Source organism: Lampris incognitus, chromosome 3, assembly GCF_029633865.1.
Source record: "Lampris incognitus isolate fLamInc1 chromosome 3, fLamInc1.hap2, whole genome shotgun sequence".
Taxonomy (NCBI): domain Eukaryota; kingdom Metazoa; phylum Chordata; class Actinopteri; order Lampriformes; family Lampridae; genus Lampris; species Lampris incognitus.
The window spans coordinates 14,759,891-14,831,979 of record NC_079213.1 but is presented as its reverse complement, the minus strand read 5'-3'; the positions used below and the strand labels follow the sequence as shown (position 1 = coordinate 14,831,979).

The window sequence follows — 72,089 nt, the reverse complement described above, 5'->3', positions numbered from 1 at the left end:
CGACTACTTTATTCCCCGCCGTAACATCATACATGAGAGGGCGTGCTTCTATCAACGTAGCCAGCAGCCAGGAGAGACAGCGGAGATGTACATCCGGACATTGTATGAGCTGTCTGAACACTGTGAGTTTGGGGACAAGAGGGATGAACATATCAGAGATCGTCTGGTAGTGGGCACAAAAGACAAGGTGCTCTCCCGTCAGTTCCAGCTCACAGCGGACCTTACTCTGGTGAAAGTCATTGAACAAGTGCGCCAGGCGGAGGCAATAACAAAGCAGCTCAGCCTCCAAGCTAACCAACCAGAGGCCCAGCTGGCTAACGTCAATGTTGTCCGACGGCGGGACGGACGCCAAAACAAAAAGGGCGGACAGCGTCATGGTGGCAGCAGACCTGCAACCAACAAAGTAGATGAATGCGGGAGGTGCGGCAAGACGCAGCACACCGATGAGCGGAAGTGTCCTGCAACGAACAGTAAGTGCAACAAGTGTCATAAAAAGGGACATTGGGAGCGTGTATGTCACTCTAAAGCGGTGAGAGAAGTCACTGAAGAAGTTAAACAGCTGTACTTTCTGGGAGAAGTTGGCAAAGAGAGCAGTCAGGAAGATTGGACTGTTAGTTTAACAATAAGTGATGTACCAATAACCTTTAAAATTGACACGGGGGCTGACGCTACTGTTATCAACCAAGGGACATTTAAAAAGCTGAAGCCAAACATAAAACTGGGACCTCCTGACACATGCTTCATAAGCCCAGGTGGAAACATCAGCTGCATAGGACAGTTTCAAGCCACAACCAACTACAAGGAGAAACAATACTCCTTTCCAGTGTATGTGATCAAGGGGAGAGGCAGCTGTCTGCTGAGTCGTCCAGAGGCAGTGGAGATGGGTCTAGTGAAGCGGATGAATGAGGTCAGTGGAGTTTTCGGTTCCAGTGAACTGCTGAAAACAGACCCAGTGAAAATAGCTCTGGTGGAGGGTGCCCAGCCATACGCGGTGCATACAGCCAGACGGATACCGCTGCCACTTGTACCACTGGTTAAGAAAGAACTGCAGCGCATGGAAAATGAGGGCATTATTGAAAAAGTGACTCAGCCCACAGAATGGTGCGCCGCTATGGTGCCGGTGCTGAAACCGAACAAGAAAGAGGTTCGCTGCTGCGCTGACCTCAGGAGGCTGAATCGAGCGGTGAAACGTGAGAAATATGTGCTGCCCACTATGGAGGAAATAATGCCAAGGCTCGCAGGGTCAAAGTTCTTCACAACGTTGGATGCAGCAAGTGGGTTTTACCAGATCCCCTTGCATGAAGACAGCAGGGGGCTCACCACTTTCATCACCCCATTTGGGAGGTATGCTTTCTGCCGCCTTCCATTTGGTATAACGAGTGCTCCAGAGATTTTCCAGAGAAAGATGGCGGAAACTCTGACCGGGCTAGAGGGCACAGAGGTGTACATGGATGACATCCTTATACATGGAGAGACTGAGGAAATCCATGACCGGCGCCTAGCAGAGGCGCTGGGGGTCATTGAAACAGCAGGTCTCAAACTGAACCAAGCGAAATGCAAGTTCAAACAGAAACAAGTCCGCTTCCTTGGTCATATCATCAACGAGGCAGGCATCAGACCTGACCCGGACAAAGTGGCCGGAATAGAGAACTTTCCTCAGCCCCAGAACGTGACGGAACTCAAGAGGTTCCTCGGGATGGTGAACTATTTGGCAAAATACGTCCCAGAGCTGTCCACTATAGGTCAGCCGCTTTATGGACTGCTTAAAGCAACGACAGAGTGGCTGTGGGGACCTGCACAGAACACAGCATTCCAAGACCTTAAAGCAGCACTCGCCACCGCCCCGGTACTCACCTTTTATGACGTCACTAAGGCTACGGTGGTGTCAGCAGATGCCAGCAGCTACGGGCTGGGAGGCGTTCTGCTCCAGCAGCACGGGGAACACTGGAAGCCCGTGGCCTACTGCTCCCGACGGCTGAGTGACACAGAGACAAGGTACGCACAGATCGAGAAAGAGTGCTTAGCCAGCGTCTGGGCATGTGAAAGGTTCGAGAAGTACTTGTTTGGGCTTGACAATTTCAGACTTGTCACCGATCATAAACCACTAGTGCCTCTCATGAACAGCAAAGACTTGGATAATGTGCCCATTAGGTGCCAGAGACTGTTAATGAGGCTGATGCGTTTCAATGCAGTGGCTAAATACGCACCAGGCAAAACTTTAGCTGTGGCTGATGCACTCTCCAGAGGCCCAGAGCAGTGCTACGGAGATGGTGCTTCTCATGATGATGTTGCAGCGCACATTGATGCCATCGTGTGCCAGGTGCCTGCCACACCTCAAAGGATGCAGGAGATAAAACAGAGCACGGATGGGGACCTGCAGCTCCAGACAGTGTTGGGCTTCATCAGACACGGCTGGCCTGAGTATGTCGATACAGTGCCGGAGACAGTCAGAGACTTTTATCAGGTGAGAGGGGAGTTATCTGCGGTAGATGGTTTAGTCATCAGAGGCAGTCGTATCGTCATTCCCACAGAGATGAGGGAGGTGATCTTAGACAGAATACACGACGGGCACCAGGGGATAGTTAAGTGCAGAGAGAGAGCTAGCCAGTCAGTGTGGTGGCCCAAAATGACAGAGCACATTACAACAAAGATACAGCAATGTCAATTCTGCAGAGAACACAAGAACACACAGAGAAAAGAGCCTTTAATGTCAAGTGAGCTCCCATCCAGACCATGGCAGAAAGTTGGCATAGACCTGTGTGAGTACAAAAAGCAAAACTACTTGATAGTGTCTGACTATTATTCCAGGTTTTTGGAGATCCTAAATCTACCAACAACTACTAGCAGTCAGGTTGTAGCTAGGCTGAAGGCTACATTTGCACGTTTTGGTATCCCTGAAATTGTAGTTAGTGATAATGGGCCACAGCTAGTTTCAGAAGAGATGAGGAGGTTCAGTGAGGATTATGATTTCATCCATGTGACTTCAAGCCCACACTACCCCCAGAGTAATGGACAGGCAGAGAGGGCTGTTCAGATAGCCAAAAGCATATTAAGGCAGGAAGACCCTCTCCTCGCCCTGTTGACATACAGAGCTACACCCTCTTCTTCCACTGGAGCCAGTCCAACGGAATTGCTCATGGGTAGGAGACTCAGAACCACCTTACCCACATTGCAGCATAACCTGAAACCGGCCTGGCCTAAAGAGGAACTGATCAAAACCGCTGACGCCGCAGCCAAATCGAGGCAGGCTTTCTACTACAACCGCAGGAACGGCGTGCGGACACTGCGCCCACTGAACTCGGGTGACGCAGTACTCACCAAACTTGATGGACAGAAAACATGGACAATGCCAGCAGTTGTTCACAGTCAGAGCTCCACTCCCAGATCCTACATAGTGGAGACAGCTCAAGGTGAACATTACAGAAGGAACAGGCGCCACCTGTTGGCCACACCCAAAACACTCACCTTTGTCAGCAGGGATCCTGACCATGTCACTCCAGGGGAGAGTGGAAACATGGATGAGTCCCGAGCAGCAGAAATGCCAACTTCCACACCATATGTTACTCGCTCTGGCAGGGTGAGCAAGCCTGCAGTCCGGCTGGATTTGTGAGGCGTATGGACTTGTGTACTGTGGGGGATTTTTTATTTTTTTTGTGAAAAGGGGGGTGATATACAGGTTAGAAAATCATCTTAGAGGGGGAGATGTAATGAATGAAAGGTCACGTGTTTAACTTGACCTACTCACGGGTGTACATGCAGTGCGTGTGACGTATACAGGAAGTTAGAAGCGCATGTTATGAAGGTTGTATGTTGGATGAACGCTAGTAAAAGCTACACAGTTAAGAACCCACGAAGTCGGCTCTTTCTTGAATTATTCTTATGTCAGTAAGACAAGGCGTCTACGGACATTACAGGGTCCACACAAGGATAGTGAAACCAGACTGTGTGTGTGTGTGTGTGTGTGTGTGTGTGTGTGTGTGTGTGTGTGTGTGTGTGTGTGTGTGTGACAGACACGTGTGTGTGCGCGCGCGCGCGTGTGTGTGTGTGTGTGTGTGTGTTTGTATCTTTTGGAACCGAGACGGGGAGACAAGCAGCAGTAGTAAACAAATCAATAGATAAATGCTCATTATGAAAATGAACCGTGACTCGGGTCTGTAATTTTTTTGAAGTGGCACGGGACATCCAAACCCCTGCCGACCCCTGCGTAACCCTTAGTAATGATAATGATTTGTTAAGTTTAGTTGTGATTATTATTACATTTGCTAATAATTATTTCGCACGGCGATGCTTGGTTGCCTGTCGTAGCATATTTTTTTATTATTATATATCAATATATAAGGAGGCATTTTGAGCGTAATTGAATATGGGGGGGGGGGTTCCCGGGGGGTCCCCAATACGTGATAAGCATTATCAAGAACGTGGTCCTCCTATTTTTTTCATTATGAAACTGCCTGAGACTACCAGGGGTCTTCCTAATGAGTAACTTAATATAAATTACTGGTGATGGTTCCTCTAACAAATGTCTGGCGATGTTTGATTAATTGAATGACCCAGGCTCCAGACACCTAGAGTTTTCTCTTCGTTCACCTGAAATAGTTAACTACATAAGTGTGTATCGCCTTCTAGAGGTGAAATGGTGGAAATGACAGTAGAAAAACTGCTGGGAGGGACGACGTTTTTTAGGATGAGATTTTGATTTTCTTTTTTTTATTTTGATTCAGCAGCTGCAGATGGATACAGTGACATTTTAGTTTTTGCTCTACATTCCATCCTTTTCTTTATCCTACTGTATTTCTGATTTATAGTTTCCTCCTCCATCCCAGTAAGAAATAGAGGGTTGGGTGAAAGAGGAAGATGACTTGAGGAAGAACAGTACAAATGCATGTGGTATTCAACATAGAGAAAGACCGGATAAACTAAAACAACCATTACTGTACCCTTGACTTACAGTATCTTCATAGAATATTGATTTTTATTACTGTAAACTACATCGGTTTTGCTGTATCAGGGTGTTGATTCAGATTCAAACAAATTTATTTATCCCAGAAGGGCAATTCAGTTCTACAATCTACACAGAACATACACAAACTCGCAGACAATCAGCAATCATCAGTATTCAGAGACAATAGACGGATCAGTACATGGGCAAGAGATGCATACTGTCACTGTCACTCACATGAGGACCAGGCAAAGGATAAAATTTCACATAAATTAAAAGAATAGAATAAATGAACGAATAATTGAAGCATCCTAAGATGCATTGTACGTTACATTCCAATACAACATTCAGTGAATGCACAGGCCCACAAGCCAGACAAGGTATAAACCAACTATTGTGGTTTAAAGCAAAATAAATTCAGAGTGCGCCCGCAGATGGCATCGGGGCCAGCAGCCTTCCGTATGTTCATTTTCTTAAACAAGGCTGTGACACGTTCTTGAGATATCACAATATTATTCTGAGGTAGAAAGGCCTCTCTCACAACCTGGAAACCTTATGAGTAAAGTCAGACCTTCCAAAGAGAGAGAAAAAAAGAATTAAGTGTTTGACGGATCAGCATCCTCCACTCCATTAACACTGGTAAGTTGCTTGGTCTCACTTGCGTATTGGTTAATGGAGGCCATTGATTTGATCCAATGCCAGGCTGCTCTGGGGTCACCACTGCTACAGTGGGGAAAATAATTATTTGACCCCTTGCTGATTTTGTAGGTTTGCCCACTTACAAAGAATGCAACAGTCTATAATTTTAATCATATATACATTTTAACAGTGAGAGACGGAATCCCAAAGAAAATTCCAGAAAATCACATCATATGAATTTATAAAAATTAATAACCACCTGATTTAGAAAAATAAGTATTTGATCCCCTACCAAACAGCAAGTATTCTGGCTTCCACAAACCAGTTAGTTTTCCTTTAAGATGCACCCCCAAGCCCAACTAATTACCCACATAAAATACACCTGCATCACCTCGTTACCTGTACAAAAGATACCTGTCCACACCCAATCAATCAGATTTCAACATCTCCATCATGGGCAAGACCAAAGAGCTGTCTAAGGACACCAGGGACAAGATTGTAGACCTGCACAAGGCTGGGATGGGCTACAAGAGAATTGGAAAGCATCTTCGAGAGAAAGTAACAACTGTCGGTGCAGTTATCAGGAAATGGAAGGAACACCACACCGCTGCCAACCTCCCTCGGTCTGGGGCTCCTCGCAAGATCTTGCCTCGTGGGGTGTCCCTGATCATGCGAACGGTGAGGAATCATCCCAGAACCACAAGGGGGGAACTGGTTAATGACCTGAAGGCATCTGGGACCACAGTTACAAAGCAAACGGTTAGTAACACACTACGCCGTCATGGATTAAAATCCTGCAGCGCACGCAAGGTCCCACTGCTCAAGAAGGCACATGTACAGGCCCGTCTTAAGTTCGCCAATGAACACCTGGACGACTCAGAAGAGGCCTGGAAGAAGGTGATGTGGTCGGATGAGACCAAAATAGAACTTTTCGGGCTCAACTCAACTCGCCGTGGTTGAAGGGTGAAGAACACGCAGTACAACCCAAAGAACACCATCCCCACCGTCAAGCATGGGGGTGACAACATCATGCTTTGGGGGTGATTTTCAGCCAAGGGGACAGGACAACTCCATCACATTGAGGGGAGGATGGACGGGGCCATGTATGTGTTACTTTCTATGAGGTGGTTGGATTTGAGTTGTGTTTTGTCAGAGATTTTTGTTTAGTTTAAGTACAAACTTGTGAAAGTTATTTCGTTTACATGTAGTTAAATTGTAACATTGTTTGAATTGTTAGTTACATAAGTGAATCTGAGTATTGATAATAATAATGAGATTTATTCCAGTTCCGATTGTATGTGATTTCTGTGTGCTTGATAAGGACTTTTATTGCGAAATTCTATTGGCGAGAAATGCGTGCATCCGGGGTCTCAGTTAGGGAGCTGCTGTGATTGGCTGATTTACGTTCTGGGGGTGACGTCAAGAAAGTTAATACAGCTTCAGAGCGGGGACTCTTTAGTATGACGGGACGAGGACGGACTGGTGAGTGATTGCAAGAGTGAGTTATATTGTGTGTTAGCTTTGAGTTGAGGGTACTTGAATGATGTATGTTTGTATTTTGTGTGTTTTCTTTTTCAAGGTTCGTAACCTGTTGGTTAAAAATAAAGAAATTGTCGACCATTGAGTGACGTCCTGTTCATCCTCGCCTCAGCTGCGGGGCTTGTTTGAGAGTTAGCAGCACAGTTACGAACCACCACGACGGCAGAAGAGTTGCTGAACCGTCGCCTTGAAGAGAAAGGTTGTGGTATCCATGTTGTTGGTGTAAACGTAATAAACCCGCACATAAGGCCACTAGGGTCAGCGAGCAGGTGGTGAAATTTCCCTTTCAACGACGTACCTGTTTGTAGCTAGCATGCTAGCTCAGGTCCGTGTAGCTAACTAACGTAAGGGCTCAGCTAGCAGTTTAGGAAGCTAACGCTGCTAGCTAAAGTAAGCACAGCTAGTAGGCTATGAAGCTAGTGTGCTAGCTAGCAATTAGGAGAGTTAGCAAGGGAAAGCTAACGTGAGTTGAAATCGGAAGCTAACGTAATTACCATAACAAAAGCTGACGTGAACTAACAAGGAAAGCTAGCCCAGCCAGTAGAATAGGAGCTGGTTAACTAAACAGCTACCTGCTAATGCCAGTGATCAGATTTAACAGCCGTCTAAATTAATGGCCTAAGCTTTAGCTTAGTTTTGAGCGTACCTGGGTAGCAAGCCGGCGGGGGAAGGTGAGACCTTCCCCACTTTATTTATTTGTGTTGTTTTCTATTTTGGGCGGTATCCCCGGGGGGACCCCTGGTGAGCCCGGTAACGCCGCTGAAGACTAGTCAGGCTGAGCTAGTCAGGGCAGAAGATTCTGAGCTAGTGTAGGCAGCTAGAGAGGGCGAAAGACTTTGAGTTAGAAAAGGAGATACAGGTACGCTCAGGGCTTAGCATCCAAGGTAAATCAATAAAAATGGAGTCACTAAAGAAAGAGAGGACCAAAGTGAAGACGGCGTTCACGAAAAGAGCCAACTACATCCTTAGAATGGCAACAACCATGGTTCGAGATGAGCTGAAAGTTGAGTGGAAATCATTTTCTGATGATGCAAAAAGGGTTCTTTCTGCAAATGATGACTATGAGGCTGGCTTGCTAGCTGAAGCGAACGATGACGCGGAGGCACTGGATGGGCAGCTCAAAGCAGACATAGAGAGAGTAACCAGAGAGTGTGAGCTCAAAGTTGAAGAGGTGAGACGGGCAGTCAAGTCCAGCCTTTGGTCGAGATATGCGGAGATCGAGCTAATATCTGCCATTGGACGGGCAGAAAGAAGCTATGAAAGCGCTGAAGGAGTCAGCCTGAAAGGAGTAACCTACAGCAACGGTAAGGAGCAAAACGCACTCTTGGAAGGTCTCATCGCCAAGGCAGAAAATCTGCTGGCTGTCTGGGAAGAGTGGATCCCTGAAGGTGTTACGTGCGACATGAGTAAGCGGCTTCGGGTGCTGGAGGACAAGAGAAACGAGCTCTGGATCAGGTGGTTGGCAGAATTCGGCAGGGCCAGGAAAAAGGAGGCCGATGAGATCGCCGAGACTGAGAAGAGAGCCGCTGAGGCCAGGCTAAAGGCTGCCGAAGTTAGCGCCGAGTCTGAGGAGAGGGCTGCGGAGGCCAGGAAAAAGGCTGCTGAAGCTCAGCAAAGGATGGCAGAAGCTGCCGAAGAAGAGCGTGCTGAGCTAGCTAAGGCTCAGCGCAAAGCATGGGAGGAAGCACATAGCGCCAGTATGGCAAGCCTGGGAGCGGGAGGTGCGCAAGCAGCAGCCAAACCGAGAGTGCGCCTCCAACCAACAAGACTACCGACGTTCAGCGGTTGCATGAGAGACTTCCACCGATGGCGAAGAGACTGGGAAAGTCTGCAGAGGCAGGGAGATCCGTCAGAGTCACCGGAAGTGAAAAAATTCCAGCTCCTAGACAGCGTGGAAGAAAAAATCGCCAAAGACCTCAGACTTTCGAGCTATGATACTACAGGAGAAATGTTCAGGGTCCTAGAGAACCGGTTTGGGAACAAGACGACCATCGCGATTCAGATAATCAGGGAGTTGGAGAAGTTTCCAGCGGTGAAAGGAAACCAACCAAGAAAGACAATTGATCTGATTCAAGCTGTGGAGAAGGCCCTGACCGATCTGACGGATCTCGGAAATACTGATGCCATAAAGAATCCGCTGGCAATGGAAACTATAGAGAGCAAACTATCTGACAGTGTGAAGATGGACTGGCTCAAATTCGAAACCAAACCCGAGAACGGTGTCACCGCTGATGGTCGCTTTAATGCTCTCTTAAAGTTCCTAAAGGAGCAAGAAGCGGTTTTCGAAAGGCTGAAGCAGTTAAGAGTGTCAGAAGAGCCTGAGAAATCGAGCAAACCGGAAAGGAGGGCGTTCACAAGGGCCACAGGAAGGAATTTGGCAAAAGAGGAGTGCAGCGTGTGTGGAGATGAGAAACACGGAGGCAGGATCTTCTTCTGCGAGAAGTTCAAAGGGCTCAGCCTAGCCGAAAAGAAAGACGTCATCGAAAGGAATGGAGCCTGCAGGAGATGCTTGGCATCCCATGGTGCGGATGGAGAATGTAGTAACAGATTCCTCTGCAAGAAGAAGTGCTGCCAGAAAAGAGACGGCTCAGACCACCACTACCTCTTGTGCTCCGTGGAAGGAGGGCACAAAAGTGATGAGAAAAAGAGGGAAGAGCAAGAAGGGGGAAAGAAAGACACAAAGGCAGGAAGGCTCTCAAAAGAACAAGAGAAGGCCCTAGCTGATGTCTCCCCTGAAGTAGCGGAAAGGGTAATAAGGGCATTTACCAACAAGACAACAGCGTCAATGAGAGCGAGCACAAACGGTGATGGTCTCCTTGAAGAAAGGGGTTTGACAGAGCATCCAGTGCTTATGATGATCATGGAGGTCACAACCAATGGAGGACAAACTATTGGGACCCTGATGGACCTTGCATCTGACACTAATTACATTACCCACCAAGCCGCCAACAGACTCCGACTGAAAGGAGAGAAGGTAATGCTGGCCGTGCATGGAGTTGGTGGAATGAAAGTAAGAGTCCAGACAAAAAGGTATTTGCTCAAAGTCAGAATGTGGACTTCAGAGAATGAGTGGAGTCCCCACCAGATCGTCTGTTATGGACTGGACGAGATCGCACAAGCAGACCATGTCGTTAGCCCGCGGCAGCTCAAGAAGTTCTTCCCGGAGGTCAAGACAGAGGAACTGGTCAGGCCAAAGAAAATCGAACTCTTAATCAGCCACCGAGAGGGTAGGCTTGCTCCGCAGCGGATGAAGACAGTGGGAGACCTGGTGTTGTGGGACGGCCCACTGGGCAAGACTGTGGGGGGAGCGCGCCCTGATCTGTTCGAAGAGGTGAAGGTATCCATTCACAACTCAAAGACACATTTTGCACGCTCAATGAGAGCAAAAGTGATCAAGGTCGAAGAGATTTCCAGAGAGCCAAATAGCTCCAGAGAGGAAACGCTGGGCCTGGAGCAAGAGAGTGGTGAGGAGATCAGGAACATGGCCACAACCAGCAAGGAAGTTCTTGAGTGGTGGAAATGGGACAGCATCGGAGCTGCCTGTGAGCCGAAGTGTGGAGGATGCCGGTGCGGGAAATGCCAGCCAGGGGGGAAGGAAATGACTAGCTGAAGGGAAGGAACTAGAAAAGATCAAGGAAGGCCTGACCTATGTGGCTACTGACGACCACAGTGACTCGCCGCACTGGAACGCGGGATACCCCTGGACTGAAGACCCGGCTTCACTTCCAAATGACAGGAAAGTGGTGGAAGCGACATTCTTGAGAACCGGAAAGCGCCTCATGAAGGACCCATTGTGGAGAGCTGCTTACGCAGCCCAAGTACACGAGATGGTGGAAAGAGGAGCAGCCATCGAGTTAAAGAAGGACACAATCAACAGTTGGAGAGGGCCAGTTTGGTACGTAAGTCACCTAATCGCACCGAACCCTCACTCTGTCACCACGCCAGTGCGGCTCGTCTGGAACAGTAGCCAAGAGTTCAAAGGGACGAGCATGAACAACATCCTGCTGAAGGGTCCGGATGTGCTAAACCCAATCCGGGCGGTTCTGCTCAGGTTCAGAGCAGGAGAGCATGCGGCCATAGGAGACATCAAGAAGATGTACAATTCTGTGTGGCTGAACGAAAGAGAGGTTCACCTTCATCAGTTCCTCTGGAGGGACTCACTCGAGGAAGAGATGAGAGACTTCGCTATCACTCGGGTCAATATTGGAGACAGGCCAGCGGGATGCATAGCGCAGTTGGCCATGAGGGAAACCGCGAGACTGCCCAGGTTCTCTCACATGAGCGACGAGAGAAGAGTGCTTGAAGAGGAAAGCTATGTGGACGACATCTTCACGTCCCACAATGACCCAGAGAAGCTGGACAAGATCACCAGAGGAGTGGAGGAGATACTCTGGGCCGGAGGCTTCTCGCTCAAACCGTGGGTTCGGTCCGGTCAAAGTGGGAGGTGCGAGGGTAGTCAGGTTGGGCAAGCTGTTAAAAACCCAAGTCCAGAGTCCGGAACCCTGGTGTTGCCCAACCAGCTAGGGCAGGAAGACAACAAGGCTCTTGGTGTCGGATACTACGTGGACAGCGACAGACTCTTCCTGATGGTTTCAATCAACTTCTCCAAAAGAAAGCAGAAGATGAGGACGGGGGTCGACCTCTCAGAGAAGGAGATCAAGGAGAAAATGCTAAACCCTCAGACCAGACGGGAGCTCCTAAGCCAGGTAGCAGGGCTCTATGACCCTGTTGGTGTAGCTACCCCGGCCAAAGCAAGAGGGGCCATCTTGGTAAGGAGAGCCTTCCAGGAGACTGGGGGAGGAGACTCCAAGAAAGACACGTGGGACAGTCCCCTTCTGACAGACCTCTGGGCAGATGCCATCAAGCTTTTTGAAGGGTATGTGCGGCTTCGTCAAATCAGTTTCGAAAGGAGCCTTACTCTTCCTGGATGGAGGGGGAGGCCGTGGGGCATCACGTTTTCAGATGGGAGTGATGACGCCTTCGGAGCTGTTCTGTACCTGAGGTGGGAGACGTCTACAGAGGCGGACATCCGCCTTGTTGAGTCAAAGGCCAAGCTGGCGCCCCTTGACCAGAAGGGCGACGGGGTCAAAGCAGAGTTCTGCGGCGCCGTCTTCGCTGCCAGGCTGAGAGGGTTCTGGGAGAGGCAGGGTCGACTTGAGGTGGAGAGATGGTTCCACTTCATAGACAGCCAGACTATCCTGGGAGCTATCCAGAGGGAGAGTTACGGGTATCAGACGTTATTCGCGAACAGGGTCGGGGAGTTTCAGAAGGCTGGGCCAGTAGCTGACTGGTGGTGGATCTCAGGAGATCTGAACGTCGCCGACCTCATCACCCGAGGAGGTCCTCTAGAAGACCTGGGTGAGGGCTCCATTTGGCAAAAGGGTCCTGAGTTCCAAGTGAGGCCGGTAGAAGAGTGTCCCATGAAGTCCGCGGTGGAGGTGGCGGCCAGCACCAGAGAGGCTGTGAGTAAGCTCCAGCGGAGGGCATTCACAGTGGCTTTCACTAGAGCCCAGTGGAAGAAGACGGCAAATCCTGTCCAGGGGCGTCTGGATGGGACTGACGAGGCTCCTGTGCACACGGTGAAGGAGGAAGAGTCGACCTCCGCTGAGATTGAAAACAAGGAGAGGCTCTGGGGCGCGGCTATCGTTGATCTGGTTGAGCCTGAAAAGTTCAGTAGCTTGGCCAAGCTCTGTGGGGTGATCGGTTGGGTTCGCCGAGCTGTTAAGAGACGGATGATTCGCGGGAGAGCCATGGAGAGAGCAGAGTGGGAGGCTAAGCACTCGAGAGAGAAGGTGGGCAAGCCAGTTATCGATGTGGGGGAGGTCAGAGCTGCCTTTTGGGACCTATGCTTGGCAGCCCAAGAGGGGGTAGCTTTCCCTGAGTCTACATTGAACAGGCTTGTAGTCGTCAGAGAAGAGATGTCAGGACTACTGTTGTGCTATGGAAGGGTCCAGACCACAGGAGAGACAGGAGTGCCACTGGTTCCGTATGGAGCATGGATAAGCACCCTGCTGGCAGCGAGCAACCCTGTGATGCTGGCTGTGCCTCTTCGGGGGGACCTGGCTCCGGGGTCGTTAAAGACTTAAAGAAGAAATTAAAGCGTTAACCGAAGAAACACCACCAAAGAGAAAGCGGTGATTATTAGTGTGGTCTCCTTAGGTCTAGAGTCCAGTAGACCAAGTGGGAGGTGTGTTACTTTCTATGGGGTGGTTGGATTTGAGTTGTGTTTAGTCAGAGATTTTTGTTTAGTTTAAGTACAAACTTGTGAAAGTTATTTCGTTTACATGTAGTTAAATTGTAACATTGTTTGAATTGTTAGTTACATAAGTGAATCTGAGTATTGATAATAATAATGAGATTTATTCCAGTTCTGATTGTATGTGATTTCTGTGTGCTTGATAAGGACTTTTATTGCGAAATTCTATTGGCGAGAAATGCGTGCATCCGGGGTCTCAGTTAGGGAGCTGCTGTGATTGGCTGATTTACGTTCTGGGGGTGACGTCAAGAAAGTTAATACAGCTTCAGAGCGGGGACTCTTTAGTATGACGGGACGAGGACGGACTGGTGAGTGATTGCAAGAGTGAGTGAGTTATATTGTGTGTTAGCTTTGAGTTGAGGGTACTTGAATGATGTATGTTTGTATTTTGTGTGTTTTCTTTTTCAAGGTTCGTAACCTGTTGGTTAAAAATAAAGAAATTTTCGACCATTGAGTGACGTCCTGTTCATCCTCGCCTCAGCTGCGGGGCTTGTTTGAGAGTTAGCAGCACAATGTACCGTGGAATTCTGGACCAACACCTCCTTCCCTCAGTGAGAGCGTTGAAGATGGGTCGTGGATGGGTGTTCCAACACGACAACAACCCAAAGCACACCGCCAAAGCAACCAAAGAGTGGCTGAAGAAGAAGTACATCAAGCTTCTGGAATGGCCTAGCCAGTCTCCAGACCTGAATCCAATTGAAAATCTTTGGAGGGAGCTTAAAATTCGGGTTGCCATGCGACAGCCTCGAAACCTGAACGATTTGGAGCTTGTCTGCAGGGAGGAGTGGGCCAACATCCCTGCCGAAATGTGCACAAACCTTGTCAGAAACTATAAAAACCGTTTGACATCTGTGCTGGCCAATAATGGCTTTTCTACTAAATATTAACATAATGTTTATCCAGGGGTTCAAATATTTATTTTGGACTAAAAATATGCAAATAAATTCATAAAATTCATACAACATCTTATTCCACTTTTTTTGGTCATATTCTGTCTCTCACTGTTAAGATGAACCTTCGATTAAAATTATAGACTGTTGCACTCTTTGTAAGTGGGCAAACTTACAAAATCAGCAAGGGGTCAAATAATTATTTTCCCCACTTTATATTGCATTTCTATTTTTTTTCCCTATACTTCATTTTGGCCTTAGCTATTTCATTCCTTACTTCTCTGGGGACAGCCTTTTTCTCGAGAGGCTCGCCGCTGTAAAAGATCCTTTTCTTTTTATTAATGACTGATTTGAGCTCTTTAGTTATCCAAGGTTTGTTGTTTGGGTAAGTAACAGCCTTTTTAGCTGGGATAACTGAGTCAACACAGAATGTGATGTAAGACGAGATAGCTTTATAGTGGCACAGTGCATTTCTTAACACGGAAGCCATTCTGCAAATGAGAGTATATACTAAAAGAAGCTTTTCTCAGCAGGTCGGGAGTTCATATTTGATGGGTTGCCAAACAGACACGACCGTCAACAAGCTCAAAGAGATGCCCATTTCTGTGAGAACTATAGAGAGGTGCATTACATTCGGCAATAAATAAATAATAATGGTGATTTGTTAAGTTTAGTTATGGTTATTTTTACATTTGCTAATAATTATTTCTGACAGCTGTGCTTGGGGGCAGCACAGTGGCGCAGTGATTAGCGCGGTCGCCTCACAGCAACAAGGTCCTGGGTTCGAGCCTCGGGGTAGTCTAACCTTGGGGGTCATCCCGGGTCGTCCTCTGTGTGGAGTTTGCATGTTCTCCCCGTGTCTGCGTAGGTTTCCTCTGGGGGCTCCGGTTTCCTCCCACAGTCCAAACACATGTAGGTCAGGTGAATTGGCCGTACTAAATTGTCCCTAGGTGTGAACGTGTGTGTGTGTAAGTCGGCCCTGTGTGATGTCATTATATCATTTTTTTTAAATGTATATATCTATTGATATATAGGGGGGTCATTTTACGCATATTTGAATATGGGGAGGCCCCCAATATATTTATATATGGGGGACCCCCATTATATTTACCCCATTATATACATACCCCATTATATGTCTTGATATTGCTTATTATAATATGCAATATCAAGAGATGCATTCAGTGTGGTCCTATTTTTTCATTATGATGCTGCCTTTGACTACCAAGGGTCTTTCTAATGAGTAATTTAATATAAATTACTGGTGATGGTTCCTCTAACAAATGTCTTTGACGATGTTTGATTAACTGAATGACCCAGGCTCCAGATACCTAGATTTTCCACTTCCTTCAGTTGAAATATTCAATTCATAAGTGTTTATCGCCCTCTAGAGGTGAATTGGTGGAAATGACAGTGGAAAAACTACTGGGAGGGACGACGTAAAACCAAAGGACGGGGAGTCTTCTGTGGTATTTTTTAGGAGGAAATGACAGATTTTTTTTTATTTCTCAGCTGCAGATACAGATACAGCTCTACTTTCCATCCTTTTCTTTATCCTACTGTATTTCTGATTTATAATTTTCTCCTCCATCCTAGTAAGAAATAGAGGAGTGGGTGAAAGAGCAAGACAAATGGCTGGAAGAAGAAAAGTACAAATGCATGTGGTATTCAACATAGAGAAAGACCACATAAACTAAACCCACCATTATTGTACCTTTGACTTATATCTTCATAAAGTATTGTTTTTTTTTTACTGTAAAGTACATCGGTTTTGCTGTATCAGAGTGTTGGAATTGTTTCCACCACTTTTTACATATACTGTGGTATATTCCATGTAGTATAGAAGTGCTATTCTGTTTTTAATGGAAAGCTAGTTGGGAAAAAAAAGTCTATACTATCATGCTTCTTCTGTAATGGTGTCTGTTTTTAGTCACCGTGTTATGAATGAATAAGTGTCCTTGCTGGGAGAAAACTAGTGCTGATGTTTTGGTCATTTTTGAATCATGTTTGCAGTGTTTTGGTAGTTGTGGTTCCTTCTGGGCATGAAATGAACTGTTGTGCCAACCTGCATCTTGGTCCTGAGAGTCGTATGAGAAGTTGTTTGCAGCACCACCATCAACACAGGAAATCATGGAATCATTTGTGGGAGAACAGTGCCACATCCCTTTGATGGAGATTCAGATAAGTGCTGAATAAATCCGAAGGCGCAAAAATGTTGTTCCAATGACTCAAAGCTCCCAACAACATAAAACATACTTATTTATTAAGATATTATTTATTAAGATACTTATTTAAGTATTTAAAAGTTGTTCCTGTTTGTCGTCTTGTTAATTAATTGAATTCATTCATTCATAATCCAAACCGGGGCGGCACAGTGGCGCAGTGGTTAGTGCGGTCGCCTCACAGCAACAAGGTCCTGAGTTCGAGCCCCGGGGTAGTGCAACCTTGATGGGTCATCCCGGGTCGTCCTCTGTGTGGAGTTTGCATGTTCTCCCCGTGTCTGCGTGGGTTTCCTCCCACAGTCCAAAGACATGTAGGTCAGGTGAATCGGCCATACTAAATTGTCCCTAGGAATGAATGTGTGTGTGTGTGTGTGTGTGTGTGTGTGTGTGTGTGTGTGTGTGTGTGTGTGTGTGTGTGTGTGTGTGTGTGTGTGGGCCCTGTGATGGCCTGTCCAGGGTGTCTCCCCACCTGCCGCTCAGTGACTGTTTGAATAGGCTCCAGCTAGGGATGGGTATCGTTAGGATTTTATCGATACTACTACTCTTATCGGTACTGCTTATCGGTTCGGTACTTTATCGATACTCTTATCGGTTCTTTTTGATTATTATGCAAGAAAAAAAGACACTTAATTAAGAACAGAATCGACATTGCTTTATTATTCTATTATATAACTTTATATAAATATAAACAAATATTATTTATTCAGCAGCAACAGCAGCAGCAATGTTTTAAATGCGTCTGAATCATAGACTTTATAATCAACATTCAACAACAACAAATAAGATAAAAAATAAAAGTAGATAAAGATAAAGAAAAAAATATATATTAAAAATAAATTTTTACAGCAAACGGCTAACGGAAGTTCAAACAAACAAGAACCTAGAACATTATCCTAACGGTTCTTCTGCAGAAAAATCAACATATCTGCCTTCTCCGGCAGGAGTCGTGATCTCTCCTGACTTATAGTGTCCCCGGCTATTAGCCTAGCTAACTCCGTATCTATGGCTTATATATTTGTAGCTAAACAATTAGCTAAGCAATTATATTTTATTTATTGGCCTATTCGTAATAATTCGTTATTAGCCTAGCTAACTCCGTATCTATGGCTCATGCGGCTTACCTGTAGTGGATGTGGATGGAACACTACGAGCAAAGCAGTGGAAAACGCCGCATTTCTGCAGATTAATACCATGTTTCGACAAACGATGTTTCGACAGATTGCTTGTATTGCCACCCTTACTGGCAAATGATTTGTTGCACTTGTGGCAACGAGCGTTGTTGTCATCGACTTTTGAAAAATATACCCAAACTTTTGAACGTTTAGTTCTCTCCGCCATGATGAGCACTTGAGCAGAGCTGTCTGCGCGTGTGTGAGCGAGTGTGTGGAGCACAGCACAGCCCCGCCCCTCGCGCAGTAAGAGAGAGAGACAGAGAGATGGAGAAAACGGCAAACAAGATTATGTTCGCGATGTTTAAATTCCTCGAAAAACACAATTGCCACATTATAAATCTCACTCCATGATTTCTCGAGTACCTACCGAATACCGATAGCAGAACCGAAAACGTCGGATCTTAAAAATGCTCCGGTTTTTACTAACTTAGAACCGGTTCCCGTTTAGAACCGGGTTTCGGGGGGCATCCCTAGCTCCAGCATCCCCGCGACCCTGAGAGTAGGATAAGCGGTGCAGATAATGGAGGGATGGCTGGATAATCCAAACCGCTTATCCTGCTCTGCTCTCAGGGTTGTGGGGATGCTGGTGCCTATTCGAGCAGTCACTGAGCGGCAGGTGGGGAGACACCCTGGACAGGCCGCCAGGCCATCACAGGGCCCACACACACACACACACACACACACACACACACACACACACACACACACACACACACACACACACACATTCACACCTAGGGGCAATTTAGTATGGCCGATTCACCTGACTTACATGTCTTTGGACTGTGGGAGGAAACCGGAGCCCCCGGAGGAAACCCACAGGAGAACATGCAAACTCCACACAGAGGACGACCCGGGACGACCCCCAAGGTTGGACTACCCCGGGGCTTGAACCCAGGACCTTCTTACTGTGAGGCGACCACGCTATTCACTGCACCACCGTGTCGCCCAATTGATTAATTTGTTAAAATAGGGATGCAGGCCATCTGCTGGTGAGGTGGGTCTTTCTCTTGGTGGCACTGTCCTTTCTGGCACTTCCTGCCTGGCTGGTTTTGACCAGTGTGACTGGCACCTCTGCAGTATTGGGCAGCAGTGGGAGGTTGGGCTGTTCTATTCTGGCAAATGATGGCAGCAGGCGAGTTTAGTGTTTCATTTCACTAGCCATTCTGTTTGGTCTGCCACTCATTGGCCTGGATGGGATGCGCATGAGGAATCTGGGAGAGCTGTACAGGAGACAGTATCCTTCGGTTGAGCAGGTTGACTTCCATGCCAACAAAAGAGTTTTTGGCCACTGTGTGAGAAAATCAAGTCAATGAAAACACATTTTAAAGGGCTTTGGGAAGAACCACAAATCAGCGACCTGAGTCAGGAACTCAATATATTTGAGATGTTTAATGATAATCAGGCACCTCAATTGCCAACAATCAAAAAGTATTTGTAAATGAAGTTTCTTGTCCCACAAAGAGATGGCCACTATTTGGAATACAGTAATGGGAATAGTGGATATCACAAGTTCCTTGTTGATAAACTGATGATTTGCTTACAGACCAGATCTTTATTTATTGATGATTTTATTGATGTTGAACTTCAGGCAATGCTTTCTTTTTTTCACAAGTAATATATAACATTTTAAAAATGAGCTTTTCTTTTCAGATGTTTCCTCTTACCATCTGTTGTTGTGACTTGTCCTTTTAGGCTGAACTTAGATCTGCTGCTCCCCTTATGCTGCAAGTTCCAAGGATGCTGCATGGCCTCATCTGGCATCATCCTTTTGTTCGGGTATCATCTAGCAGATAACACATTTAGAAAAAAATCGTAAATTATCTTAAACTGATAATTAGATAAGCTTTGCAGTCTTAACACCTTTAGAAACAAACTACAGATGCTCAAAAGTGCAAAAAATATACTATTGATAAGTTAACCCACAATCTAAAAATACATGGTTTGTACACAGACTTTTCAATTTTTATCTACAGTGTTTCTGAGGGAGCTGGCATACTCCAAGCAGCGCTTAATGAAGTCCAGGAGATCCGGTTCTTTGGTCCTCAACATGCTGGCTAGATCTTTTCTTCTGGGCTGCTGAATTTCCTTTTCACTGTTCTGTTTATGAGCATGCCCTTGGAGTCTGATACACACATAACAATGTCAACACACTGACAACTGGATGGCAAGAAATCTTTCCAGTTTTATCACAAAGTAGATCAAGGAATCCAATTACTCACCAAAGAATTTGTTCTTATTTGACGCTGTTGCAAGAAAATATTTTGGTGGCATACCCAGTGCCTGGCAATACATACAAAACTAGTAGTGACTGATGCATCAAAATCAACACAATTGTCATATGTATACGTACAATTTATACATATTGTATGAGGAAATCGGGAGTTACAGAGAAGTATATGTAGGAGTGGTGCAGGATATGTATGAGGGAAGTGTGACAATGGTGAGGTGTGTGGTTGGAATGACAGATGGGTTCAAGGTGGAGGTGGGATTACATCAAGGATCGGCTCTGAGCCCTTTCTTGTTCACAATGGTGATGGACAGGTTGACGAACGAGGTCAGGCAGGAGTCTCCATGGACTATGATGTTTGCGGACGACTTTGTGATCTGTAGCGAGAGTAGGGTGCAGGTTGAGGAGAGCCTGGAGAGGTGGAGGTATGCACTGGAGAGAAGAGGAATGAAAGTCAGTAGGAGCGAAACAGAATACCTATGCATGAATGAGAGGGAAGACAGTGTAATGGTGAGGATGCAAGGAGTAGAGGTGACGAAGGCATATGAGTTTAAATACTTGGGCTCAACGGTCCAAAGTAATGGGAAATGCAAAAGAGAGGTGGAGAAGAGAGTGCAGGCAAGATGGAGTGGGTGGAGAAGAGTGTCAGGAGTGATTTGCGACAGAAGGGTACCAGCAAGAGTTAAAGGGAAGGTTTACAAGATGGTTGTGAGACCAGCTATGTTATACATATGGTTTGGAGACAGTGGCACTGACAAAAAGAGAGGAGGTGGAGCTGGAGGTGGCAGAGTTGAAGAGGCTAACATTTTCACTGAGAGTGACGAAGAAGGATAGGATTACGAATGATTATATTAGAGGCACCGCTCAAGTTGGACGGTTTGAAGACAAAGCAAGAGAGGCAAGATTGAGATGGCTTGGACATGTGTGGAGGAGTGATGCTGGGTGTACTGGGAGAAGGATGGTGAATATGGAGCTGCCAGGGAAGAGGAAAAGAGGAAGGCCAAAGCGGAGGTTTATGGAGGTGGTGAGCGAGGACATGCAGGTGGCTGGAGTGACAGAGGAAGATGCAGAGGACAGGAAGAAATGGAAACGGATGATCTGCTATCGCGACCCCTAATGGGAGCAGCCCAAAGTAGTAGCAGTAGTAGTAGTAGTATCCGGCCAAATTGGCAGAGTTGAAGATGCTAAGATTTTCATTGAGAGTGACGAAGAAGGACAGGATTAGGAAGGATTATATTAGAGGGATCGCTCAATTTGGACAGTTGGAGACAAAGCAAGAGAGGCAAGATTGAGATGGCTTGGACATGTGTGGAGGTGAGATATTGGGGGAAGGATGCTGAATATGGAAGAGGAAGGCCAAAAAGGAGGTTGATGGATGTGGTGAGGGAGGACGTGCAGGTGGCGGGTGTGACAGAGGAAGATGCAGAGAACAGGAAGAAATGGAAACGGATGATCCGCTGTAGTCTCCCCGCCTGCCGCCCAATGACTGCTGGGATAGGCTCCAGCATCCCCGTGACCCTGAGAGCAGGATAAGCGGTTCGACCAATGGATGGATTTCTGTACGCAAGGATTGTTAAAATTGTTCACAATACACCCAGTTTGCATTTTAATCAACTTTTTGAATGTTTGCTTAAAATTTGGACAGAAACGTGGTTGAACAAGTGTTGGTGCTGTGCTAAAATAAATCATACTCTGTTAACTAGCACCGCCCGGGCTGTGTTAAACCAAAGAGTGATATTCCCGGTGTAGACATGTAATGATGAGCCATACCAGTTTGAGATCACGGTGCATGATCTTCTCTTTCTTCAGCAGTGGGAGACACTTCAGGAGGGAGGTGGCATACTTCCTCACCTCTGATATGCTGAGGCCCTTGTCGGCCCTGTTCTTCCTGTGCAGGGTTATTCTTGGGAAAAACAAGTCAGATCAGAAACAGGTTTAAATACCATTCATTATCCCAAGGGAAATTCAGTTTTGTGGGGCAGTTCAGGTGAACAGTGGACAGTATGTCTCATGTATGCCAGTGAGCAACATTTTTCACACTGAAATATAACGTGTGGCTGGGTAGTCACCGAAATGCAGACTCATTGGAAATTAAACAAACAACCTTTTATTTTTAGCTCATTCCAGCAGTTCAAAGGTGATGCACAACTGTTTCCGGAAGCAGAAGTAATCCTTCATATGGACGATGTTGTAGATGTTCATTTTGTCCTTCTTTCAGAGGGCTTCTAGGATCTTGACCTCTTTCTTCCCAAACTGATAAAAGATGAACGGCAAAGGACCATCAGGAACAACATGAGATCTCTTGCAATAAAGGTGACAGCTACACTATGTGAATCATAACATCTTAATCGTATCTCATTAGTTTGAACTTAGAACCGGCTCAAATCAGAATTGGATCATTGTACCAGCATTCATTTGGACAACCAAAGGGAACAATAGAGTAAAGTAAAAAGATTATGTAAATAGGTGAAATAATAATTAATGTTTGCTAATACTACATGTGTGCTATCAGGTACAAATACAACAGTAGAACCAGTTGTAATCAGAACACAAGTTCGGGGATATCTTAGATAAACTAACTGTGGGACACTGCAGCATGTCTGGACCTATTAATTTCCATAGGGATATAGACGATAATATTTATAATGTATATGGTGTGTCTATATATGAATATATACTATATGCTGTTGTGCATGCACAGTTCCACAGATGCATTAGCTTTTTCCCATACAAGGTCTGCTGAGGGCATAATGTGTTCTCCATGATTCTGCATACATGTAAAAATGCATGTGATAAATGTGTCTTAAAATTTGCATTTTCGATATCGGTTGTATATGCATGTGAAAGAGTGGGCGATTTTTTTTTAAACCGTTTTTTGCTTCTCAACAGCTTGATAGCCCAAACTCCTCTTCCTTATGGTCCCAGCATTTTAGGACCTGCCCATAGATACCTTTGACCCAAAACCTCCGACACCCTCAAAATGGTAGGCAATGTAGAAAGGAGGTAAATCTTAGACAGCGGGGTGTCATGGGGATCCGAACAGAGCAGAATCTGGATTAGGATTCGAATCTGGGATTTGAATGTTTGAATCTGGGTTGGGATTTGAATCTGGGATTTGAATCTTTGAATCTGGATTGGGATTTTAATCTTTAAATCTGGGTTGGGATTCGAATCTGGGATTTGAATCTTTGAATGTGGGTTGGGATTTGAATCTTTGAATCTGGGTTGGGAATCTGTGAATCTGGGTTAGGATCTTCGAATCTGGGATTTGAATCTTTGAATCAGGGTTGGGATTCGAATCTGGGATTTGATTCTTTGAATCTTTGAATCTGGGTTTGAATCTGAGATTCGAAACTTTGAATCTGGGTTGTGATTCTAATCTTTGAATCTGGGTAGGGATTCAATTCGAATCTTTGAATCTGGGTTGGGATTCAAATCTTTGAATCTGGATCTTTGAATCTGGGATTTGAATCTTTGAATCTGGGTTCGGATTTGAATCTTTGAATCTGGATCTTTTGGACTAGCAGTGGGACGTGTGACCCCCTCCTCCCCACATATACTGAGCCTCTATAACGTGTGTGTGTGTGTGATCTCTACAATTCATGAACAACCCTTTCCTAGCCCGGCTGGAGGGTGTGCAGCGATGTGGCTTACTAGCTTCCTCCGACCTTTCTGGTGAAATGTGTGTTACAGAGATACTAAATAGGAAATGAGAATTTACCTGCAGGGAACATAGGCAATGCGAGTCCCTTAAAGAAGCGATGTTTCTGCTTTGGCTGTTTACCCAAGCTTGGCTTGTAGTCTGTCTTCTCCTCTTTTTGGCGAGGGGCCTTCGACTCTCGGTGCTGCTGCTATTCCCAAAATATTGAGAAATTTACAGATAACATCATCACAATCATCATGACGTTGATGTGCTACTGCTGCTACAACTACCACAACAGACAGGAAGATGGACAAATAACTTCAGGTGAGTTGAAAATCAATGACACTGAGCACAGGCTTTCCATTGGGATGCTTTTTCAACTGGCACTGGTTTATTTTTGGCAAGATGAGCCCAGACTGTGATGGAATGGTGGCCTGTCCAGGGTGTCACCGATTATTAGGGGGAGCTGGCACTTTATAGATCCATGTAAATGGCTATACTGCATTGTTGTGCCCATTGAAGTTGCCGTAATATCGCCACATCTGTGCTGTAATGAATAAATAGCAATTCAATAGAAATAAAAAGGTAAATGGCAAGGCCATGTAGTCACGGCTTTGGTTGGAAAACGGTTGTGCTGTGCAACATAAAAGGATGATGACGGTAGAGAGATACCATTATACAAGCCAATGTGCTAAACCAGCGAGCATGATGATGGGTTGGATTTAAAGCCTGCGTGGTCATGGAGTTTGATGACATGCAATTAGAGGCAACTGGTCGTAAACACTGGAATAAGGACACGGCATAGTAAAGTATTACTGGAACATGTAATGTATTTTTTGTGTGTTTTCTCCCCTGTTTAGGAGCCTGAGGTGGCAGAGGAGGTGGCGCTGATAGTGGAAAGCCTTCTGGGAGTATTACTGAGGACCATTTCGGAAATCGCCAATCGACCCAAACCAGCTGGACCCACCTTGAGGCTGCAGCTCCAGGACGTCATTGTATGTGTCTGTGTGCAGGTGTCACTGTGGACATGTGTGCATATGTTTGTGTGTGCATGTGTGCCTATATGCATGTGCGTGCATTTGTAAATCGTTTTGGGATTTTACCAAATTCACAGCAGTAATTATGGATATTGTTTTCCTGCAGTGATAATAATTACTATAAAGTCATTGACACTAGTGGTGATAATGGAAGACAGCCATAATCAAACCAAGCCATTGTGGGTATTCCCTTGCTTTTAGAGAGAGGGGGTGTGCTCATGTTATCCGTGTGCCAGGTTTTACTCGGAGATGCATTACAAAAATTGTTTGACCAGTGCTGGATCTTAAAAACATGTTTTGTGTGAAAGTGCAAAACATGTCTGTATGTAGTACATATACAGATGGGTGACAAATTAAAGGAAAAACCTGAACACTTGACCCCTACAGTGAGGGGGTCCAGGGAACTCTTATGCTGTGGGGGGCATTTTCCTGCCATGGTTTGGGTCCACTTGTCCCCTTAGAGGGAAGGGTCATTGCAAATCAATACAAAATTATTCTGAGTGATAATTTTTATCCGATGATGAAACATTTCTGTCCTGATGGGAGTGGTCTCTTGCCTCCATCCACAGAGTATGAGGGGTCACTGAATGGGTTGATGAAGATGAAAATGATGTAAATCATATGCAGTGGCCTTCACATTCACCATATCTCAACCCAGTTGAACACCGTGGGAGATTTTGGACTGACCTGTTAGAAAATGCTCTCCATCATCATCATCAAAACACCAAATGAGGGAATATCTTTTGGAAGAATGGTGCTCCATCCCTCCAGTAGAGTTCAGAGACTTGTAGAATCTATGACAAGGAGCACTAAAGCTGTTCTGGAAGCTCATGGTGGACCAACACCTTACTAAGATAGTACTTTTATGTTGGTTTTCCTTTCATTTGTCACCCATCTGTATCTTGTAAGGATGACAGGATGACCAACATTTCCACTTTATTGGAATTGTTTCCGGTGAATCAAACAATTCACAGTAATTGTGGGGTGTCTAATTGTGGACAACCTGCATGGTTTACATGAGCATAGGAAACCCTTGTTGACAACATAAAGATATGCATGATAATCATGATAATATCAGTTCTGGTGATGATGATAGTTGTCATGACAATGCCGGTGAAGGTGTCACTCTCTCTCTCTCTCCTTCTCTAACACATATACACTCCCCATTCTGTCTATTTGTCATTCTGCCAGGGGGAGTTTGTTGCCTGCTTGCTGGCCCTGCTGCAACAGATGAGTGACGGACACTATCAGCAGCTCTTGCAAACCTTCACAAGCAAAGATGACTTGAAGGTAGGACTAACACACTTGACTCCTTCCCCCTCTCTGTCTATGCCTACCGTTTGCCTTTCTTCATCTACCAGTTTTTTTGTGCATGTCTGAATGCGTGTGTGTGTATATATGTGCGCGTACGTGCGTGTGTGTGTGATTTTTGACAGACTGAGATGTGACACAGGCATGTACATAGATACAGTTGACAGAATAGTGAGGATTCAGATGTTTTTTGTTTTTGTTTTTTCTACTTTCCTCACCACTATTTCACCGGACACATTGAACGCGAACACCTTCTCATTCACATGGGATGATTTGCAGAGGCTAAGGTAGTCATTTGGTTTGCCTCAGGAATATACGGCCGTTGGATGGGCCCTCAGTTCGCAACATTACATTGCCGTCGCCCAGACTTTATCTCCATTAGCTCGTCGTTCAGCTTGGGCGGCAGGGCTCGAGACTAACGGCGTCCTGAAGTCCTGGGGACGATAGAAAACGTGTTCGGGACGATCAGAGATCTTCCCCGGGACGAAAGGGACTTTTACATGTACACAGTATGTGTGTTTGAGTAACTATTGCTTAGCAAATGAAAACTAAACCTTGCGCTGATTTAATCAGAGTGCGTCTGTTCATGCTGTCACTGTGGTCACTCACTATCACTGGCTTGCTTCTCAGCACAAGACCGATGAAGATTCTGAAATGTTCCCGCGGCACAGGTCCATCTATCCCCTCAGTCACAGTCAAGCTTGCTGGCAGGGCCTTGGCATGTTGCAGTGGTTAAAGCAAGAAGGCACTGCTGCTGCATCACTTTTAACGACCGCCAGTATGCCTGAGAACCCCGGGTCTGAGGTAAGGAGTAAGGACATACGTATGTAAATCCATCCATTATCTGCATCCATCCATCCATCCATTATCTGCACCGCTTATCCTGCTCTCAGGGTCGCGAGGATACTGGAGCCTATTCCAGCAGTCATTGGGTGGCAGGTGGGGAGACACCCTGGACTGGCCGCCAGACCATCACAGGGCCGACACACACACACACACACACACACATTCATACCTATTTTTTAATGTACTTATGATCGCGGTGAAGTTGCTAGGTCACGTCAAAATCTGAAAAGGATGCTGTAAACTCATTATCGACGAGGGTGGCTATCGTTAATCTCTGTTGAAATAGGCTGCAGAGAGCAAGTTGGCTGCTAGCTGTTTGTAGTCGGTGGCCAACACAGTCCTGCAGTGTTTGACAGAGCTAACCTCCCCTCAATGACTCCATAGCGTTACCAGCTAACTGAGCTCATGTCAGCTAACGAAGATAACCGCTAACGAAACTAATAGTTTTTTTTAATACCTTTATTATATGAACAAAAGAACAAAATCTGGTCATAACAGTAACAAATTAGCAAATAGTACAAATCAGACTGAGCTATTACACATTTTTTGGTATTTCACAAAACAATAAAAAATAATAAAAAGACAAAAAGACAGAAAGAGGTCTAATCAGAAATCAATATATCTATGGTTTTGTAAATATGCAAAGCTTGTTTGGTTTGTATACATTTCAGTGCTTTCTTAAAATTTATTAATTCATTCATGAAGACTATGATAGTGGCCTGGACTTAATAAATCTAGATCTATGGATAAATTGTTTAGCCATAATAATCAGGCTATTGTACAGCATTTCCATGTTTTTATCCTCCATTATAACTCCACAGTTAAGATCCTTATAATCTAAATTGGGCAAATGAAAGTCCTTTTCAGATATCCAATTTTGAAATAATTCCCAAAAGGCTCTAGTATAATTACAAGTAAAAAAACAAATGTTCTAATGTTTTGATAACAGAATCACAAAACATACAATTGGTTTTTTTTTCAATGTTAAATCTTTGTCTCAGAAACTCATTACAAGGATATATATATATATATATATATATATATATATATATATATATATATATATATATATATATATATACACACACACACACACACACACACATCATTAATCATTTTAAAATCGGTTTCTTTCACTTTTGGTGAAATAGGGAGAGTGAGGTATCTGGTTCTAATTCTGCCTATAATCTCTTTAGGATAATTTTTTTAATAGATATTTTCTTTTTGATGATAGAGGAAATAGTACGGAGGTAAGGGCACCCCTTACAATTTTGTTGGTGTATTTTTTCTCCATAAAATCAAGATTGTCTATGTAAAGTGAAGGCATCTGTGGTACCAACACGTCATAAGTCAAAATTCCTTTTATCATTGTGGGATTGCCTTGATAACCACTATTGTTTTTTTTTGTACATGTCACATTGAATTTATCAGTGAATTCATTGTACTCTAGAAGATATCCTCTTCAATCCATCAAATGTAAAATAGACCAAATAAATACCTCTCTCCACCCAATCATAATAACATAAAGATTTTATTTTAAATAAGATACATCTGTTATTCCAGATCGGAGAGCTATGTGGAGTGAAATTGTGCTTATAAATCAGTTTCCAATATAAGAGAGCCTGCTGATGAAATCTAGACAGCTTAATTGGTAGTTTAGCAATACAGAAATCACATCTTAACAGAAAATCTATCCCACTGCACTTACTAAATATTTTAGAAGGAATATTAAACCAGAATCCATTAATATTTTGTATGAAATATGCTCTTCATGATGTAAGTGAGGCTGTTTCCTCCATTTCACTCAATTACCCGCATACTTGATTTGTGCATGTTCCAGTGTTTGCTCCAACTAAGACCAAGAATGAAACCCTAGTAGTGTCGCTGCTATCCTCTACCTAATAAGGTGAACTGGAATGAGTATGAATTTATCATCAGTACAATACAATAAATCTGTTTGTGTGTGGGGGGGGGGTGCACATATACTGTAAACATGCACAGTGTAGTTTACGTTTCAGTATTTCATCCTCTGGTTTTTTGGGGGTTTTTTGCCACTCAGTGCAGATTCAATGTAACGTCGAAAGAAGACAGTTGTCCTAATGAAAGATATCTACTCTATCAGGAATAGGCTCACCTGAAAAGCTTGTACAAAATGCAGCCACTTGATCTGATAAGGTAACTCAGTTTTTCTTTGTTCTGCCCCAGAAAATGGTAAATCCTGCACCCAGGCATCTCTGTTTATGAACATTACGCTTGTAATGTTTCAATCTGATAAAACAAAAACTTGACCTTGACCTAACTGTTGTAACGACTATCAAATTGTAACAATTAGTTGGGGTCCGGGTAGCCTAGCGGTCTATTGTGTTGCTTACCAACACAGGGATCGCTGGTTCGGATCCCCATGTTACCTCCAGGTAACATGTCTGTGCAGACACAATTGGCCGTGTCTGCGGGTGGGAAGCCGTATGTGGGTATGTGTCCGGTTCGCAACGATAGCATCGTACCGCGTCAGTCATGTTCTTGCTAAGCATAAGAAATCTTTCAAAGACGGCGAAATTGTGAAAGAGGTGTTTGTTGTGGCTGCAGATGGACTCTTCGGGGATTTCAAGAATAAAATGGACATTGTGAATGCCATTTAGCGTGTTTTCACATATCGTTCTCTTTAAACGAGCCAAACTCGTCCTCTTAAAAGTGGACCAACAGAAAAGGGACTCAGTTCTCCTTGCTTGCGTTCACATTGTCAGTTCACTGGAAAGAGGACTCAGTTCTTTCTGGTCCACTTCAGCTCTGATGGGGCCTCAGTCCTCTTTCTGTTCACACTACTAGAGTTACTCTGGAGCTCAGACCTTTTCCTCATTTTATCGCGTGTGGTCAAGTACTTTTGACCTAGTTTTTTTTTTTACTTTGACGCGGCACTGCAGTGCGGTCCTATCGAAGCCCCTCGCTTTCATATGAACTGTAAATTGGAGGAAAACCTTGGCATTTCTGTGCATTGTAGACAGTTGTCATTTGATTTGTTCTTCATTCCGTATCTGGAGTAGTGCAACTACTCCTCGTCCACAAGTCTTGCTTGCGGCCATGACTCCGTGTCATTTGTTTTTTGGAGCGTCCCAGTTCTGTCTACGGCAAGCCTAGTGGGCGAAAATACAATAGCAAAGGGCAAAGCGAACCGAGAGCGCTTTGTGTTCACAATGCACAGATTAAGCAAACCGATTCGCGGACCAAAATCAAATCGAACTCAGACCACCTCCCAAAGTGGTCTGAGTTGGGTTCGATTCAGAGGGGTCTGAGTTCGTTTGGAGTGTTCACATATGCGCAGAGAATGCTGACTAATTGCTCTGAGTTCGTTTGGAGGGCTGAAACTGACCCAAGTGTGAAAACACCCTTGACTATCCCGGAATACTGTTACACGGCGCTGTGAGGAAATGGCCGAGAAGGACATTGAGGCATGTGAGTGTTTTCCCGCCCCAGTTCAACGAGGCAACCGATATTGTAGATGTGGCAAAGTTATGCATTTTCATTAAAATGGCCTTTAAAGACATGAGCGCAGAAGAAGAGCTGCTCATCATTTTGCCACTTAAAGGAAAGACTAGAGGTGAAGATATTTTTCAAGTATTCATTGAATTCATTAACCAGAATAAACTGCCCCTTTTTAAATTCATCTTCATGACAGCTGATGGCGCACCTGCTATGGTAGGCCGTACTAATGGGTTCGTTGGATTGTGCAAGCAAAGTGATTCTTTCCCGGACTTCTTTAATTATCATTGCGTAATTTACCAACAAGCGCTGTGTGGGAAGATCATAAACATGAAAGAAGTGATGGATATTGCTGTGAAGATTGTGTGCTCGGTTAGGACAAGGAGCCTACAGAGGAGGCTATTTCGTGCACGCATGGAGGAGACCAGGGCAGAACACACAGACCTGTTGCTGCATACGGATGTAAGGTGGCTGGGCAGAGGCAAATTTTTGGAGATTCAGTGAGATGTTGCCTGAAATCAGAGATTTTCTCAAGCTCACTAAACATGCCGAATAGCTACAGGACATGTGTTTTTTTTTTAGATTTGGCATTCCTAACCGATCTCACCAGCATGCTGAATGAGCTGAATTTAGAACTACAGGGAAAGGATAAATGTGTAATAAACATGATCAGCCCAGTGAACGTGTTTAAAAGCAAGCTCCGACTGCTGTCAAGTAGGCTGCAATGCAGTGACCTGCGAAACTTTGCTCACATGCAGGCAGAACTTAAACATCAAGATAACGGCACAGCACAGTTTAGTAATGCACATTATGAGGAGCAAGTTCAGAGCATCTTGTCAGAGTTTGATAGTTACTTTACTGACTTTGTATCCATTGAACCTGTTGCCAGCTATTTGTGCTGTGTTTTCCATTTGAAAGTATTGATGTGGATGACATTGCCTCCAAAGTGGCATCACTGTTTCACCTGGACAGCCCTGCTGTGGAGAATGAGATGCGCACATTTCAAACTGACATTGAGATTAAATCCAGGGCAACACGAGGGATGAAGGGAGCGTTCTGGGAGCTACTGCTGCAGGAAAAGTACCCTAACCTCCGGAGATGTGCCATGAACTTCACAGCACTTTTTGGATCAACCTACCTGTGTGAATCTGCTTTTTCTCACATGAAGATCATCAAGTCGAAGTACAGATCCACAGTGACAGATGACCACCTTCTGGCCTGCCTAAGGCTTGCAACCAGCTGCTACAACCCTGACTGAAAAATTAGCCTCCTCCTCCCAGTGCCAGAGGTCCAAGGTAGAGAATGACATTTATTTCTACTTTTCCAACAGAAAACTATACTGTATGGTGGCTGTATTATTTTCTGTTTGTCGTGTGTATTGAATGGGTATTGCGGTAATACGGTTCCATATTTGGGCTGGTAGATCTCGGCTGGCTGACAAATGTAAAAGTAGATCTTGGTTCAAAAAAGGTTGGGCACCCCTGGACTTTTCTATCACGTTGGTCTGACAGAAGGAGACCCCAAACTCTCCAACTAGTGAAAGCAAGGGAGACCGTATTTAGATGCATTTCAAACGTTTTATTCCAAAGTTGTTCTGTGCATCCTCTGTTATACACCTCTTTGTTTGGATTTCTACATTTAAACAAAATTAGAGAAATTGACATTCTGCAAACACCAGAATATGAAGACCAAATTAATTAATAAAGAAATTAAACATATGTGCAAATATTTTTTTCAACCCAGTAGAAGGAAACACTTGTGCTGTGATAAGATTTTTTTGTACATGTGGTTACATAAAAGGGGTAAAAATGGCTGTACACGGTATCTTTGTTGGCCTATTGAGAACAGAACCCATGAAAGGAAAATGCAAATCTGTAATTTTAACCCAAAAACATCATAAAAGACTTAACGTCCATCGCTACAATATCTTGTTGTTTTTTTTAACCTAAGCTAATAAATCTAACCTTGAAATTAATGGTATTGTACAGCTGAATTTTTGTATTATTTCTATGAAAATATGGTCTTTTCTCAAAAAAAATACTACCAGCTTTGTTAATCGCAGTTTAATCCCCCTTTGAGATCAGTTTTCTTCCCCACGGGGCCCTTTGCATTATTTTCTCACTCATATACACACACATACACAAAAGTTTCTTCCTTTCAGAGTTTGATCACCTTGAATCTATTTTATCACCATGTACTTGCACCAGATAAAAATGTGCTTTTAACCATGTTACTCATCAGTGGCAAACACAGGGCCCATGACTAGATGCGACAAACAGCAAGGGGACGGGCTGTGGGTTACACACACGCAGGACAGGTCACTGAGTGCACGGATTTAAACTGTGCCTCAAATTGTGACTCCGCAGGTGTACTTTCATGTTCTCTGAACACTCCCGGTGCTTCCCTGATCCCACTTGAGTAACTGGCTGGTGGGAAACAGTGTCTTGGGAGAGCGAACCTGGGGCCCGGCCTGTGGACAGAAATACACAAAAGATGACTCATCCCAAGAGGTTTTTGAATGATGGACCTTTTGAGGCTGGTTACACTGCTTATGAGAAATCCATAAATACTGTCTGTAATTATAATGGCGTACAGAACGAGGATGGCTCACAAATTCAATAGGAAGGTTTTTTGTCAACATCTGGCATTTTCGAATGTCATCAATAGATAATCATTTGCTGCTGTTGCTGCTTATATTACCTGCGATACCATGTTTCAAGTAAGCCTAAACATTACACCTAAATCCACTTGAGCAAGTTCAATGTTTTGGCTCTATCTGAATAATTTTGTAACCTACAATTTGATTATATTTTTCTATTTACTTGCTATTCACACTTTCTTTAGAGAAACACCAAACAGCTACATAGAATTACAAGAAATTGCTTCTCCACATATGACGATTAATGAAATGGTTTAAAATTGACGGTATGGTGGCAAACTTTGTGATTAAAACGTTTAATTCACAGAAAATCCCACGTACATGGTCTCAGTCTCGCCAAGGCCAGAATGAGCACAGAGCATTAGATACATGATTTTTTTTAATAGGATGAGACAAACAATTTGCATATCAGGATGGAATGTGGTTTTCTGCTGACACCAGACAGGGAGCAGCCCCCCCATCTGCGTCTGCCATAGGAAGGCCACGTACCAGCCATCTTTGTTGTGGGAAGTACACTTATAGACTAAAGTAAACATGGAGAAAGCAACCACTGTCTCAGCACCAAGGACGCGCCGACAGCAGCGGAAGGGTCAGTTGCAGGCAAAACATAAGTCCTATGCAAAAACATGTGAGTGGTACGTGACGTCTAACTAGAAACAAGTGGCTCGGTTTATCTCTGTACAAAGGTTACAGCAGAACCTGTATACGCTTGTATTTTTCCATTACAACGGCACCATCCTTTACATTAAAGGTTTCTCACCTGCTCTGCCATTTTCTTCACAGCATGGCGAGGAGGTCCGTGGAGACAACACCTCTTCCTCCAGCAGCGAGGTTGACCCGACAGCCTCACTGGAGCTGTCATCTGTGGCCGCCTCCTCCTCCTTGTCATGTACAACGTCCATGGTCAAGGTGAGTTCTTGTTCTGATATCGCTCTTTCTTCCTTTTCTGTTTTTGGTATAAGGGATTGTTTGGCCTTTTGTTGGCTCTCCGCATCGCTCCTCTCTGTTGTGTGTGCAACTCGGTCTTCGCCTGCCACTGGTGCCGTCTTAGTTGCTTTGGATGCCAGTGTGGACAGGATGGTGTCTGCCATGCAGCAGAATTGATCTGATAAACGGAGAACCACTGGGTTAATGGTGGCATTCAAGCAACAAAGCCACCAGTTGTGGATTTTGCTTAAGTTTTTAGTGCAACAAACATTGCTAGTGTTGGACAGTGGGGAGATACTGGATCAGAGAATTTCAGCGCTCATGAAACAGCAATAGCAAAAGTCATTGGTAACATGTCTGAAATCGAAGCAAATCCACTCACTATGTATATTCAATCAAGAGTGTTACAAGTCTTCAATAGAGAACACACTTTACACTTTATTACACTTTATGGCAATCACTTTTGCTCAGGAACTGTTAACTCCATCTTACTTTGGACTGTTTGCTAATAGTCAATGATCAGATCTCTTCCTGGTATTGACCAAAACACTTAATGTTAGCACTCTGAACCCCTATTATCAGTTAAATGAAATTGTATTAATGCATCCTAAGCATAAAAGTCGGAAAAAATATATACTTTAACCGTAAAACAGGTTCATACTTTTTGCCAGATTTTGCTGCCATTTTTGATGCTGTAAAAGCTCCCTTAGAGCTTTGGTATCAGAGATAAACTGCTCCATCTGGAGATCGAGTGGAGAAAGGTCAAAACTGGAAGCTACCTGGAAACAGAAGAATAAATCAGTATTAAAGGAATCAGACGGATTTTCCTTGTCAATCATCCTCACTTTTCAAGACCACGGCTTTTTTTGTTGTTTTATAAAGTTGAATATCATTTTCAATCCCCAGGCCACATGACTCTATGGTTGAAACTCATTTGTAATAAAATATGTCGTTTAATGGGCAAGTACAAAGAACAACTACATTTTGGCATCTTTACAGACATACAAACCATTTAAAACCTCAAGGCTTTAAATGGTCTTGCTCCTACATACATTTCTGATGTATTGATCTGGTATACGCCCTCTCGGGCCATTAGGATCTGCAGGTGGAACCCTGCTGGTTTATTCCCAGGTCTCTGTTTGTCACAAAGGGTGATCAGGCTTTTGCTGTTAAAGCCGCCAGACTATGGAACTCTCTTTCTGTCGAACTAAGACAAACCAAGTCTGTAGCTTCTTTTAAATCTTGTTTAACAAATGTTTGATTTTTTTCTATTCATTTATTGTTTTTATTTTTACTCTTGCTTATTTTGTCTTATTCTTATTGTCTGATTTTATTTCTTTGTAAAGCACTTTGTAACATCGTTTTAGAAAAGTGCTTTAATATACATCCATCCATTATCCAAACCGCTTATCCTACTCAGGGTCACGGGGATGCTAGAGCCTATCTCAGCAGTCACTGGGCGGCAGGCAGGGAGACACCCTGGACAGGCCACCAGACCATCATAGGGCCGACACACACACAGTTACACCTAGGGACAATTTAGTACAGCCGATTCAACTGACCTACATGTCTTTGGACTGTAGGAGGAACCTGGAGCACCCGGAGGAAACCCACGCAGACATGGAGAGAACATGCAAACTCCACACAGGACAACCTCGGATGACCCCCAAGGTTGGACTACCCCGGGGCTCGAACCCAGGACCTCCTTGCTGTAAGGCGACCACGCTAATCACTGCGCAACCATGCCACCCTAACTGCTATATAAATAAAGTTATTATTATTATCCATTCATTATCCAAACCACTTATCCTCCTCTCAGGGTTGTGGGGATGCTGGAGCCTATCCCAACAGTCATTGGGCGGCAGGTGGGGAAACACCCTAGACAGGCCCCCAGGCCATCACAGAGCTATTATTATTACAGTTCACACTTATTAATACCTCCATGAACTTTAAAAGTTCATGTTTTACAGGTGAGTATAGCAAATTAAATAATACTAATTTGAGTTAAAATCAAGATCAAGAATCAAGAACATTTTATTGTCATTTCTATCATGTACTTGAGTACAAAAAAGAAACAATTTCATTTCACCCAGCCCACAGCAGTACAACACAAAAGATAAAAACCTATCCAAATTTCCAAAAACGACACCACCATAAACATACACAAACAGAGAGAACAAAGCAAAAAACAGAAATAAATGTTAATGGATATGTTAAATGAATAATAAATGGGATAGGAAGGCAAACAGTCTTTTTATTCCATGGATCATATTGGTGAGGACAGGCGGCATGGTGGCACAGTGGTTAGCGCCGTCACCTCACAGCAACAAGGTTCTGAGTTCGAACCCCAGGTTTGTCCAACCTTGGGGGTCATCCCAGGTCGTCCTCTGTGTGGAGTTTGCGTGTTCTCCCCATGTCTGCGTGGGTTTCCTCCGGATGCTCCGGTTTCCTCTAGAGCTGAACGATTAATCGAATTCTAATCGAAATCGCGATTTGAACTAACGTGATTAGCTAACCGCAAAGACTGCGATTAATTCTGCCGCTCGTGACTCTGATATGGTCATAAATCAGTTGTATATGGTTTAAAAATTCGTGTGGGCCTGTTGACCGCAGGAATCAGTCTGTGGCATCCTTCTTGTGTGACAGTCATACTCACCAATCAGTGCTCCTCACATAGGAGACACACTCACCTATCAGAAGTGGCCATACTTACAGCGATCGAGTATGCCCACAAACAACAAAACACGTGTGTGAGCGTTTAGGAAACTCGTGGTGTAGGAATCACAGATATAGAGAAAAGAGATTAGAAATGGCTGCCAGTGCCACAGAAGGAGAAGCACCTGAAGAGTTAGTGCCAAAGAAGGGTGGCACTTCGATTATTTGGGAATATTTTGGATTTTCCAAAAATGATGTGCAGCAAACAACAGTGCTCTACAAAACCTGCCATCGGAACAGTGGCTACCACCCGAGGTAATGCAACAAACTTGTACCAGCACTTGAAAGGCCATTATAAACACCTATACGATGAGTGTTCGAAAAAGAAGACTGAGGAAAGTGGTGCTGCTGCAACCACAACAGATAAAAGTAGGCAAACTACAATTTCGGGGTCTTTTGTAGCTGCTACCCCGTATGATGAGTTCGCGGAGACACCGCAAGATAATAAGCGCCTTCACTCATTAACTCGCCAAAGACATGGTGGCAATAAATATGGTGTCCAAAGATGGCTTTCGAAATCTCATAAAAACGATGGACAAAAGATACATGCTTCCATCCAGGACATATTTTAGCCAAGCGGCAATCCCTCAGCTTTATGACAAATGCAGGGGAAAAGTTGAGGGTGAATTGAAACGTGTTGAACATTACACCAGTCAAAGCTTTGTGAGAATTGTTCTATGTGTCTTCATATGTGTATGTTCTATACCATTTTTTGTTTTAATAAATACATTTTGACTCTATTAATATATTTTCACTCTCCTCCTTGGAATATTATAAAGAACAATTAAAATTTCAACGTGCTCAAGTGGTGTATTATACAGTGAATAATGAACTGAAGTTTGATTTTCAAAAATTATATCGCAAATCAAATCGCAATATCTGTCAGAAAAATCGCAATTAGATATTTTTCCCAAATCGTTCAGCCCTAATTTCCTCCCACAGTCCAAAGACATGTAGGTCAGGTGTATCAGCCATACTAAATTGTCCCTAGGTGTGAATGTGTCAGCCCTGTGATGGACTGGCGGCCTGTCCAGGGTGTTTCCCCGGCAGCTGCCCAATGACTCCAGCATCCCGCAACCCTAATTAGGATAAGTGGCTTGGATAATGGATGGATGGATATTGGTGAGCACATCCCAAATTTCACAAGCCACTTCTAACATTATCAGTAGTAGCCAAACAGGTTTGAGAAAATTGTTGGGCTTGCTTATTGCGACTGGTTGCTTGCCAAGGTGGCTGGACTAATGGAACATTTTACCGGCCAGAGTTGAATGAACCAGTATTTAGCAGGTGGTAATTTCTGAATCAAGTCTTTTTCTGCCTACCTGTGAGAAAGTTGGTACAGGGAGGAACTCCTCCAGTCTGGAGAAGAACTGCCACATCAGAATCTGGAGTGCCTTGTCAAAGCGATCGCCATACTGTTCTGGGTATACATGCTTTATAAGGGGGGGGAAAATAGCACGAATGCTTTGTGATCCACTCTAATTCTATGATATAAATGGTGAGAGAAAGCATACATACGTTGAAAGGTTTAATGGGTAGAAATGGAAGAGTTGGGAGCAGAGCGCGCCTCAAAAAACCTTTTCTTTTCAGATGGATCACTGATTAAAGTCTGGACCAGTTCAACAAACGCTGACTTTGAAATCTTCACCTCCCTTCCTACATCCTGTAAGAAGTAGTCCATGGGCCAGAGCCCAAAATTTCCTATTTCGGTACACTCAAGGTGGCAAAACTTACTTATAATTTTTGAAAGGATCCATGTCTGTAGATGATATTTTGGTATGATAACCATTCCTGAGTGGCAGCTGTATCACAGTTATCAGCTCATGAAGTTAACCACCCGCTAAACTAAATTGCATTTTAGACGCTGGTGCATATCCTGGTTTAGCCTCATGGTCAGGACATTTTTCAATGTTCTATAATATTGTCTTTGGTATCATTTTAAAGGGGACCTTCTTAGCTTTCATTCAAGCCCTGTTGTGGATATTTCTCACAAATATAGAGGTCACTTGAGCTCTTCAACCCGTCAATAACACACATCTTTCTGCAATGTTCGCCTAAACTATATACTTTCTTTTAGCCCTGTGGCATCTAGGAATATCAGGGACACAAAACACAAAAACTGGAATACTCACAGGACTGTAAAGATTCAGGAAATGTATAATATACGCATACTATTTCATTGTGTGAGGTGATTGTGAACCTTAAATTAGAAGGGCATTATTACTAAGAAACTAACTAGACCAAAGCTAGTTAGTCCATGGGTCAGACCAGATATCGATATCACCCAAGGTGACACAACTTCACTGGTGCCATTTTATTTGGTACACTAACAGAAGTAAAATAATACATGATAACCTTTCCAAATGAGCAGCTATTTCATTTTTCTTTCAGGAAACCTGTTTCTGTGCCTCTCATGATTGTGTATTTGCCCAGATTTTTACAAATATAGCATTTCAACACCCCTGGTACTGATTAGCCTAGCTTAAACTCTGGGACAGTTCTTAGTTGGCCAACAACCAAGGATAACCAGTACTGTGTACTTCCATTCATTGTGCTAAGCTAGGCTAACGTGCAGCCAGATAGCTTTCTACTAAACACATATAGAGGAAACTGGTATCTATCTTCTTGTCTCACTCTGGAGAAGATTGTAAGCTAATTTCCCATAATGTTAGCATGTTCTTTTAATGTATATGTAAATATGATTAGTTAAAGTGGCTATGAGGAACTTTCATCTTGTGTTGATTTTAGCGGCCTCATGTGGACAAAATACAGCTGTTGCATAGCAACTAGGTAATGTATCTATTTGTGGCTATGTAAGATAAATAATGGTAATATGACGCTGGTGAAGCAAAGTAAACTTTGTTTTAGTAGTGTTCATACACCTAAGTTACATGTATTTGTTTGTATGTGGCAGGTGAAAACTGACTGAATATGGCCACTGGTGAACAAGCAAGTTTTTACCCAATACCAAAGCGCCCACGGTGGGAGTGCATTATCCACTGTTCTGATGATACAGATAAGCTGGTTTCACTACAAAGTGTCGACTCATGGAGAACTCTGCTCAGGGCAGCTCAGATACGAAATCATGCACCAGTTTTGAAACTGGCAAAAGACATTCCTGAGGGACAGATTCCAGCAATCTACTACCACAGAAAGTGTCGCAGTATCTTCACTATGAAGCAAATTCTTGATGGCCTCCTTGCAAAAGAAAAGAAAAGTTGTGTCTCTGCTGAAGAGAAACAATCTAAGAGAGTAGCTCGACATGCTCCAAGTACATCTAGGACTTATGATGCAGAGTGCATATTTTGTCAGAAAAACAGCAAATATTCCAAGAGACAGAATACGAGAGAAGTACTGGTGCAGTGTCGAGAACTGCGAGCTGATGCAAAGATCAGGAGTGCAGCCACAAAGAAAAGGGACAGCAGAATCCTTGCCATTGTGAGTAGAGACCTTGTAGCAGCTGAAGGGCACTACCACAGGTCATGCTATAGACTTTACACCAAAGAAGAGGTTTCCAAAGGAGAGGTTGCCAGCAATGAAGATGATGATGCTGCAGCCCAGTATGAAGCTGCTGTGAATAAGGCATACAATGAGCTGTTCCTCTTCATCAGGATGGAGCTTTTTGGCAATCCTCAAGTGATGACAATGACTGATCTCTCTTCTAGACTGGTAGCTTCAATGAACTCCCAAGGCATTGCCCAAGTCAAGGAATCAACCAAGAAGCACATAAGGCGAAACCTGGAGAGTGAGTTTGCTGGAGCCTTGCAGATATTCCCTGATGAGAAAGGAAAATTCCTCCTCTATCCCGATAACTTGTCCATGAGGGAACTTGCCAAAGAAAATCAGTCTCTCAAAAGGGAGCTGCAGACCCTGAAAAGTGTCAGTGCACAAGATGTTATAGCCAAAGCAGCCATCAAATTGAGAGCAGACATTAAAAGTCAAGATGTTCCTCAAACCTGGCCGCCTGAAGTCAAACCAGAAGCAGAATGTCCTACCATTCCAGAGTCGCTCATTATCTTCCTGTACTCTCTACTCACAGGCTCAAATGATCCTGATCATGCATCCCAGAGAGTGCAGTGCCTTCTGCAGTCATTTGGCCATGACATAGTATATGCAGTGACATGTGGAAATACCAAGCCTTCCAAGCACATTGTTCTGCCATTCAGTGTCAAATCGTTGACAGGAAATGTAGAGTTGATAAACATCCTCAACCGACTTGGTCACAGTGTGTCCTATTCACAGATGGAAGAGATCAACACTGCCCTGTGTCTCCAGAAACTCTCATCATCAGGGAGTGGCATTGCCCTTCCAGCTAACATCCATCCTGGCATATTCACAACTTTAGCCTGGGACAATATCGACCGTCTTGAAGAAACTGTCAGTGGTGAGGGAACATCTCACAGAGTCAATGGGATTGCTGTGCAAGCAAAGCCAGTCAACCCACTTCCTGTCCAACCCATGCCCACTGTTCCCAAAACAAAGAAGAGAAGCATTGATGGACCCCCACCAATGTTACCAACTTACAATGCTGGACAACGGGTAGGGCCACCACAAAGCAAAAAGTCAGATGCCGATACTGCAGCCAATACTAAGCTTGCCAGAGAGAAAAACCTTCTTTGGGTCCTAGCACGCATGTCACAACAAGAAGAACAGTCAGTCAGCAGCTGGACAGGCTTCAACATCCTGACTCGAGGAGAGATGACGGTCATCCCCGACAATATAGGCTATCTGCCTACCATCAATGCTCCAGCGACACAAATGTCTACTGTCAACGAGGTGCTTAACCAGTCACTGAGCATCATGCAGTGCTTAGGCCTGAGGAAGATTGTCTGTGTCTTTGACCAAGCCCTGTATGCGAAGGCTGTCGAGATCACATGGAAACACCATGACAAGTTCCATGATATCATCGTTAGGCTTGGGGTATTCCACACCATCTGCACACTGCTGGCAATAATAGGAAAGCGTTTCCAAGATGCTGGACTCAAAGACCTCTGCATTGAGTCTGGCATGATTGCAGAAGGCTCAATTGCTGGTGTTATGGATGGCCGCAAGTACAACAGGGCAGTGCGACTACACAAGCTCCTGTATGAGGCTCTCATGCGACTGACCTTGAATGGTTTCCTGTCCTGGTTGGAAGAAACTCACAGGAATGACATGGTTCACCTGAATGAGACACTGAAGACCATTGACAGCCTTGGGAAAGAAGTCTCACAACATGCTTTGAAGGAGGTCCTCGAGAACAGCTCTTGTACACGCATCATGGATCTATTTGAAGTCTACCGTGAGTTCCTTAGAGGTGGAAACGGCAGCCTCTCGAACTTCTGGATGTCCTATTTGGACATGGTTGAAATCTTGTTGGGGCTCATCCGAGCATCCAGAGAGGGAGACTGGATGCTACACTTGGCTAGCATTCGAGCAATGATCCCATGGTGCTTTGCTTATGACAGGATGAATTATGCACGCTACCTCCCCTACTACTACGCCCAGATGTCTGAGCTGCCCATCACACACCCAGATGTGTACACAGAATTCATGGAAGGAGGCTTCTCAGTCCAACTGGGCTCCACCAATCCCTTTGGCCGAATCCCTGTTGACCAAGCTATAGAAGAAACGGTGAACAAAGACACCCAAACAGCTGGAGGGACAAAGGGATTCAGCTTGAAGCCAGGAGCTGTGACCAAATATTATCTCACAGCTGAGTATAGAAGCATGTACCTCAGACAGCTGAGAGACCTGACAGGTCAAGGCAGGTGCAAATGGTTTCATCCAGATCTACAGAGTCCAAGGATCAAGAGAGATGAAGCAGATGTCCAGTCTCTCATGGACCTTATGGAGAATAACTGGCTCAATCCTATGTCCCCTGATGAGATTGATTTGGTTAGCCTCTCCACTGGCAACATGGCTCCACCTGATGTGACCATAGATCTCTTGAGAGCTCTTGAGAAAGGAGAAGAGGCCTACCAAGCATTCCAGCAAACAAGGTTAGATGCAGACCCACCACCTCGGAAATTCCACGACAAGATGACCAAGCAAAGTCTGAAAACATTTTCCAATGTCAGCACAAAACAAGCTCATGGAAAGAAAGCACAGGATGTGGTTCTGAAGGCAGATAGAAACCTTTTCAGTCACATGATCCTGGTGGCTGAAAGCAGGAAGGTGAATCTGAAGGATGTCCTTGCCTACCCATTGGGCCCACTACCATGGGCACTGGCAAATGCTGATGGGTCCTTACGAAAAACAAACAAGGCTGCACTTGCCAGAGAGCTTGAAAAGAATGTATCTCCTGCAGAAGACATCCCAATCCCATCTACTTCCATCATTGATGGGATGAGCCTGGTCCAAAAAATGAATGGCAACAACAAAACCTTTGCACAGGTGGCAGAGTCAGCCTTGACCCAGGTCCTCCATGAGGGAGCACAGAGTGGGAGGATTGATGTTGTTTTTGATGTCTATCACCAGACTTCGATCAAAGATGCTGAACGACTGAACCGGGGTGGAGACATCACTCTCCAGTACAAGAATCTTGCAGGGGGACACCACGTCCAGCATTGGAGAAAATTTCTGTGCAGTTCCTCCAACAAGACCAGTCTCATCAAGTTTCTGGTGGAAGAGTGGAAACTCCCACGATACAGAGCTATGCTGCATGGCAAGGTGTTGTACATGACCTGTGAGGAAACCTGCTACAAGTTGACAGAAGATAGGTGTGAGGAAGCAGCAGAACTGCACTCCACACATGAAGAAGCTGACACCCGTCTGCTCCTGCATGCATTGCATGCAGCAAATGCGGGCTCAAAGTCAGTTATCATCACAGCTGAGGACACTGATGTCATGGTGCTTTGTCTTGGCTTCCAGAAGGACATCACCTGTCCCATCTACCAGAAGTGTGGGACTCAGAACCGCACACGGTTTGTCGACATCACCAAACTGGCAAGTTCACTTGGAGACAGCATCTGTGACAGCCTAATTGGCTTACATGCCTTCACAGGCTGCGACACTGTCAGTGCATTCGCTGGTCGAGGGAAGCTGAATGCCCTGAAGATAGTGAGAAAGCACACTTCCTGCCAAGAGACTTTTAGTCAACTGGGACAGACATGGAATGTGAGTGATGAGCTGTTCCAGAAAATTGAGCAGTTCACCTGTCGGATGTATGTTGCTAATAGCAGCACTGCTGAGGTGAACAAACTGCGTTACCAGCTCTTCTGTACCAAAAGGGGAGAGGTTGAGTCCAGCCAGCTGCCACCATGTAGAGACTGTCTCTTTATGCATGTTCAACGAGCCAACTATCAGGCAGCAATATGGAAGTGCTGTCTGCAGGCTAACCCTGTGGTGCCAAGCCCTACTGAGTATGGATGGACAGACGATGAAGGCAAGCTGGCCATTTACTGGATGCGCTCCCCACCTGCACCAGATGTGGTCTTGGAAATGCTAACATGCAAGTGTGTGCATTCATGCAAAATGCCAAGCTGCATGTGCCTGTCAAATGGACTTCCATGCACAGACAGGTGCAGGTTACAGACCTGCAGTAACCAAAAACAGCAGGATGGTCCAGAACTGGACTTTGAACTTGGGGAGTCAGATGATGAGAGAAACGAGCAGTTTGATGAATGACAGTGTGATGATTCTGATGGTATTACTGTGGTAGTAGTCTATTGATGCACAGGATGTTGATTCTGGACTTGGTTACCCAGAGCTTGATAACAATAATGTAACCATATTCACATATACCCATTACCCTACCCATTACCATTACATATACCCACTAATGATATGGGATTACATGTATCATTGACTAAGTATATGTAAATGTCAATGTTGTTTAAAATATTAAAATAGTTCATTACCTCACTATGGTATTCCTTTTTATCATGTATTTTGATTGTGTATTTAAACAAATGTATAGAGACCAGTTTGTGACCTAACTGGCTTTGGTCTAGTTCTCATTTAAGGCTCACAATCACCTCACACAATGAAATAGTATGGGTATATTATACATTTTCTGAATCTTTACAGTCCTGTGAGTATTCCAGTTTTTGTGTTTTGTGTCCCTGATATTCCTAGATGCCACAGGGCTAAAAGAAAGTATATAGTTTAGGCGAACATTGCAGAAAGATGTGTGTTATTGACGGGTTGAAGAGCTCAAGTGACCTCTATATTTGTGAGAAATATCCACAACAGGGCTAGAATGAAAGCTAAGAAGGTCCCCTTTAAAATGATACCAAAGACAATATTATAGAACATTGAAAAATGTCGTGACCATGAGGCTAAACCAGGATATGCACCAGCGTCTAAAATGCAATTTAGTTTAGCGGGTGGTTAACTTCATGAGCTGATAACTGTGATACAGCTGCCACTCAGGAATGGTTATCATACCAAAATATCATCTACAGACATGGATCCTTTCAAAAATTATAAGTTAGTTTTGCCACCTTGAGTGTACCGAAATATCGTCTGGCCCATGGACTAAAGTACAGAGGAAGGCTTCCTATTAGACAGGATGTTTTTTCCATTCAAATTCTACCTCAGACAGGCTAACTGTAAATTAAATTCTTAATCTGACAAAACAGAAAGATTTTACTTTTCACAGGAAGGTAGTTTATTGGTTGATAATATTCTCTCTCTTTCTCTCTCTCTCTCTCTCTCTCTCTCTCTCTCTCTCTATATATATATTTTTTTACATTTTCCCCCCTTTTTCTCCCAATTGTATCCGGCCAATTACCTCATTCTTCCGAACCGTCCCAATCACTGCTCCACCCCCTCTGCCGATCCAGGGAGGGCTGCAGACTACCACATGGCTCCTCTGATACATGTGGAGTCACCAGCTGCTTCTTTTCACCTGACAGTGAGTTTTGCCAGGGGGACATAGCATGTGGGAGGATCATGCTATTCCCCCCAGTCCCCCCCCCCTGAACAAGTGCCCAGACCGACCAGAGGAGGCGCTAGTGCAGCGACCAGGACGCATAACCACATCCGGCTTCCCACCTGCAGACACGGCCAATTGTGTCTGTAGGGATGTCCGACCAAGCCGGAGGTAACACGGGGATTCAAACCAACAATCCTCGTGTTGGTAGGCAACGGAATAGACCCCTACGCTACCCGGATGCCCACATTTTCTTTAATCAAGTGTTCCTGAATTGTTCATTTTGTCACTGAGGTTTATGACAAATTTACACTAAGCTTTCCCTACCTCTTCTTTCAAGCAGAGTTTTGTCCCAAGTCGAATCCTGTTCAGATGTTCATCGATGACTTGAGAGTCAAACAGCTCCGTCCTCTGTAGCAACTCTAAGATGAACTGAGAAACAAAATGAAACATTGGTGAACAAATACTTTAATGTGCCATTTAACATTCAATATATCAATACAATCCTATGTAAACCAAACATCAGCTCATCCTCCGTAACCACAAGGCATTAAGAGGATGACAACCTCTCCTATGGACCATAACTCAAAACGCCTTTCTTGATCAGAGTCAATGAACTATTTGTTTTGTCTCACAGCCCGCGTGACTCTTGTGTGTTTGTTTTTTCATCTACTTTGACGGGTTTTGAAAAATGTGTTGGTGGACAGACACAAAGGGCAAAGATATTATGAACACTACATATCACTAACACTACATAAAAAATAAAAGAAATTCGCTTATATGCACCCTTTGTGCACTGCCTGTCGACACCTATGTGCTATCGGACTTGAACCTAGTTTTTGGCACTTACTTGCATTGTCACCGCCTGACTAGATTGTTGCTTGTGTTGTATTAACTCTCAGATGTGCGTCGCTCTGGATAAAAGCGTCTGCTAAATTAAATTGTAACATTGTAACACATCAACCCACAAATGATGGATATCTCTTTTCTCTTACCCTGGCTCTCAGTCCAATGATGAGTTGAGAACTCTGCTTGGGACTCATACGGTCAGGAACCATCTCTGTCACCAAAGTGATGAAGTCGGCCAGTTTTCCATACTGGTCTATCTTACGCTGTTCAGCCACCTGCCACATACAAGCTGACATCAGCCATAATGGAGGAACCAAGAGACGCAGGGAGGACAGTGGGAGCTGAGCATCTAAAACTAGATGATGGCGGTAAAATTATTAACACAACATTAACACTGCCAACATATACATATATACATTATAAATGCATTTACTACACCTATTTTTTGCGGGGGGGGTTTGTACTAAATGACAACTGCATATTGTCTGTATGGTCCAGCTGCGATGGCAACGTTGAATTTCCCTCTGGGATAAATAAAGTTCATCTTGTCTTGTAATCACTACAATCATGGTCTTCTATAAAAGGAGCTTTAAAAAGTCAAGCATAAAATACTGGCATCATTGAAGAAAACGTCATTCCCAGGCTGACTTTCACATGCGTGGACTCAAGTGTGTGCCCTGCTGAGGTGTCCTTGGGCAAGACATTATATCCCCTTCCAGCTCCAAGAGCAATTCTTTTATAGTTAATCCTGCACTTTGACCTTCTGGTGTAGGGGAAAAACCTCTTAAAGAGATTTTAAAATTTCTTCAAAATCTCTACATGAGTACAGCCTTACGTTCTCTAAAATTCAGGGGGGAACTTGTATTCCCCTGGTTACTTATTAGATTGTAATGAGCCCTGGGCCTTTCAGTGAAGGGAAGATCAAGATTAATTTGATCTTCTTGGCCAAGTTTGGGCAATTCAGTGGTGGACAGAAGTTCATCAATTTTAATGAGGTCTTCTGGAGATTCCGATGTATATAATTTTGTATGAAACTATTTTAAATGTTTCAATTTCTATAACCAATCCTGGCAGTGGGACCACTGGTATAGCTGCCTTCTTATAAGACACTGATTTGTTCCATTTATGTTATTTTATTGTGTTTACTCTGTGTATTGTCTAGGGTTTGTCTTTTACCTATTTGTCTTCGTCTTTGTTATGGACACTGAGTCTGCAATAAGGGTGAATTGAATTGAACTGAATTGAATTGAATATTGGATTATATGAGACTGAACCCATTTCGGTTTGAATTGCATTAAAGTGGCAAAATGTTCTACAATGCCGCCCACTGATCACATGCGGGACTCCGGTTCCTTTAACTGATATTTAATGCAGTATTTGCATTCTCAAACAGAGCTCCAACACTGTAAAACATCGTAGAACTAAAAGTACAGACAGACGTCCAGGTGGCGTGGCGGTCTATTCCATTGCTTACCCACACGGGGATCGCCCGTTCGAATCCCCGTGTTACCTTCGGCTTGGTCGGGCATCCCTACAGACACAATTGGCCATGTCTGCGGGTGGAAATCTTGCTTCTCTTAGATCTTGCTTCTCTTAGATCGCTTGGTAACATCTTGACCAAGAAACTCTGACAGACCCTGCACTTCATCACAAACCACTGGCGAAAGTTCAGAGGATGAGGCTAACGCACCTGCTAACAGCCATGCTACAACTGCTGCTAAGCGCAAATGAGAGAAGACCTGAAAATATTCAGAGAATTATCTCAAGTTTGGATTTACCTTTAAAGAGACTGACAGCACTAAATCACCAGAGTGTGTCATCTGTTCTGCCGTGCTGTCAAACAAAAGTATGAAGCCATCAAAGCTACAGCGCCACTTGGAGACAACCCATACTCACTTGAAAGAAAAACCCGTGAAATACTTTCAGGCCCGTCTCAAATCTCTCAAAGGCCAACAGACACTGATGAGAGAATCAGCTAAAGTCGGTGAGTTAGCGTTGAAAGCCTCTTATCAAGTTGCTCTTTGGATCGCTCAGAACAAAAAGCCATACACAACTGCAGAGGATTTAATATTGCCTGCAGCCAGTGATATGTGCAAAACAATGTTTGGGAATGATGAGTACGTTAATAAACTGAAAAGCATTCAATTGTCGGACACAACCATTGCTTGCCGCATTGATGACATGGCAACTGATGTGAGGGTGCAACTAGTAGAGAAACTGAGGTTGACAAGAGGCTTTTGCATTATAATTGGCTGAATCCACGGATGTGTCAAACGACGCTCAGCTTTTGGCTGCAGAAGGAATTTTTTTGTGTCGTAAGTGTAAGGTAGTAATGTAAATCCGCCACAGGGTGGCACTGTTACGCTGTATGTTCCCTTGGGAATGCCGCAAATGGCGATGTTTGTCCCTTTTGCAACACCGTACCCCTAAGTCTTGTCCCGGGCAAAAGGCTACGTTGATCACATGTTTTTTTGTTTCTTCTGCCGGAAGGTGAGCAGTGTTACTGGCGGTCTGCATTATCATGAAAATATTGATTTATATCGCACATATTGTCTAACTGTTTATTCTGTGGTGTTAATAGACAAGTTTGCTTATAACCTAGTTAAAGTTTGATGTCGAACATTGTATTTGGCTAGAGAAATGTGACAAAAGGTGTTGGCTAGCCTGTTGAGCATTAGCATGGCGTATAACGCAGGATGCAGTATTATTTGAGCAGATTATCCATGGTTTTTTTGTTTAATTTTATGGGTAATAAGTGCCTTATTTAATCTATAATGGATGACATTTGCTTTGGTTTTGCCGTAAGGTAGCATTTTGATATGAGATGTGTTTATTTGCACATTTGCACTTTTTATTTTAATTTTATTGAGAAAGAAAAATGTTTTTTTGCTTCTTCTGCCGGAAGCTGTGAGTATGATGAGGCCAGCGGCCAGCTGATTGATGAGAGGTGAAGTGTAAGTGAGTGCCAATAAAGTGTCCAGGTCTCAGCCACGATCACAAGCCTCCACCTCCTTCCTTTTCCACGCAAACATCATACTACAACAAACAACGCAGAGTCCCAGGGCGTGTAGGGAGACGACGGCCGAACGCAAAGTACGGGTTACATCATGGTGCCGTGACCCGGATCGTGGTGCTTCGAGATCCAAGGAGATACAGAGACTCGCGTCCTCGCCTTTGCTGCTGCTGCATTGAACTGCGTTACCTTCAGTGACTGGACAGTGTGGTGGACTGAACTACTGTCATCGGCGCTGCAGCATTGGCAAGATACTCACCTCTTCAAATATCCTTTAAAGACTGTTGAAAGCTTGCTATATCCATTTGAGGACTTTTTATGATATTTCGATAAACTTAACTGTTATTTGAGTTGTGTAAAAGTGTGCTATGTGAGATCCTGCTATAGGAACACTGTGTTTAACATTATGCTGATATATATATCATTCATAATTTTTTGGTTTTGGTTAAGAGTTGTGTATTGACCATCTGATTTTGACTCAAGTTTAATGTGAGTTTTGAGTTGATAGTGATTATTGTTTTTTGATATATTTACTGGGAAAAAAAGGGGAGATTTTGCATACACGGCTAAACTTATTCTGTGAACACAGTGAATCATTAATAGTCATCTGTTTTGACACCAACAGTTACACCAGTCATAGTGATTTAGAAAAAAATACACTGCTCAAAAAAATAAAGGGAACACATAAGCAATGCAATGTAGCTCCAAGTCAATCACACTTTTGAGATATCAACCTGTCCAGTTAGGAAGCAACACTGATTTGTGAATCAATTTCACCTTTTGGTAAATTGTCTAATTTCCACCAGGTGGAAATTAGACAATTTGCAAGACAACCCTTATAACAGGAATGGATTTGCAGGTGGTGGCCACAGACCATTTGCCTGTCCTCATCTTTTCTGGCCGATCTTTGGTTAGTTTTTCATTTTGCTAGTGCCCGCACCACTAGAGGTGGCATGAGGCGGTATCTGCAACCTACAGAAGTTGCTCAGGTAGTGCAGCTCATCCAGGATGGCACATCAATGCGTGCTGTGGCAAGAAGATTTGATGTGTCTCCCAGCACAGTGTCCAGAGCATGGAGGAGGTACCAGGAGACAGGCCAGTACACCAGGAGACGTGGAGGGGGCCGCAGGAGGACAACAACCCCGCAGCAGGACCGCTATCTGGTCCTTTGTGCAAGGAGGAACAGGAGGAGCACTGCCGGAGCCCTACAAAACGACCTTCAACAGGCCACTAATGTGCAGGTTTCTGCTCAAACAGTGAGAAACAGAATGCATGAGGATGGTATGAGGGCCCGACGTCCACAATTGGGGCCTGTGCTCACAGCCCAACACCGTGCAGCCCGATTGACCTTTGCCAGAGAACATCTTGGTTGGCAGATTCGCAATTGGCGCCCTGTGCTCTTCACAGATGAGAGCAGGTTCACACTGAACACGTGACAGACGTGAGAGAGTCTGGAGACGCTGTGGAGAACGTTCTGCTGCCTGCAACATCCTCCAGCATGACCGGTTTGGCGGTGGGTCAGTGATGGTCTGGGGAGGCATATCCTTGGACGGCCGCACAGACCTCTACGTGCTAGCCAGAGGTACCATGACTGCCATTAGGTACCGGGATGAGATCCTCAGACCCATTGTCAGACCATATGCTGGTGCAGTGGGCCCTGGGTTCCTGCTCATGCATGACAATGCTCATCCTCATGTGGCCAGAGTGTGTCAGCAGTTCCTGTATGTTGAGGGCATTGATGCTATGGACTGGCCTGCACGTTCCCCAGACCTGAATCCAATCGAGCACCTCTGGGACATCATGTCTCGTACCATCCGCCAACGCGATGTCGCACCACAGACTGTCCAGGAGTTGACCGATGCCCTGATCCAGGTCTGGGAGGAGATCCCTCAGGAGACCATCCGTCGTCTCATCAGGAGCATGCCCAGACGTTGTAGGGAGTGCATACAGGCACGTGGAGGCCACACACACTACTGAGCCTCATTTTGAATCGTCTTGAGGAATTTCCACAGAAGTTGGATCAGCCTATGTTCTCATTTTCCACTTTGATTTTGAGTATGATTCTGAATCCAGACCTTAATGGGCTAATGATTTTGATTTCCATTGATCATTCTTAGGTTATTTTGCTCTAAACACATTCCTCTGTCTAATAAATAAAGATTTTCAGCTGAAATATTTCATTCATCGAGGTCTATATTATGTTTTTAGGTGTTCCCTTTATTTTTTTGAGCAGTATATATCAAAATGTTCAGTGACTATGCAGATTATCAGTCAAAGCAAGAAGGTGCCTCTGCTGCCACACTGGGTTCCCAACTGCCCCCGATGCCCACAGCCAGCCACAACTGTGACACTCCAGCCCAGACACAACCACACCTTTCAAGCAAGGGTGTAACAACCACCAGTGCTGCAAATCAACAGCAATCAGCGAGGCCAAAGCTTAACAACTACTTCACTAGCCCCACCACCACCCAACAGCTGATCCTCCCTCAAGACCACCACAGCAGTCAGCAGCCCCCATACCCAGGACTAAGTGCACCACTCACTCCACCACCCCCAATACTGTCACCTTACCCTATTCACTACTCCACTCCAGCTCATGCACCCACCTTGCCAGCCTCTAGAGCTCCAATGCAAGCACCCTCACTATGTTTTGACAGCAGCCCAGCTGCCAAACCAATCCACCGAAACAGCAGGCCAGACTACAGCCTGCCCAGTGCATTCCTTCCAGCTGTACAGATATTAGTGGAACCTAATCCCCCGGCCCAAGCCAGTGTGAACCAGCACACACACCCTTTGCCCATTCACAGCCTCTCGTGCCCCACCTCCACGGAAATGCAAACTGTACAGCGGCCGACCATGACTCACCCAGACACCCCTCCTTACCAAAGCCCTGCTGCCGAGCCTAAACCCCAGGTCTACACTGGTCCTGCATATAATCCCCCTGTGCCCCAGGCCCTCATGCCAAGCTTTCAAATGCCACCAATGATGAACATTATGAGCTACCCCTCTTCTACTGGCCAGACCCTTCAAAGTTTGCAGCATGGATCAATCCCCCAGCTGCATATGTCACAGCCTGCTGCCCTCTACCCCCAAGAGGTGACCACCCCACTAGCAGTGCAACATGTAGCCCCTAACCACACAGCCCCTGCCTCAGACCCTCGAGCTGTCATGTACCACAACACCCTCCACCATACCCATCCACCACCCCGCACATGCACCCACGTCCATATGAGCCCCCAATGAATGCTGCCGTCAGAGCTGCAGCCAACACAACCCTTCCACCAGCTGCATATGGTGGGTTCATGCAAACTCATCAGGTAAAAAATGTCCAAATCTTCACTGGCAATCCAGACAGCAAAATACTTGTAGAAGACTGGGTTCGTGATATGCAGTACCTTCTGGAGGCAATCGAGCTCCCCACACACCTCCGCTTTTCGACTGTTGTGCGACACCTGAGCGGTGAGGCCAGGAAGCTAGTCCTGAACCTACCCCCCCACGACCAGACTCCAGAGAAGGTGTATGAGGAGCTCAGGGCTGAATACAGCGACACACAAGGCTCACTTGATCCACTAGCCGACTTCTATGAGCGCAGCCAGAGGTCCGGAGAGTCTGCCTGCTCTTATGCTATTGCTCTGGAGGCAACACTGAGAGCGGTAGAGGAAAGTCAGAGAGGGGGCAGGCAATTTCCTGATCGTGATAGTAAACTCACTCGACAGTTTCTAAGAGGGCTTATGGATGAGATGGTGTGTGCAAGGATCGCACCAATGAAGCCCAGGCTTTTGAGTTTCCGGGAGCTGCAAGCAGAGCTTAGAAACCTTGCAAAAGAGACTCAGAAGTTCCAGTCACAACACAAGACAAAGAAAGCGCTCACCCAGGTGCAGGTCACATCAGAATGTGATACCAATATGAGGTCAGAGAGGTCAAAACACACTTCAGAGTGGACAGAGCTTAAAGATATGGTCAAGAAATTAGCTCTTAGCCAAGAAGAACAGATGACCAAGTTGGCTCACCTTGAGTTGAGAATTGCTGCACCTACCCCTGCACCCCCACTAAGGCCCCAACCATCTCCCAGAACAGTTACTCAGGGCTCCAGTGTTGTTTGCTACCGGTGTGGGGAGCAAGGGCATATAGCCCGAGTATGTCGAGCGGTGCTCCCAGATCCCAGTCCGCCCTGGACTCACTGACCCCAGCCTGCGACCTCTGCGGAGAGCACCACGCCCCACTCAACGCAGCATTTAAACGCCTAGAGCCTGTGGTAACTGGGGCAACCATGGGCAAGCAGCAAGACCCCCCACTGCAGGTGAGCGATACTGATGATGGAGTAGAGGACATTCCTATTGTGGGTCCCAGGAATGAGGGTGAGGTGGAAGTCAATGGATTAAAGTGCAGGGCTCTTATCGATTCCGGCTCTCAGGTAACCAGTATTACTCACGGATACTGGTGCAACCACCCTGACCTCCATGGACAGAAACTACGGCCCTCTAAAATACCCATAGCAGGTGCAGCAGGTCAGGATGTGCCTTACTCTGGTGTCCTGCGCATTAAGTTGAAAGTGCTGGGGAAAGAGTTCCAGAGTGTGCCGGCTTTTGTTGTCCCTGACTCCGAGTATCGCTCCTCCGCCCCACTGCTTGTGGGAACTAATGTCGTCCGTGCCGCCAGGAGGCACCTCCAAGCAACCTATGGGGAGCAATATCTTCAGCGGGTGAAGGAAAGCCATCCAGAGTGGTACACAGCTTTACTGGAAACTGGCGACACTGAATATACAGGAGCAGACGACATGGTGGGCCCTGCTGTGTACACTGGTCGTAAAATACGCATCCCGGGAGGGAGAGATGGACTTAATGTGCAAAATCAAAGCTGGCCCACAAAGAAAGACATACACAGCGCTAATTGAAGGCCACGCCTCCATTCGGCTTCCCCAGGACTTTATGGTCGCCAAAGTTCTTGCAGATGTGAAGAAAGGCTGTGCTCCTGTCAGAGTGATGAACCTGTCCCAACAAACTGTCACAATCAAACCACACACACAGCTGGCCAGCGCCTTCCTGGTGGACAGTGTTGTGGATTTTTCAGCCACGGAACAGGGTTGTCATCAAAATGAGGAGAACAAAGAGACATACCTGTGTCTGAACCAAGTTGTGAGCAGTGGTGGGGTGGACATAAGTGAAGCAGCAGTGGAGAATGAGCACCAGCGTGCCCTCCTAAAAGAGCTTGTAGAGAGGAATATGGGGGTGTTCTCACAGCACTCAATGGACTATGGCCACACAAAAACAGTGCAGCACGAAATCCCCCTGGTCGACTCAAAGCCCTTTCGACTCCCGTACCGCAAGATTCCCCCTTCACAGTGGCAGGATGTGAGGAAGTTGCTGACAGAAATGGAAACAGCAGGGGTTATCAGGCCTAGTAAGAGTCCATATGCTTCGCCAGTAGTGATTGTTACCAAGAAAGACGGATCACTAAGATTATGCATCAATTACCGAAGGCTTAACGCCTGCAGCACAAGAGATGCATTTCCACTGCCCAGAATAGAGGAGGCCCTGGAGGCTCTGGGTCAAGCAAAGTATTTCTCAACACTTGATCTCACATCTGGATACTGGCAGGTAGAGGTGGCGGAGCAGGACAAACACAAAACAGCATTCAGTACTCCCATGGGGCTGTTTGAAGCCAACAGAATGCCTTTCGGCCTTCAAAACGCTCCGTCCACCTTCCAGAGACTCATGACCTGCTGCTTTGGCGATCTGAACTCCACCCATCTCCTGATCTACCTTGATGATCTGATCATATTCTCTAAAACCTTTGATGAGCATCTGGAGAGGCTGCAGCTTGTGTTCGATCGACTGAAGGAGCATGGCTTGAAGTTGAAGCCTTCCAAATGTCAGCTTGTGAGAAAGGAGGTGCACTACTTGGGTCACCTGGTGTCTGCGGAGGGCATCAGGACAGGCCCAGAGAAGATCAGCAGAGTCATGGACTGGGCGAGGCCCACGAATCGTAAAGAGGTGCTTCAGTTCCTGGGATTCACCGGATATTACAGGCGGTTTGTGTGCAGTTACTCCACCTTAGCCGCGCCCCTGTACCGCCTTACTGCTGGTGACCCTAGAAAGAAACGGAGAGGGGGGAAGAAGAGGTTAGTGCCTGACCCGCCCTTTGTCTGGACTGATGAGTGTGAGGAGGCTTTTCAGTCACTGAGAGAAAGATTGACAACTGCTCCAGTGTTAGGCTATCCAGACTACAGCCTACCCTTTCTGCTCCAGACTGACGCCTCGGGGGAGGGGCTTGGTGCTGTATTAGCCCAAGTTCAGGACGGAGTCGAGAGAGTCATAGCTTATGGCAGCAGAGGCTTGAGCCCAGCAGAGACGAGGTATCCTGCACACAAACTAGAGTTCCTCGCTCTGAAATGGGCAGTGACCGACAAGTTCTATGACCATCTACATGGGCGCAAGTTCTCAGTCCAGACAGACAATAACCCCCTCAAGTATGTCATGTTGTCTGCAAAATTGGATGCTACAGGTCAGCGGTGGGTGTCTCGGCTGTCAGCATTTGATTTTGATGTGCAGTATCGAAAAGGACAGAATAATGCAAACGCTGATGCCCTCTCCCGGCTGTCTAACCAGGAGGTCACCCAAGTCCTGCAAACCTGCCCTCAGCTTGTATCAGCCAAAGTACAAAGCTGTGTAGAGGAACAATCTCCCCAACAACTGGAAAGCTCTGCTTCAGAGGGATCTGAGCATCAAGAACCTCTGTCACACACGCTCGGTGAATCCTATCAAGATGTGGGGATGGACTCTCTACCTGCATTGACAAAACAGGAAATTCGTGCAGGGCAAAAAGAGGATGCTGTAATCGGTCCCGTTTTGCACTTTAAAAGTGTGAACCAAAAACCGAGCCGCAGCAAGAGGATTGGTGGTGGCAGGCAGGTTTGCCTTCTCTTAAAAGAGTGGCGGAGGTTATTAGTAAGGGATGGAATAATGTATCGTCAGGTCCAAGACTGTCAAAGGAGAGTAGTAGAGCAGCTGGTACTACCAGAGAGATTTCACACATCCGTCAAGACTGCACTTCATGATGACTCAGGGCATTTACGGTTTGAGAGAACGCTGCAGATGATAAGGGAGAGATTTTACTGGCCTAAGATGTTCCAGGAAATCAAGGCTTGGTGTGAGCAGTGTGAAAGGTGCTGCCTCAGAAAGACTCCAACTGCAAGCCTCAGGGCTCCCCTGGTCAGTATTCACAGCAGCGCTCCTATGGAACTTGTGTGTGTAGACTTTCTGACTCTGGAGAGATCAAAGGGAGGCATAGAAAATGTGCTTATTGTCACTGACCACTTCTCCCGGTACGCCCAGGCCTATCCCACTAAAGACCAAAAAGCCTGTACAGTGACGAAGGTACTGTGGAAGAACTTTTTCTGTTGGTTTGGATTCCCAGCAAAACTACATGCAGACCAGGGGCGTAATTTTGAAAGTGCTGTGGTGAAAGAGCTGTGTAAGTGTACTGGTGTCACTAAGACACACACAACCCCCTATCACCCCCAGGGTAACGGCACCACCGAAAGGTTCAACCGGACTCTCATGGACATGCTGGGGACACTAGAGCCTCACCTGAAACCCCGCTGGCATGAGTATGTGGATGCAATGACACATGCGTATAACTGCACCAAACATGACTCTACTGGGTACACACCGTATTATCTAATGTTTGGTAGACATCCACGACTCCCAGTCGACCTGATTTTTGGGCTTTCTACCACCAAAGAGCCATGTGAGTATAGTGAATATGTCCAGACCCTGCATGACTGTCTGTCGGAAGCTTATACTCAGGCTAACCAGGCCTCACGACATGCAAAAGAGCAGCAGAAAAGGTGCTATGATCAAAAGGCAAAGAGTCAAGGTTTCAGCCCAGGGGACAGAGTCTTGGTCAAAATATGTCATGTGGAGGGACGGCAGAAACTGGGAGACAGATGGGAGTCACGCCCATACATTGTGGTGAAGAAACAACCCAGTATACCTGTGTATGTGGTCCGAACAGAGAATGGTGAAAAAGAGAGAGTGGTTCACCGCAACCTTCTTACACAGTGTATGTTTCTTCCGGTGGAGCGGGCTGGTGCAGCAACAAGTGCAGGAGTTGAGTCTGACATGGGGGACTGGGAGGTGGATGGCATGGAGGTAATGGGGGAGGAAGCCGAAAAAGTGAGTCAAGGGGGGGAAGAGGACATAAATGTCAGTGACACCAACGCACTTGATGGCCCCAGCCTGAGGAGGAACCCAAAGAGAACTCGACGTCCCCCAAAGAAACTGTCTTACGAGTCACAGGTGGTGAGATCAAAAGAGGAACAGCAGAAGATAGAGAGGGGCTGGACATTGTGGCAGAGGGCCATAGCAGAGAGAGTAGCAAGGCACGTATAATCCACGAAAAAAACAAAACAAGTTTTATTAATGGTTTATTTACTTTGATTGCATTTACACATCTACATTTCATATGCAACTCATGGTATTAATACGTCACTTTCAGTGTGATCTGTTTTAATGTTTATGCTCATAAGTTTTATTTGTTTTGTTTTATTTGGTCTGATGGCTGGGACGCCATCAATTAAAGAAGGGGTAGATGTAAGGTAGTAATGTAAATCCGCCACAGGGTGGCACTGTTACGCTGTATGTTCCCCTGGGAATGCCGCAAATGGCGATGTTTGTCCCTTTTGCAACACCGTACCCCTAAGTCTTGTCCCGGGCAAAAGGCTACGTTGATCACATGTTTTTTTGTTTCTTCTGCCGGAAGGTGAGCAGTGTTACTGGCGGTCTGCATTATCATAAAAATATTGATTTATATCGCACATATTGTCTAACTGTTTATTCTGTGGTGTTAATAGACAAGTTTGTTTATAACCTAGTTAAAGTTTGATGTCGAACATTGTATTTGGCAAGAGAAATGTGACAAAAGGTGTTGGCTAGCCTGTTGAGCATTAGCATGGCATATAACGCAGGATGCAGTATTATTTGAGCAGATTATCCATGGTTTTTTTGTTTAATTTTATGGGTAATAAGTGCCTTATTTAATTTATAATGGATGACATTTGCTTTGGTTTTGCCGTAAGGTAGCATTTTGATATGAGATGTGTTTATTTGCACATTTGCACTTTTTATTTTAATTTTATTGAGAAAGAAAAATGTTTTTTTGTTTCTTCTGCCGGAAGCTGTGAGTATGATGAGGCCAGCGGCCAGCTGATTGATGAGAGGTGAAGTGTAAGCGAGTGCCAATAAAGTGTCCAGGTCTCAGCCACGATCACAAGCCTCCGCCTCCTTCCTTTTCCACGCAAACATCATACTACAACAAACACAACGCAGAGTCCCAGGGCGTGTAGGGAGACGACGGCCGAACGCAAAGTGCGGGTTACATAAGCATCTGCCTGAACGCACAAGTTCTGAAATTTTCAAAATGATCGATGGTTTTTTTTTTCTTCAGAGAAAATGACATACCCTGGGCAACGTGTTGCGATGTGCACTGATGGTGCAAGAGCCATGGCTGGTTTAAAAAGTGGACAAATAGCGCTTGACAAAGGTGTGGCTCCCCAAGTGACGTCGACAGCGTTGAATGCTACATAGGGAGTCTCTTGTTGCCAAAGAAATTAGTGCTGAATTGTCAGACATCATGAACTCTGTTGTGAAAGTTGTCAATGTTGTCAACAAGAGTGCTTTGCAAATGCGTCTCTTTTCTTCTCTCTGTGCTGCTGCGGGAGAAGAACACACTGCGCTACTTTACCATTCTGGAGTTCGATGGCTTTCGCGTGGAGCAGTGCTGTCACACGTGTTCGAGTTACGTACGTCTATTTGGGAGTTTTTACTTTGCCAAAACTGCGCAGAGCTGGCTGCAAATTTCAGTGATGATGTCTGGGTTACTAAACTTGCCCATCTTGCAGATATTTACGCTGAGCTGAGAAGACTCAACAGTTCTTTGCAAGGCCACAATACACATGCCATCCAGCTGTATGACAAAATGGAAGGCTTTCTGAAAAAATCAAAAGATGGAGGGAGCAAGTCAGGAAGGGCACTTTTCCCATGTTTTCATCAGTGGATGAATTGGGAGATTCTGCAGTGCTCTCACCTCACGTAACATGCACAATTGTTGCACACTTGGAGGCACTCGAGGGTCAATATGGGAAATACTTTTCTGAGGCTGACTCCTGGCACAGGGACAAGACATGGATACAGTTTCCAGTCAAAGATAATGCAGCAGATGGCTCAAACTTGACAGTGACAGAGGAGGATCAGCTCATCCACTGACAGTACATACAGAAACATGTATGAGACAAGACCACTCATCTAGTTCTGGATCTCTTGCTAGAAAGACTTCCCACAATTGACAGCAAACGCAACGAGGAGCCTTTTACCTTTTGCAACGACATATCTTTGCGAGAGTGGATTTTCCTCCCTTACCTACCTGAAAAGCAAGTACAGGTCAAGACTGCAGCCTGAGGCTGATATGGCACTCTGCCTGACAACCTCCATCTGCCCTAGAATAGACAAGCTGTGTGCCACTCACCAGGGTCAGACCTCTCACCAAGTTAGGAGCTGTGCCATCCACACATAAAGTTAAGTTTACTGCTTCATTGTCCCTCCCCCATTAAAATTGTGAAATTGTAAATGTAAAAAATGTCACTATAGAATTAAAACATGTTCTATAAAGTACCCTAGTTATAATGTATATAGTTCTGTTTACATATACATATGTGTATGGGAGTATATAGGTATATGGATGAGTGTGTGTGTGTGTGTGTGTGTATATGTGTGTGTATATATATATATATATATATATATATATATATATATATAATTTGTTTTTTATCTTCTACTTACTCAGTTCATTTCTGTACAAGTAATGTAAGTCAATGTGCATTCTTGATTTTCCTAAATAAAAAAGAATTACAAAAAAACATGCTCTATAAATATATGAATGTCAATAATTATTATTTTAATGGCATAGCTTTGTATACACCATTACACAGTACTTTTATACATGGCACTATACGGCGCCCTACACATTATTGTTGGCACGGTTTAATAAGCAACACAATTTTATACGATATGTAATAGGGGGTCCCTCCACCTTGTCTATCAGCCAAGGCGTCCTTGGCCTGAAAAACATTGAAGACCTCTGGATTAGAGTATTAGAAAACCTGCTAGGCTGTATTCCATTTTCTGGCTGCGAGAACTGCAATATGACAATATATATCATGTGACGATAAAAAACCATCTATAGCTTCATATTATGCTGTATCATTTATTTTGTTGTGTCGCAAATCACACTCTTCACGGCAATACTTTTCATCTTTTTGAGTCTGTCTGTCTTTTGCGTGGATTACATTAATAAATTACTCTTATTGGCTTTTCACTCGCAAAGCTTTTATTGCACTTACAGTAACGTAACTCGTGAAGTTGTGATCAACTCTCCAGCACTGTCTGTCTGTCTCTCCTCTCCACTGAGCACTGTGTGGAGGGGCTGAGCCCCAACCTCAGTGAAGCAGAGGAGAGACAAACTAACGCAACCATAAATGACGGAAAAACACAGTAGACTGTTTATTTCTGTTGTTTTCCCGATTAATGTGCATTAGTTTCATTTCAGCTCAGTGTGGGAGTTTCTACTGCATTTTGCTGTTATTTATAGTGGCACTATTCTCCTCTGCTCTCTATGGTTCAGTGAAAGCGGGGCTGCCCCTCCACGGGGGGGGAGGGGTGGTATGGACCAGAAACTATTTATTCATTGTATTTACAGAAAACGTTTAACATCGCAATGTGTATCGTTATGGGGTATGAAATGACCTATATCAGGATATGAGATCTTGGTCATATTGCACATCCCTACCCGGCCACCATCTGATGTCGCGACGCGCTGCTTGGCGGCAAGAAAAAAAGTCTATTTCACTGCTGCTCCAGAGATGCAGAAACAATCACAAACAACTGCAGGTGTTATTCGTGTGCTATAGCTGTCGCAGATAGTCAGAGATAAGTTCGAAAATCAGCAAATTTTCCCTTTAACTTGGGGATTGCCTGTGTTGCAAAAAAGTAAGAGATACTGATCGTAAGTGAAGTTCTACACAACAGTGTACTACGCTCATAAATTGGCTGATGGTTTTGATTTAAATAAAACATGAAAATTCTTGCGTCTCTGCCCCAGCTTCTACACTAATTTCAAAACTGACCAACAATCAACACTGGGTCAAAAATTTGTTTTGGTGAGGATGCACATTCATGAGTTTATTTGGAGAAGTCACTAGTTTCGTGTGGGTCTGTTCTTGGCTGATGGGATTTGTTGTTTTGTATGCTATCAGGTCAATGAAATCACATTTGCTCACCTTGCTTCCACGGTGAGCTTGCAGCAGTATGTCCATCCACGGTGTACTTATCCGCAATACTATGAAACTGCGACACAACTGTGGAGCAGTTTTCAAAATAATCATGCTGTAGGGTTGAGCAGGACCAGATGGGGTCAGGATTATGTAGGGCAGGCTGCTGGGGTGGTAGCGGGATCGAACAGCTGAACGGCTGTGTTGGTGCCAAAGGCCTGGTTTCGGTCAGCTCCTCCGTTGACTGTGCGGTACAGTGGTTGTCCAGACTGTGGTCCTCTGTGGTTATAATTGGTGTGCCATCATCTGACCTCTATCAGGGTAATAGAGGAAAATGTTACTATGAAGATAACCAACCTACATTAAATTCAAATTTATTGTCATTGCAGCACAGTGCACGAGTACAACGACAGGTAAGCTCCCAAGAGTGTAATGCAAAAAAACATGCAAAACTTCTTAGAGAAAAGTAAGCAATAAGAAGTAAACGTTAACAGGGTGTTATGTGCAAATTTCCAGAGGAGTGCAAATCTAAATAGTACATAATGTAAGCAATATCCACTGGCATTTGAAAAAGTGGAGCATGAGACAGTATATTGGTGAATTTAACTGAAGTTAATACTATAGCGTTACTTTTGATTATAAGACCATATAAAACTATGTTAATCAGTTCCTTATACGTGTATAGACGGTGTTTATATTTGAAATGACAAAGGATAACTAGCAAGGCAAAGCAAATTTATTTATGTAGCACATTTCAGCAACAAGGCAATTCAAAATTATTTACATAAAACATGAAAAGCATTAAGAAAAGCAACTTAAGGCAATAAAGGCTATTTAAAAACAAATAGAGTAAAAGTTACAGTGTAGTGTAAAATGAAAATCAAAAGCTTCAAGTTTTATTTAATAAAAGGCAGCAGCAAAGAGGTGTCTTCAGCCTAGATTTAAAAGAACTGAGTTGTAGCAGACCTGCAGTTTTCTGGGAGTTTGTTCTAGATATGTGGTGCATAAAAAGGAGTCTCGTGGATAAAAGTAGAGCCTCTTATACAAGGACAGAAAATTTCAGTCATCCAGGTTTTGAAAAGCACAAGAAGAGTAAAGAGCACATGAACATAGTGCAAACTATTGATAATGGGTGCAGCCAGGACCAGAAATCCACTCACCCTCTTGACATGTGGCAGGACAAACTGCATGAAGAACAGCATCAAGCACTGTGTAATATTTTTCTGTTGGCCTTTCACAAAGCAAAACATGCACACCCAATGCGTTCATATGAGGAGAATATTGCACTTTTCAAGCGGCTTGGAGTTAATGTCGGTGGATATCATTCACGAGAAGGGGGGAAACCCACATCATGAAGGGTATTGCACAGACAATCTGTGTAGAATTGAGTGAAAAATTGAAGGCAGCTGAATTTTGGGGTGTGCTCTTTGATGGAGCAGAAGACATAACACAAGTGGAGCAGGAAATTGTGTACATTGTGTCTGTGTCTAGCTACGGAGCGTTTACTTCAGATTTCCTTGGATTAATTAATTTGGGTGTGAACTGAGTGGCACAGGACATAGTGAACGGACTGGAGCAGCTCTTCCATACTTGTGGTTTAGGGGATCAGTGGAAGACGAAGTTGGTCTCGGTGTGTACAGACGGAGCAGCAGTCAACGTTGGAATTCACAATGGGGTCATTCCCAAATTGCGTCAGATGGTGGCGATTGGGGAGTCCCTTGTGTATATTCTGTGGACTGCTCACACCCTCAAGAACTGCACAAAGCCAGCTGATCGCATGGTACCATACTGTGAGACTTTTAATCGCTCCATTGTCAAGTTGCTGAGCTTTTATTTACAGAGAGGGGGCGCAAAAAGAACAGAACAACTAAAGAAGCTATTTGATGAGAATGGCATTGCTTTTGTGAAACTAGTAAAATTTCACAACATCAGATGGTCTGCATGGAGGCAAGAGACTGTTGAAAATGTGTAGGCTATTACCTGCCATTCAAGTGGCAAGTGATGACAGTGACCTAAAACATATCTGCACAGAGCATTTTCAGTGTTTCCTAGCCAACATGCTTGACACTGGAAACATTTTACAGTTCACCTCGCTCAGGTTCCAGCAAGATAAATTGACTATTGGTGAATGCAAGGTGAGCTCATGGTAGCTGCTGGACAGCTGACACTATTGCTTGACAGTGAAGGCAAGTACAGGAAAGAGACTGTTTCAAATGCTGATGCTGACAGGGACAAGGCTGATGTATTGAGAGGTCTAATTCAAGAGTTTGAAAGCAGATATGAATCCTTTAAGTCATGTGATCATTTTTAATTTCTGATCCTTCAACTTGACCTCAAGAAATGCAAGACCGCCACAGTTTTGGCAACACAACACTTACTAACATCCTCCAGAAATATGAGGCCAGCTTGTCTCTTGACAGAGACTCCGCTGTAACACTCCTAGCAGTATTTGTTTGGTGAGCATAGGGCCGGCCCATCGGCATTCGTTTAACCAAGTGAGTAGTTGAAAACACTGTGCGTATACTGAATGCGCTTTCAATAATGAGCTGTGGGGCATGATCATGTTGGCCCCATGCTGAGAGCAGCCATTAAAAAAAAATAATAGAATGAATGACATACGTCAAGACATTTAGTAAACGTCATTCCGGTATCACCATGGCTATGCAGCTACATGCAACACTATAGGGGGCAACAGGTTAAATACACTTGCTATGCTATCAATTGAAAATGAATTCATTCATGGATTGGTGGACTTTGACTGAAAATTTATTGACAAGCTTGCCCAGATGAAAGATCATCGTGCATCTTTTCTTTTCAAGCAGTGAACGTCACTGGTGAGTCTATTTTGCATTATTACAAGGCGTGTTATTTTGGCTATAGGTTAAAGCCTGGAAAGCAATAGGTTTCACTGCTCTGAAATGTTTCTTTGGATGTGTTATTACAGTTGCAGACCACAATGATCATATACTGCTTCACAGGGATTAAATTGGTCTGGGGCTATCTGAGGCTCAGCACTACCACATAGCCACTCAAACATCATCAGGCAGGGCGTCTGGGTGGCGTGGCAGTCTATTCCATTGCCTGCCAACACAGGGCTCACCGGTTCAAATCCCTGTGTTACCTCCGGCTTGGTTGGGTGTCCCTGCAGACACAATTGGCCATATTTGCAGGTGGGAAGCCGGATGTGGTATGCGTCCTGGTCACCACACTAGCGCCTCCTCTGGTTGGTCAGGGTGCCTGTTCAGGGGGGAGGGGGAGCTGGGGGGAATAGTGTGAGCCTCCCACATGCTATGTCCCCCTGGCGAAACTCCTCACTGTCAGGTGAAAAGAAGCAGCTGGCGACTCCACATGTATTGGAGGAGGCGTGTGGTAGTCTGCAGCCTTCCCTGAATCGGCAGAGGGGGTGGAGCAGCGACCGGGACAGCTCGGAAGAGTGGGGTAATTGGCCAGATACAATTAGGGAGAAAGGGGGGGGGGAATCCCCCCCCCCAAATGACATTGGGTCATCGCTTTCAGTCAACAGCGAGCTGACAGTCGTATCCACGGGCTTCCACGCCTGACTCGTGCTGGACCCGGCAAAGGCACACAACTGGAGAAAATGTCTGGTCAGTGTATCCAGTAACGCCGGTGTTGTCATCATGAGTTTATTAACCGGTGGGAACATTTCCTCACCATGGCATGAGTGACAATATACCACACAGGTCGTCTGATCTTACCATTAAACAATGCCGCCTTTGTCAATATTGATATTTTAGCAAACTGCCGCAAACTTAATTAACTACAAACCAGCGACCGTGGTCATTCATTATCAAGTTTTTTTTTTTTTTAAATCAAGGCAAAATCATCATATCCTCAGATAGCCAATTAACTTATTTTAGCTAGCTAGGTTTGGCAGTAACATCAGTAGCAAGGGGCATTTTGCTAGACTTTATTTTATGACTCTAAATTGATACAGTGAAAACTATGCTACTGTTGGGCAAAGGAGAATGAGAGGGGGAGGTATGACCAGAGGCAGCGGGAAAGGAGGAAGGGTAAGAGTGTGGAGGTGAGAGTTGGAAATTTGAATGTTGGCACTGTGACTGGTAAAGGGAGAGAGCTGGCTGATATGATGGAGAGAAGGAAGGTAGATATACTGTGTGCAAGAGACCAGGTGGAAGTTGAGTAAGGCCAGGAACATCAGAGGTGGGTTCAGACTCTTATACCATGGTGCAGATGGGAGGAGAAATGGGGTAGGGGTAATTCTGAAGGAAGATTATGTCAAGAGTGTGTTGGAGGTGAAGAGAGTGTCAGACAGAGTGATGAGTATGAAGCTGGAAATCGAAGATATGATGATGAATGTTATCAGCGCATATGCCCCACAAGTTGGGTATGGGATGGAAGAGAAAGAAGAATTCTGGAATGATCAGAGAAGGCTGAATCATTTCATCTGGTTACAGCATTTATTGACAGATATGTTTCATCACTCAACTAAGTGACATCTTCAGTCTAAACTGACTGCAGGTATCTCCACCCATATAAACAATACAGTTGCATAACAACCAAAACCAACAACCAGTTTCATATGCAAATATGGGTGTGACCATTAACTAGAGTTTCAATGGCCATGTGTACCATTCACATTGGATTAGGGAATGTTGCAAACACAGCATTGTAAGATGGCGACAGATGCCGTTATGCATCTGCTGCCATCTTACAATGCTGTGACAGGATCCCAAGAGAGGAAGTATGGTATTGTATGAAGAAGTTGGGAGTGGCAGAGAGATATGTAGGAGTGGTGCAGGATATGTATGAGGGCAGTGTGACAGTGGTGAGGTGTGTGGTTGGAATGATGGATGGGTTCAAGGTGGAGGTGGGATTACATCAAGGATCAGCTCTGAGCCCTTTCTTGTTTGCAATGGTGATGGACAGGTTGATGGATGAGGTCAGGCAGGAGTTTCTGTGGACTATGATGTTCGCAGATGACATTGTGATCTGTAGCAAAAGTAGGGTGCAGGTTGAGGAGAGCCTGGAGAGGTGGAGGTATGCACCGGAGAGAAGAGGAATGAAAGTCAGAAGGAGCAAGACAGGAATACATATGCCTGAACGAGAGGGGGGACAGTGGAATGGTGAGAATGCAAGAAGTACAGGTGAGGGAGGTGGATGAGTTTAAATACTTGGGGTGCATAATGGGCGTAATGAGGAGTGTGCAAGAGAGATGAAGAAGGGAGTGCAGGCAGGGTGGAGGGGTGGAGAAGAGTGTCAGGAGTGATTTGCAACAGAAGGATACCAGCAAGAGTTAAAGGGAATATTTACAAGATGGTTGTGAGACCAGCTACACTATATGTACAAAAGTATTGGGACACACCTCTTAATCACTGAATTCAGGTGTTTCATTCAGACCCATTGCCACAGGTGTATAAAAGCAAGCAGCCAGCCATGCAGTCAGCATTTACAAACATTTGCAAAAGAATAGGTCGTTCTGAAGAGCTCAGTGAGTTCAAGCGTGGCACTGTCATAGGATGCCACCTTTGCAATAAGTCAGTTCGTGAAATTTCTTCCCTGCTATATATTCCACAGTCAACTGTAAGTGGTATTATTGAAAAGTGGAAGCGTTTAGGAAGAACAGGAACTCAGCCACGAAGTGGCAGACCACATAAAGTCACACAGCGGGGTCAACGAGTGCTGAGGCGCATAGTGCGTAAAAGTCGCCAACACTTTGTTGGCTCAATAAACTGCAGAGTTACAAACTTCCAGTGCGCCGGGAGCTTCATGAAATAGGTTTCCATGGCCGAGCAGCTGCATGCAAGCCTTACATCACCAAGCATAATGCCAAGTGTCGGATGGAGTGGTGTAATGCATGCTGCCACTGGAGCAGTAGAAACGTGTTCTGTGGAATGATGAATCATGCTTCTCTGTCTGGCAGTCTGATGGACGAGTCTGGGTTTGGTAGATGCCAGGAAAACGTTACCTGCCTGACTGCATTGTGCTAACTGTACAGTTTGGTGGAGGAGGGATAATGGTATGGGGTTATTTTTCAGGGGTTGAGCTAGGCCCCTTAGTTCCAGTCAAGGGAAGTCATAATGCTTCAGCATGCCAAGACATTTTGGACAATTACATGCTTCCAACTTTGTGGGAACAGTTTGGGGAGGGCCTTTTTCTTTTCCAGCATGACTGTGCCCCAGTGCACAAAGCAAGGTCCATTAAGACATGGTTGGGTGAGTTTGGTGTGGAAGAACTTGACTGGCCCGAACAGACCGCTGACCTCAACCCCACTGAACACCTTTGGGATGAACTAGAATGGAGATTGCAAGCCAGGTCTTCTCATCTGACATCAGTACCTGACCTCACAAATGCTCTTCTGGATGAATGGGCAAAAATTCCACACTCCAAAATCTTGTGGAAAACCTTCCCAGAAGAGCGGAAGCTGTTATAGCTGCAAAGGGGGGACAAACTCCATATTAATGCCAGTGGATTTAGAATGGGATGTCATGAAAGCTCCTGTAGGTGTAATGGCCAGATGTCCCAATACTTTTGTCCATATGGTGTATGTTGTATCGTTTGGAGACAGTGGCACTGATGAAAAAACGGGGTGGAGCTGGAGGTGGCAGAGTTGAAGATGCTAAGATTTTCTTTGGGAGTGAAGGACAGGATACAAACGCACACAAAACAAACACAGATCCAATTTTCATCCTTCAAAAAAGAGCCGTAAGAATTGTAAACAAAACCACTTACAGAGAGCCTACAAACCCACTCTCTTTATCAAACTGAAAGCACTAAAATTTAAGGATTTGGTTGACCAAACAGTGTCCAAAAGTTGTACCAAATGAGGGAAAGTAAACACAATCTCAGAGGAATATGTATATTCAAAAAACAGTTAGGACAAATGCAAACTTCACTGTGTAACCATCAAAGGAGTTAATCTATGGAACAACTGTAAAAAAGAAATGAAGATGTGTACATCAATAAGTAAGTTTAAACAATTCTTTAAACATTACATACTGAACAGATATAGGATGGATTAACAAAGAGGTGGACTGGAATAACATGTCATGATACATGACGTGTAAGGTGCCTTGTTTGACTTGTGCTGTTTTGTTTATTTTGATGCATTGGTCTTACTTTTCTTTTCTTTTTTCACTTTTGTTTTGTTTTGAAAGTTTTGTTTTGGTTTGATTTGACTGATAATGTATAAGAAAGGGGTAGGACCAGAAAAGTTTTTTTTTTTACTTCATCCTATGCCCCTTTCGAACATGGACCCGTTATTGCTTGTGTTGTTACAGAGTCTGCAAAATGTGTTCACTGTTATTTCCATTTGTTCTTGTATTCCTGCCTATATATTTTATTTTGTCATTTTAACATGTTCGAAATAAAATCAATATCAATAATCCATATCAATATCAAAGGATTAGGAACGAGTATATCAGAGGGACAGCTCAGGTTGGATGGTTTGGAGACAAAGCAAGAGAGGCAAGATTGAGATGGTTTGGACATGTGTGGAGGAGAGATGCTGGGTATATTGGGAGAAGGATGCTGAATATGGAGCTGCCAGGGAAGAGGAAAAGAGGAAGGCCAAAGAGGAGGTTTATGGATGTAGTGAGGGAAGACATGCAGGCGCTGGTGTGACAGAGGAAGATGCAGAGGACAGGAAGAGATGGAAGCGGATGATCCGTTGTGGGGATCCCTAACAGGAGCAGCCGAACATAGTAGTAGTAGATTCTGCTTAAATAATGATTCGATTTTACAAAATGATACCAATGAAAGATAGTTTGCGGTAGGTTCCCTCCAATTTTTAGTAGCTAAGTCATGGAAAGGTTTGGAAATTTGAAAAGGTGTTGGCAGCCTGTGTATATTTGTAAACTGTACTTAATACCAATTTAATGTAACTGTTAAATAGACTTCTGTTCATATTACTTTGTATTATTATTCTCTTCTTTAGTGGTAACAACGCCACTGAAGCACAGGAGAGAGGGCACTTAGGGAGTTTATTGTCATCGGTAGTTTCGCACACTGCCAACAGTGTCTGGAATGACTGTGGTTAGTTAGCGTTATAGGGTTCAGAGCAGAGGGTTGTCTCACCTGGTTATATGTATTTACAACTTGTAAGACGATATTAGATTTTGTTGTCTATGCGCACACACGTGCACCCATGGCAAAAACCAGAGCCCCCCCCCCCCACACACACACACACAAACACACACACACAACAAATCCCTATTTAACCCCTGCTGCTTGATAACTTTGGCTTTGTAATGATGCTGTATGACAAGGTGATATACCACCTGGGTGTGATTAATGATGACGTCACTCCCTGTAACTCCTGCGCCGTGTTACGTTAATGTCTGCGTTTGTGAGTTCACTCCTCGATGAGGTGCGTTTGTGTTTGGATTCATTGAGCAAGTTAGGTTTACGTATAGTTTCAGTGACGAGTCGAGTGCTACCCCCCATGCAGGGGTTATAGTGCCCCGCCAGGCTTCGCGTGCCACTGGGAATGCTGTCTCGCCGCGTACACGCGATAGGCAAGACGGGTCGACCCTTCACCAACTGTGCGTGGAGGTGTTGTGTGTTACTGAACTAATATTGTGGTTGTTAAATCAAAAGTTTGCGAGAGAAATCAAATAAAACGTAATTTCCCAACAACAAAATTATGGCTAGTGAGAATGCTGAGTGACGAGTAAAGTTTGGAAAACCGCTAGTCAAGCTATATTAAAGTGGACACCTACAGTGCATTAAATAGTATTTTTCTGCAACACAGCAGAGGAGAAACGACGCGTCCTCACCTCGTGTAAACGGCTCTCTGTCCCCCGGTGTTTGACGAAGTCGTGCAGCCAGGACAGCGTGACGTAGTATTCGGGGACCCTGGTGGCCCGGGGTCCGAGGGGCCCCTTCATCGCGTTCAATCTCGTCTTCAGTCGCACGAATTTATCTCTCATCCCCTTCCATTTCTTCATGCACTCCACCGGCTCCCTGCCCAACGTTTGGCCGATCTCCTTCCACGTATTCATGGCGGCCTCTGCGTTTTTATAGCTTTGCGAGGCGGGGTCGTACAGGTTGGTGTAGCGGCGGGCCTCCTCTGCCAACTGTTTCCCGAAAAGATCCATGTCTTCTTTTCCCCCCTGTTTGGCGTCAACGCGAACCCGAGCAAAGATGGTCAAACAACGTGGTCGTGTGTCGACACGGGAACCCGCGGCGTGTCGTTATTTTCAAAATAAAAGTCCCATTGATTTTTTTTTAATGCAAAAAATGTACACACGTTTGGGAATAAATACAAAATGAAGGATGGGAATAAATCAACAATGATGGAAATAATGGTGCAATACAATTGCATGAACATAATAGAATAATGAAAAATAAGACGGACTAAATAATATTTTACAAACAAATCAAAAAGCACAAAAAAGAAAAATAGAGTAATTTGAAGGGCAGAGCAAAGCAAGAGACTTTAAAATAGCAAGGACTTAGATATAGATGTGCACAATGATTTGAGCCTTTTCTGTTAATTTTTTCCATATTTTTCAGTGACAAAGTAGATGGCAAAGCGTCTGAATCGTCCATAAAATAAATAATGTCACTATATGTAAAAGGAGGTATGTTATCCAGTTTTAAAGACAACCGGTTATGAATATCAGACCAAAACAAACCAGCATAAGAGCATTTAAAAAATAGATGGCCAATAGTTTTGGCTTCTGAAGAACAGAAGATGCCAGGATCCAATTCAAATTTAAATCTTGTGCGAAGAAAATCACTTACAGGGTTTATTGCTGATACTATTTTGAAGTGGGTTTATTTGACCTTAGGAGCAATAGGACAAGATAAAGAAAAAGAAAACGGTTGCCTTCTCAAAGGGGCCTCAATGATATCCCATGCAAGACAAAAGTTAAAGTCCCCAAAATTTTTACATTTGAAGACTAAACTAACTTTTCTGTTATCACATCTTTTATTCTGCAGATTGGCATCATCAAACTTTAGAGAAGGCAAAGAAGCAACGATCGGAGAATATTGTATACTGCTTTGTAACATCCGAAGTAAAGGAATGGGAATTGCTTTGTAGATTTTTTCATAACCTTTTCTTGAAATAGTGATTCTGTACTTAATAGTAAACTCATCGAAGGATAATAAGAGTCCATTTTAATTCAGTAAGTCATGTACAAATATTAAACCATTGTCAAACCAATCAGCTCTGAAAATCGATTTTCTATTTATGGTAATAACCCTGTTGTTCCATAATAAAGAATTATGTGGTGAACATTTGTGGGTAAATATAATTTTTCCATGATGTAATGCTTGATTGTGGAACTCAAACAGTTTTATAGGCATTTTGACACCTCAAAATCACACTTCAGCGAAAAGTCAATCCCTCCAACCTTATTGGATATTTTGTTAGGGATATGGTACCATATAGATTGATGTTGTGAAATACAGTCTTTTAACTATTTGACCCTGAAAACTGCAATTACAGATTCAAATTCCATGGCTTTTAATTCCCCCAATTGGCATAATCTCTGACTAATTGTGATTTGCATAAATAATGAGTTTTATTTCTCCAAATGAACTTAAATATAATGGA

General features: G+C 44.5%; 1 protein-coding gene across 2 annotated transcripts; it reads right to left on the bottom strand.

Moving 5' to 3' along the window:
* Nucleotides 1-31,782: 31,782 nt before the first annotated feature.
* Nucleotides 31,783-70,648, bottom strand: LOC130110665 (uncharacterized). 2 transcript variants are annotated; one of them, XM_056277833.1, is made up of 8 exons: nucleotides 70,303-70,648; nucleotides 61,556-61,859; nucleotides 46,355-46,563; nucleotides 45,687-45,791; nucleotides 37,825-37,935; nucleotides 34,449-34,566; nucleotides 33,621-33,965; nucleotides 31,783-32,671 (listed from the first exon to the last, which is right to left on the bottom strand). In XM_056277833.1, the coding sequence occupies exons 1-8, from the start codon at nucleotides 70,621-70,623 to the stop codon at nucleotides 32,520-32,522; spliced, it is 1,665 nt and encodes a 554-aa protein (XP_056133808.1). In that variant the 5' UTR covers nucleotides 70,624-70,648; the 3' UTR covers nucleotides 31,783-32,519. The 2 variants fall into 2 exon arrangements, with proteins under 2 accessions (XP_056133808.1, XP_056133809.1); XM_056277834.1 differs by lacking the exon at nucleotides 37,825-37,935.
* Between the last annotated feature and the right edge of the window lie 1,441 nt (nucleotides 70,649-72,089).

Excerpts from the sequence above, each read along its gene's own strand:
- LOC130110665 (XM_056277833.1), bottom strand. The coding sequence starts at position 70,623 with ATGGATCTTTTCGGGAAACAGTTGGCAGAGGAGGCCCGCCGCTACACC. Across the intron at positions 34,567-37,824 it reads CTGTACCAACTTTCTCACAG|GTAGCTTCCAGTTTTGACCT; the intron begins GTAGGCAGAAAA and ends TTCTGTTTCCAG. Across the intron at positions 32,672-33,620 it reads TGAAGAAAATGGCAGAGCAG|GCCGGGCCCCAGGTTCGCTC; the intron begins GTGAGAAACCTT and ends TTCTGTCCACAG.